The following is a 60,948-nucleotide window of genomic DNA, read 5'->3' on the forward strand; positions in this document are numbered from 1 at the left end:
CAGGGTTGTGCGGCTCGAAGGCAAGACCTAACCATGGCTAGCCTACCAGGTTAAGTCAACATACCTCATCTGTAGTATGACTGGCCCATCGCATCCTGGTCCGGACCCAAGGGCGGTCAACATCTCTCCACAGGCCCAATCGACTTCCAATACCAACACTCTCCCCGAGCAGTGTGGTTGCACTAACTTAATCACTAGCTATGGTATCGTGCTCTCGTATACATCACTGGTCCATCAGGTTCCCATTTCCACAACTCAGTATATATAAAAAAAACTATCATTTCTATCATTTCATTTCCCAGTATAAGACTATCAATACACATATTTCAATATCAAATCATATCTCATAATTTCACAATATCTATCACATTTTCAATATTCCCCCATAAATCAGTATAAACCTCATTTCATCATAAAATATTCTCACATATTTATTTTACGGTAATCAAAACCATTTCTCATGCCACGCAGATTTTCAGTAATATTTTATAATATAACATTTTCCTAGAAAAATAAATGATAATCCAAAATCACTGTTTTCGTATGCCCGATAAGTCAGAGAATTACATATAATAATATTTTCATAATCGCATGCTTTAAATTAATCAATTAATTTTCAAATAAAATTCCTGACATAATTTATTCCCCTTACTTGTTTATTAAGACTGTGCCTGTAAGGATTCTAAAATGACGCTTACGGCGTTCGGAGCACAAACCCTGTAACCACATTTTTCAGTTCAATTAGCTAAATCCTAGAATATTTCCCATCCTAACACTCCTAGGTTCACACACTCCCATTAACCAGTTAAACTTTAAATGCAACAGGCATAAACCATTTTCCTTACCTTGACTTTGGAGTGGTGCCTAAGATTCTTAAAACACAAATCTGCCCCGGTTAAAGTGACGAGGATCGAACCTAGGACCTTGTAGTGGTGTCCGATCATCAATTTGGGGAATATTTGAAGAAGAAAATGGAGAGAGAGAGAGAGAGAGAGAGAGAGAGAGAGAGAGAAATGAGTTTAACCTAAAAAAATGAATTGAAACCTATTTTTCTTACTTATATTTATTATTATTATTATTTTTCGGGTCTCTACACTAAGGATTATTAAAAATGTTTAATTAAGATTTAAACACCTTTTAGCGCTGAAAAATAACTTTTCCGGAGAGGTTCGGTCGACCCATGGTTTCTTCGGTCAACCGACTTAAGTAAAAATTTGAATTTTAAGATAAGCTCGGTTGACCCAAGGAGGTGTCGGTCGACTGACCGAAGGCAATCTTGAACCCTTCGTAGGTTCGGTTGGCTGAGGCTCAAGGCCGGATGGCTATCCTTATAGGTTGGTCTGTCGTGGACAATTTGCAATAAATGGTCGGTCGGCTGAGCATTAAAAAATGAGTCAATAAACAAGGGTTGGTCGTCATAGAACATGAGCTAGTTGGCCATACCTATGGTCGGTCGACTAGCCATTTAAGGCTCAAGAAGGGATAGTCGGCTGACCTTTGACTTTGGTCAAAAACCTAGGGCAGTCGACTAAGGCAATTATAACTGGTAAGGGCCGGTCGACCGAGGTCAATAAAAATTTAAATTTTGCCCTACTTCTTACTATAAAGATATTTCAAAAACCCTTGTATGATTTTAAGTTTTATGAAAAAAGTTCTTGGTGAAGATTTAGGAGCCCTAATGACAGTCTATGATCGTTTTTGATTCCCTACGGTTGGTTTATGGTCATACTGAGCTTTTAATCATATCATGCATGTCATGCATTATTACAAACCAAAATTTAAAGCTAAAATGCTTTTACAATTTAAAACATAAGTCTTCTTCTTCTTCTTCTTCTTCTTCTTCTTCTTCTTCTTCTTCTTCTTCTTCTTCTTCTTCTGCTCTTCTGATCTTTTTATGGAATGTGCCATATGTATCAGCTAGAAGTCCATTTTTCCTCTTCCATGTGTGTGTTCTAAATTATTAACCTGTTCAAGTACTAGACACACACATTAGATCCAAGTGTTTTGTCAACATCAAATCAGGGATTAGACTCAAAAAGTCAACATATTTTTTTTAATGTAGCTCCATTATGTAAATATTGGTAATATAATATGCTAGATTTTCATAATGCACTAGCTTTCTCTTTAATATTTCCCCCCTTTTTATCCTAGAGGGGTGACCATAGTTTTCTTAATATCAAGGTTTTTATAAGAAACAAATTCATCACAAGGTCTTCTAGCTAGCTAACAAGCTTCACTTGGGAGTGAGAAAATAATGCTTGTTTTGGGAAACATATGCCAACTATAACAAAAGGATGGGAGACAACCCTGATTACATGATTTTAACCCCAAAATCATATATTAATCCTTTCCTTGAATAGAAGCACTCTTTTTACTAAAATAATGAAATTATGTAATTTCAAATGCATAGACTCTTAATGTTGGAGATTCTTAATCGTGGTGCATATGTTTAATGACGTTGGGAGCTAATTGAATTTACCTATTTAGATTAACTATGATAAAGTTTGCAAGGATGAGTGTTGTAAAGATAAACAAGTCACTGATATGTTTGTTCTAGATTTAATAAAATGTGGCCCTTTATTGGATGCATGATATGACTAGTGGATTCCACATAAAATGGTCATTAAGCACACAAACACCCCTACAACGTAAATCACTTGATGAAAAGAAAATTTCTATAGTGTATTTTTCCTATTATTGCAACGTCCTGGAGAAGGGTCTAGAATGGTAAGGAATAATAATATTATAAGTTGGATGGACTTGCCACGTACTAACTTGTTATTTACCTAGGTACGGTTAGTTCATCTAATTACTACTTATTGATTGTTCTTTAGACTAACCCTAGGCCAACGAACTAGCAGTCTCGGTTTACATTTACCAAAGTTGAGATCGAGAGTTCAGTTATGCGAGGGAAAGGTACTAGTACTCTCTACACACTTGTTCAATGTATGGTACCTAATTAATTATGAATTTTTCCTAAACTAAATCTAATGGCCTTTAATTAACTCCTTAAAAAATAAATAATTAAAATAAAAAAAGATATATAAAATAAGGTGCAATTTAGGAATGTCTAATAAGACCTCCAAATGAGGGGACTTGTTAGATAAACCTTCTTCAAGACTAATATAGGTGAGGTCTGAAATACCTTTTTACCCTTTGTCTAATCATTGGGACGCACACAAACAAAAATATAATATAATATAATATATATATATATATATATATAGAGCGAGAGAGAGAGAGAGAGGAGAGAGAGAGAGAGAGAGAGAGAGAGAGAGAGAGAGAGAGAGAGAGAGAGATAATAAATTCATCAAATTTGATCAAAAAGAGTTTATAAAACATTCCCATATTTTTTTCAAAATTTTTTAGAATTTTCTAAAAATTCTCCAACATTTTTTTCTAAAATTTTATGGGATTTTTAAAGACTTTTTCTTCATTTTTTTTGTATTTTTATTTTCTAATTTTTTTTATACGAGTTAAAAAATCTCAAATAATTTTTTCTGATTTTTTCCTAATTTTTTACTTTTTTTTTTTAATTTTTAAAAATAAAAAATTAATTTTAAAATTAAATAAATGAACTCGTAACTTGGAAAAGTTAGATTAGTCCAAGTTTGAACTAGGTCAGGGGCCGATTGATAGAAGATGGTCAGTCACCTGTCAATTAGCCAATAATGGTGACACATGTCACTATATATATAGAGTCAAATTTGAGTCAAATTCCTAAATCTTATTTGATATATATATTCTAGGAAAGAATTTATTTTCTATTTGATTAAAACTGATAGGAATGATGTATTCCCAAGAGGGGGGTGAATTGGGTATTAAAAAATCTTCCTAAGTCAAGTGTGATCAATTTTAAACCCACAATCAGTATACACAACATATGATCTTTCTATACAATCTCAAATCCCACAAATATTTAAATCATATATGTAAAACAATCAGTACAATAAATAATCAAACATATAAGTGCAGAAATTAAATACGTAGAGAAAGAGAGATCAGACATGATATTTTTATCGAATTTCGGCCAATCTGGCCTATATCCCCACCTTGGGCAAAACCCCCAAGGATTCCACTACCTTGCTCTCTTACCCAGCGGAACAACGTCATTTACAATTCTCCTTACAAGGCGGAGTCTCCCTAACTCATTTACCGGGCATAGCCAAACTGGTTCTCCTTACAGGGCGGAGTCTCCCTAGCTCACTTATCGGGCTGAGCCAAATCGGTTCTCCTTAGAGGGCGAAATCTCCCTAACTCAATCAACCAGGCTAAGCCAAACCAGTTACAAATTCAATAAAAATTTTCATACAAATAAGTGCTTCTCAAACTAAGCAAAGATGTACATAATGAAGTTCTAAATGTACTTTTAAATGATATGAAATTAAGTTTAGTAGAGTATGGTGATTTTCTCAATAAAACTTTTTGCAATATTTGAATGAAATATATATAATAAAAACTTCAAATATTCAACTCAAATAAATATTTCTCCAAAAAATATTTTTCAATAAAAAATGTAGGAGAACCTAGGGTTTTGCTCTCGAAGTCTTTTTGCAAATAATGAGAAAGATGATCTTTGAGAAAAAAAAAAACTGCTCAAGATTCAAATATAATCAATGATTTCTCCCATAAAATTTTAGCAATAAATGATGTTAGGAGAAATATGATTTTTGCTCTCAAGAAATATTTCTCAAATGAAGGTGTAGATGAGAGTAAAGTAATCTTTTGTTTTTGAAAGGGTGAGTGAAAGTATATGCAATAAATATTCCTTCAAAAACAAAATCTAAACTCAATAGATGTTTTCTCCAATTAATAAATGAAAATGTGGGAGAAAACTAGCAATCAAATCTCTAAAAGATTTTGAAATTAAAAGTGTAAAAGAGTATGCTTGATGATTTTGAAAGAAATAAAGCACAAAGATTTTAGAGGATTTTCAATCTAATAAAAAAAATTGAAATGAATAATGAGAGGGGTATATCTATAGAATTCCCAAAAATCTAACTGTTAGGGACACTCTGGGTATTTTCAAAATTATTTAATTACAAAATTAATCACATTTAAGCGCTAAAAAATTGAAAAACCCCGAGAGGTTTGATCGACTCGCAAAGGCGTTGATCTGTTGGCCTCAGTTCATTTTTTTAAATTATGAGGGATCTGGGGCTGGGCACAATGCCGGTTGGCTAGCCTCTAGGCAATTTCCAAAAGACCGAGAATTAGCATGTCAGACCAAGGTACAATCGGCTAGGCCTTGAAGAGCTGGTCAGTTGGGCATTTTTTGTTCAGTTAGGTCGGTCGGCTGGGGCATGCTCAACACAGCCCAAATGAATGGTCACCGGGGCACTTTGGCTTAACCAAGGCCGGTCGGCTGGGCTATTCAATTTTGGTCAATTTGACCAGGGCGATTGACTGGGGCTGTAAAGCACTAAGGTGGCCGGTCGGCCGATCTTTGTTAAAAATACATTTTCGCCCTCATGTTCTCACCGGTCAGTTAGGCTATTAAAGCCTGCAAGGGGCTAGCCGGTTGGGCATTTTGTAAAAATGAGTTTAAGCCCTCGTTTTGTACTTAAAATAATTTCAAAACCTATTATATGATTTTAAAATTTATGAAAAAGGTTTTGTAGGAAAAGATAGGTTCCCTTAGGTCTGTCTATAGTCATGTTGAGTTTAGCATCATATCATGTAGAGCATGCATTATTACAGACAACTCTAAATTCATTTACAAATCAAATTATAAATGTCATCTTCTTCTTTACTCTTTTGATTCTTCATGGAATGCGTCAGGTGTATTTGCTCTTCAAGACCCTCATGGCTTCCATTTTTCCTCGTCCATGTGCGCGTTTTGAATTATGAATTTGTTCAAGTACTAGGCACACACATGAGATACTTGTGCTTTGTCATTATCAAAACAAGGATCGGACTAAAAAATTCAACAAAAACACAAACTATAAAATTTGAAACTTGGCATTTGTTAAAAAAATTTAAAAGAAAACAATGCATAATTAACTATTACCCTGTTTTGAATTCTTCACTCTACAATTCTTCTTATTATCCAAGTCTTCTTGAACTCTTCCACTGCTGCTTTTGCCCTTTGGATTGTCTTTGTAATGCCCCGACCCTTTTTAAACCCGGGTCCAGCACGTTATACCTGATAAAGTCCTTAATAATCCATAATCCATAATATACGCTGCGGAAAATATAATCATAATCTCCATATAACATAATACCAGAGTTTACTAATTCTAACCACCAATCATAATAAATTATTCATCACCTGCATTTCCGTAAATCTACATAACTCCCAAAATAATTCAGTATTTTCACAATCATTCCTTGCTCAATAGCCTTAAAATATAAAGACATAAAACTTAAATATTTACATTCTACAAAAAACATCATTAAAATGTTTATACCCTTTTTCTTATATCTCCCAAAGTGCTATTAAAACCTTGAGCTCTCTAAGCTTGATCTCGAAGAAATCCTGAAAAAGATGAATTCATATTCGGGTGAGACACATCTTAGTAAGGGAAGAAACAATATATTAAACTCAGCGTGTGGCCATCATGAGATTATACATATCTTTTTATAATATTTGCAAATCATGAACGTAACATTGAAAGTCATTTTCTGAACCTAACAATCACATGCAAAGGTTTACCCATGAGATTACCCAAGGATAGGGGTGATTACCCGCCTATACAAGTAGTACCTCTCTGCTCTGATACATTTAGCAACCCGAAGGTCACGATTTAAGCATACCAGGGCACTCACCTTACTCAGTAAGCCCTCAAGTGTTAAATTGATCTTGTACTCACGCATTCAACAATAGTTTACCCGCAAAGGCCCTAAGGATAGGGAATTCTTCCCGCCCATACAAGTAGGTTCCCTCTGCCCTAGTGCATTATGCAGCTACTACCACATCTGAAACTACTAGTGCACTCGCCTTACTTAGTAAGCCCTCAGGCGAAGAGTATGCCTCACCCAATCGTAACATGTTTTACATACATAGATACTTCTATTATCATAATACATTATTCTTTCCATCATTATTCAATCATTCACATACTTTCATGTTCATAACTTAACATTTCCTTGTGTTTCACTTTAAGTGACTCTTTCCCATTTGTATCATTCACACTTCACATTTCATTTCATTGCATTGTCATTCCTTGTCATTTCATTTCATAACATTTTCATTTCATTCATTTATACAACAGTCGCTCTTTAGCCGTCATTTGTTAGTCCACATAGAAATGCGCTAAAATCTGCTAACCCGGCTTTCAGCTGTCATACATTTACATGATTGCATTTAACATACACAGACAATATTGTCCATATCATATTTTATTCTCATTACTTTACTTACTTAGCCTGCATCTCATACATTTAACATATATTTGCACAGAATCTCATGTCACACAATTTAACAGTAAAATTCATACATATTCCTATAAAATAGGCCAACCCACATTTAGCATTTAATTACTGAAAATATAATTTCCATTTCTTACATAATTATCTAGAAAATTCATTCCACTTTGTTCAGTTCATTTCTACAAATACTTAACTAAATAAGTGGTCCTAGGTTCAGAAATCATAATTTTACATGGTTGGAATTTTAATAATTCACACCAAAACATACATATGATATAACATAAATTATTGCCTTTAATTTCATAAAATCTGATTTAATATATAATTTTCCCTTATCTAATTTCTTAAACTACGCCAATAGGGATCCCGAAAAATACCTGCGGCGCTCACCCGAACCCTGAATCAAAAATCCTAATTTCATTAAATTAACCCTAAATAAAATATTATTTTAATATTTCCTAGGGTCATAAATTCTAAATAAATAAATATATCCTTAAATTTAGCCAAATTATCAAATTTCTCAAATCCCACTTTCGCTTTGGAGTGGGGCTTAGAAAATCTCAATTGAAAAATTACCGATGTCAAAATGACGATATCGACGACTAGGACCCAGTGGTGGTGTCTGATCGTCGATTTAACAGCAGATTTAAAGCGAAATTGAAAAAATGAGAAAAAATTATCTTTCCCCAGGAGTAGTGTCTAATCCGTTCCCACGACAAATCTGCTCCAGTAGAAATGTCGGTAACGGAACCAGGAATCCAACGGCACCTTCTGTTTCCCGATCCGCCGCAAACTTGTCGAGAAATTGAGAGAAGGAGAGAGACGAAGACGGACGCACGCGTGAGTGTCTGTAATTCTTCTTCTTCTTCTTCACAGTTACTTTATATATATTTATATATTATAATACTTACCTATATATGTATATGTATATATTTCTCTTATTTCAATTAGTTTTTTTTTTAAATCCAATGTAAAAATGTTTAATTTAATAACTAATTATTTAATTATTTAATTTATCTTAATTTAATTTAATTTCTTTAATTTATTTTCTTTTTCTTTTTCCCACGCCATTCCTTTTATTTATTTATTTGTTATTTTTATCTATTTTTTTTTCAATCATTTTAATTTTTTGGGTCTTTACATTCTCCCCTTCTTAAGAAATTTCGTCCTCGAAATTTGTTACCCGATCTTTCATTTCAAGAATTCATAACTTATTATATCTCAATGTCATAACCTTTGAAACCAACTAACCAACTTCATACCATTCAATAAATATGTCTTCCAAATAAGTTTTTGCATCATCAATAATAAAATAAAACCATCATCATCTTCAATATAAATTCATACCTGCCCTCTTGGCTTTATCTGTCTCATCCAGGACCATCATATAACCATGTGCTCATCCACCTCTACCTAGTGATATCTGCTAATTTCCCTCGATACCATAACCTCTAAAATCAACTAACCTCACCAACGAGTTCAAATCCCAAGTTCGAATTTCTCTGCTCGAAAACATTACCATCGATGAATTGACCATGATTTTCTGAAACTAGCAACTTCTTCAGAAAAACATAGAAGACCATCAAGAGATTTCTGCCCCCAAACTTACGAAACACAACTCAGAATTCCTAACGATATCTTAATCTACCCACTCATATCCTTATCGCAACTCAATCCTATACTCTGGTATAAATCATTCCTAACCTAATACTCTAATATTTCCTTATCTAGACGATGTGAATCTAATCACACTTCCGGTTGTACATTGCTCTGATACCATCTATAACGCCCCGACCCTTTTTAAACCCGGGTCCAGAGCGTTATACCTAATAATCCATAATCCATAATATACGCAGTGGAAAACATAACCATAATCTCCATATAACATAATACCAGAGTTTACTAATTCTAACCACTAACCATAATAAATTATCTATCACCTGCATTTCCATAAATCTACAAAACTCCCAAAACAATTCAGTATTTTCACAATCATTCCTTACTCAATAGCATTAAAACATAAAGACATAAAACTTAAATATTTACATTCTACAAAAAACATCATTAAAATGTTTATACCCTTTTTCTTATATCTCCCAATAATGCTATAAAAACCTCGAGCTCTCTAAGCTCGATCTCGAAAAAATCCTGAAAAAGATGAATTCATATTCGGGTGAGACACATCTCAGTAAGGGAAGAAATAATATATTAAACTCAGTGTGTGGCCATCATGAGATTATACATATCATTTTATAATATTTGCAAATCATTAACATAACACTGAAAGTCATTTTCTAAACCTAACGATCACATGCAAAGGTTTACCCACGAGATTATCCAAGGATAGGGGTGATTACCCGCCTATACAAGTAGCACCCCTCTGCTCTGATACATTTAGGAACCTGAAGGTCACGATTTAAGCATACCAAGGCACTCACCTTACTCAGAAAGCCCTCAAGTGTTAAATTGATCTCGTACTCACGCATTCAACAATAGTTTACCGGCAAAGGCCCTAAGGATAAGGAATTTTACCCACCCATACAAGTAGGTTCCCTCTGCCTTAGTGTGTTATGCAGCTACTGCCACATCTGAAACTACTAGTGCACTCGCCTTACTCAGCAAGCCCTCAGGCGAAGAGTATGTCTCGCCCAATCGTAACATGTTTTACATATATAGATATTTTTAATATCATAATACATCATTCTTTCCATCATTATTCAATCATTCACATACTTTCATGTTCATAACTTAACATTTCCTTGTGTTTCACTTTAAGTGACTCTTTCCTATTTGTATCATTCAGGCTTCACATTTCATTTCATTGCATTGTCATTCCTTGTCATTTCATTTCATAACATTTTCATTTCATTCCTTTGTACAACAGCCGCTTTTTAGCCGTCATTTGTTAGTCCACATAGAAATGCGCTAGAATCTACTACAGTTAGTCCACATAGAAATGCGTTAGAATCTGCTAACCTGGCTTTCAGCTGTCGTACCTTTACATGATTGCATTTAACATACACAGGCAATATTGTTCATATCATATTTTATTCTCATTGTTTTACTTACTTAGTCTGCATTTCATACATTTAACATATATTTGCATAGAATCTCATGCCACACAATTTAACAATAAAATTCATACATATTCCTGTAAAATAGGTCAACCCACATTTAGCATTTAATTACTGAAAATATAATTTCCATTTCTTACATAATTATCCAGAAAATTCCTTCCACTTTGTTCACTTCATTTCCACAAATACTTAACTAAATAAGTGGTCTTAGGCTTAGAAATCATAGTTTTACATGGTTGACATTTTAATAATTCACACCAAAACATACATACAATATAACATAAATTATTACCTTTAATTTCATAAAATTTGATTTAATATATAATTTCCCCTTACCTGATTTCTTGAACTACGCCAACAAGGATCCTAAAAAATACCTGTGGTGCTCACCCGGACCCTGAATCAAAAATCCTAATGTCATTAAATTAACACTAAATAAAATATTATTTTAATATTTCTTGAGGCCATAAATTCTAAGTAAATAAATATATCCTTAAATTTAGTTAAATTACCAAATTTCTCAAATCTCACTTTCACTTTGAAGTGGGGCCTAGAAAATCCCAATTGAAAAATTACTTACGCCAAAATGACAATATCAACGATAAGGACCCAGTGGTAGTGTCTGATCGTCGATTTAACAGCAAGTTTAAAGCTAAATTGAGAAAATATGGAAAAATTACCTTTCCCCATGAGCAATGCCTAAGTCATTCCCACGACAAATCTGCTCTAGTAGAAATGTCGGCAGCGTAACCAGGAATCCAACGACACCTTCTGTTTCCCAATCCACCGCAAACTTGTTAAGAAATTGAGAGAATGAAAGAGACGGAGACGGACGCGGGCGTGAGTGTCTGTAATTCTTCTTCTTCTTCTTCTTCTTCACAGTTACTTTATATATATATATATATATATATATATATATATATATATATATATATATATATATTTATATATTATAATACTTACCTATATATGTATATGTATATATTTCTCTTATTTCAATTAGTTTTTTTTTAAATCCAATGTAAAAATGTTTAATTTAATAACTAATTATTTAATTTATCTTAGTTTAATTTAATTTCTTTAATTTATTTTTTTTCTTTTTCCCATACCATTCCTTTTATTTATTTATTCGTTATTTTTATTTTTTTTTAATCATTTTAATTTTTCGGGTCTTTACAATCTTTCCTTTAATCTTATGCTTCTCTCCTTTGAACTTCAAGCTCTCCAACTCTTCTTTCTAATCTTCACAAATCCTTTTCCAAATTCACAACAAAGCGCGATTCTTTTCTTTACTCTCTCAAGCTCTCAACTTCTATGTCTATCTATTTGTGTGTCCTTCTCACTCTCAGAAGTCCTCTATTTATAAAGTCTATTTCTGAATCCCAACTTAAATTTGATTGACTAATCAAATGTAAATTAATCAATCAAACTTAAAACTAATTTATTTATTTAGTTGATTAATTAATTTTAATTTGTTCAATCAATCTTAAGTAACTAATCTGCTTTAAATTTTATTTTCCTAGCTAATTGAAATTTTATTATGTGTCTATGCAAGTGCAAGCATGGAGAATCCGACCTTTTATTTCATTTTTCTTCTCTTTTTTTATTCTAGAAAATTTTCAATGTAAAAACTCATTTTTCCCTATATTTTTATTTTCCTGTATTTCCTCTTTTTATGGAATAAAAATTTTGCCCAACCTTTGTTATATAATCCCCAGACAAAATAGAGTGTCTACACTTATGAAAGGTCAGAAAAATTACAGTCACCACATTTTTTGTTTGCTTCACTAATGAGTCATTCTCTACTCACTTATAGGTTGCTTTTTTACATACTTCTCAAATCAATGCAATAAGTACACAATCAGATTCACATTTTTTTTCAAAGCTCCATTTTATCATCTTGTGAACATTCCTTTGCAGTTGATGAGTTTGTGAATGGATAATAACAAGGTAAACCCAAAACCCATAGGAACCCAATGCTTAAATACTTAAATATTGTTATCCCTTAAAGTATCAGGCTATTTGCTTTTTATACTTTTTGCATATTTGATCCAGAGGGTATGTCACACCTCGAGCTCGGTATTAGGAACCAGGGGTGAATTAGTAGCCTAACCTATCCCTGTTTCATACAAAAACTTCCATACAAAGGACAATGAATAATGGTCCGACCCCGTGTGGTTCCCAGGCACCCTATACATATCCATATACAATAGAATATATGCAACGGAAAATGGTCTTTCTATACACATCCAATACCATACCAAAGTCTATAAAAAAGGAAATTCAGGTCCATAATACAAAACACAACTCGGGTGTCAGCCAAAACCACAAAAGACCACCCCATACAGTCCTAGTACTTACCCAAGTACCTCTCGCAGTACACCGACCACTACGCTCCCAACTCAAAGACACTAGTTACGGTTACTCGAAGGACCTAAAAAATATGTACGTACAGCAGGGGCGAGACACCTCTCAGTAAGGGCAGATACAGGTTATATCGGTGTGTGGCATATGAGTGTTATTATGAAACACAAAACATAGACAGTTAAATGCAATTCCAGTATTTTCACACACAGTTCTAGTACAGTGCATACACACACACGCACATGATCAAGCAACCCGGTGTCGTCACACCCTTAGGCCTGAAGCCGGCTTGCATTATACGGCATCCCTGGCACATGGCTAGTCCCAAACTCCCATGGCATCGTACTAGTACAAACTGATGGATCCACACCCTTCAGTGATCAGCCAGTAAGTCTCACGCCCTCGGATATAGAGCCGGACACTCTTTCCAAACATGACCAGCGATTTCATACGCCCTCGGATATAGAGCCAGGCACTCTTTCAGTACCTAGAACAATTCGGAACCCAGTTCCTATTACATTTCAACAAAACACAACTATGCATGCTCATATAACCAAACAAATCACACTCATTTGGTAATCTAAAATTATGATTTTCCAAATATAAACAATTTAAACAAGTCAAAGCATGGTCATCCCTATAACACAATATATATATATCACAATATATTTATGGTTTTCCAACAAAAACCAAGGATGCAGCCCATCGCCCCCTTTCTCCCAAAATTGTAATCATGAAAACCCATAGTTTTACCCGTTAGATTCCCCCAAATGAGTAACCAAGACGCACACAGGACTATGGACCACAGTTCCACCGAGTCCGATTTAAAAAATAATTGACATAAACCGAATCCCCTTACCTTTTCCCTAATGGTCAATTTCGAACTCTACGGCCCCTAAATAGCAAACTGAATTCCCAAAATCTACAAAGCACAGTACAGAAGACACTCACAATCCTATTCCCTACATAACTACCCGATCAAAATTGAAAACCGAGCCTTACCTCAATTTCGAGCCAAAACCTGAAAATGCCCAGAACGAAGATCCAATCCGTAGAACTTGTAGAGAATCCTTCACTGATCCTCGTGGTAACGTTGGATCATTGATTCTAGCACCAATCGGTAAAGAAATCTAGAGAAAGAGAAAGAGAGTGCGTTGAGTTTCTAGAGAGATAGAGAGATATTCTGAGATTTCTTAGCTGAGAAGTAATGAAAATATCTATTTATAGCCCTTTGACTCGGCCGTCCTCGTTGACGAAGTGGCGTCTTTGTCAACGAGGCGTCCTTCGTCGACGAGGCACTAAAGACACCTCGTCGACGAGATGGTGACCTCGTCGACAAGCCTAAGATTTCCGGATTCCCGAAACCTGTCGGCTTCTCCTCATCAACGAGGTCCTGCACTTCGTCGCTGAGCAGCACAAAGCCTTCGTCGATGAACTCTAGCTTCGTCGACGAAGCCTGCTCAATTTACCACTTTATCCTTATCTTAATTAATTTAATCCATATATCACGATTCGAGTTCTTACAGGGTAACTAAAATTAACCTATTAAGTTATCTTCCATGGAATACTCCCACGAGCTTGGATTTTCCATAAAATCTAGAAGCTTGCTCAGGAAAAACAGTCCAAATGATGCTGACTCAACATTTACCAAATAAGAAAAATTTTTAGATTCACCACTTTTCCTTAATTTAGACTTATAATAGAAATGGTGTGAAATTAGTTTCTTAGATTGGTTCTATTTGTTTATTAATGGTTTTGTGAAGGATTTTAAGACTATTCGAACCATTGAAACAAATTTCAAGATGAACATATAAGCTACGAAGTATGTACATGAACATAAGGGACTTGTTGTACCTCAAATGAGAGGAAGGGAACTGGTCAATGGAACATTCCTTTTTTCAAGAAAGATGTAATTAAATTATTAGCGTACCTTACTAGATACTCAAAATAATTTTGACATAAATACTGTATATTTAGTTGTATGTTCATTTTAGAACACCCTCTGAGTTTTTTTGTTTTAATTAAACTACTCCTGAAAGTGTAAAGACAAAATTATGGTAGTCCTCAAGTGACAAAAAAAAAAAAAATTCAACCTCACCCTTCATGTGTTTATTTAACATAGAAATGTCATGTGTTTCAAAACCCAAATTTGAACTCTCCACTTTGGAAATACTGATTGCCTTGTGAGATAGACTATAAGCACGTCCCATACAATGATATTTAGGATTTAGGAATTTGATACCATAGATTACCTTATTAGACCAAACACAACTTGCACGTTTATGAAAAATATATGCATAAAAAAGCATCATTTTTTGTGTTATTTGGTACTGCAATATTTCTTCACTGGTGTGTTTTGATGTGCAGTAAGTAATCCAAGGAATTGAAGCAACCAAAGAAATAGTGGGTGTAATTCTTATGTCACCCAATTTGCCTCCACAAACTCTGTGCTTTTGTTTAGGTATTTTTGCTTTTTTTTTATTTTTATTTTTAAAATAGGATTTGCTTAATATTGGTGTGCATTAAGCAACCTCCATTAACTTTGAGGTAGTGTTTGTGTTCAGATATTTTTGTTTTTTTTTTATATATATTTTTAATTTTTTATGGAATTTTGTTCAATGTTAATTTTGTGTAATTGATGAACCAAGGTAGGAGATGACCATGGATATAGACCTCAATTCCCTTTGCCTTTTTTATGCTATTAAAGAGAGGTAACATTTTGTGCATTTCTTTATTTATATTGGATTTAGTTTATCGACTTTTTTTGTCATGTTTAGTGTTTGTAGCCTATCTTTTAGCTCAACCCTCTTGATCTATTAACATCTGTAACAAAATAAGTTAGTTTATCTTTTCTTATTCTCAATATATTTAACTATTTTAGTTTATTATTTATAGCATTTGGTGGATTTTTCCATTCAAATTTAATAAACAAGAATTAACTATGCATAAGCATACTTTCTTACATGTGAAAATCGAGGTTCCACTATCTAACCCCCAAAATATCAAAGAAGGTTAAGTTTTAAACCAAAGACAACAACATAGGCAAATGAACCAACATTATATGTACTGTGGAACTAAATTGGTTTTTATTTTTTTAATGTTGTGGTAGGTGTGGTGTTGACCTTATAGGTCACACCCGATTTTGATTATAACAAATACTCATTATATCTAATGGGTGTTTGAGATTATGTGCAAGGACCCAAATTGTCAAGATTAAGATGCACATAGAAAAAGTGAAGAGTCAAGACCCAAATCATTTTATGTTGTAATATATAATTCATTCATGTAATTGGTCTATAATAGTAATTAGGGTGTTTACTTGTAATAATCACACACATCACATGCATGGTCAAATAGGTAAGCTCAGATTGAATAATAACTAAAACTGGACCTAGAAAAGCCCCTAGGACACTCACCATTGCACTTGTATGAGTTAGGCACTTGAATAGGGTGATTGTGTAATGAAACAAGACTGAATTGCACAATGTGTGCACCTTCGGTCCACCGACCTATACAGGTCATTTTGCCCCTGGTCGATCGAACCCGGTCTAGTCAACCGGTTGACCATAATCTGGTCGACCGAGCTTCTGAAGCTCATTTGATCCCGATCGACCAAACCCCCTTGAAGTCAATAGTTTGACTTCCTGGTCGACCGAGCTAAATTTGTATTGCACCAACCTGGTCAACCGAGTTCCCACATGTGGGAATCCAACGGTCTGGTCGACCGATCAGTCTAGTTCATTCTAGTCCTAGTTAACTGAAGCTCGCCAATTTGGAAAAATCGCCTCGAAACAAACCATTCCAGTCGACCGACTCTGAAGTTCATTTTTGGCCCGATCGACCGAACCATATGAACTTGGGTCGATCGAAAGTATTCTGGTCGACCAGTGCTCTCGGGTTGCCCAACATTTTTACTGTAGTTAACTATTTTTTAAGAGGGTTAAAATTACTAAATGTCATTAAAACTTTTCTAATAATCCTAACCTTGTCCCCAATGGTTATAATCCATGGGGTTTCTATATATACCCCTTCATTTGGGAAAATTAGCAATAAGATTAGCAAACCCAATTAAAAATTCTCTCTCAAGCCAAAAATCTTTTGCGACTCATTTTCTTACTCCAATCACTCATACTTACCCTCTTCGGTTGCTTGAATCCTCTGTAAGTTAATTAAGTGTTTGTTTTCAATAGGTTTGCTCTCCCATCCTTGATTAATTGATTTTATTTTTATGAGAGTTAAACCTAAGTGTTCTTAGGGGTCTTTTCTAATAAGTCTCAGCTAAGGAGACTTGTATTGAACTGCCGAGTATTGCATTTTCGTCGCAATAACTTAGGAATTTTGCATTTATTTTTTGGTTGCAAAAACATTTTCAAAAAGATTCTCAAATATCTTGGGTGATTTATTTCAATATATTTTTGAAAAGATATTTTTTTATGTGATATTAATCTTTGCTGCAATATTCATTAACTTAAATATCCTTTGCTGAATACAAAGATTAAATATCTTTTGCAAACCAAGCATATACATTATCTAATCTTCACATGATTGAGATATTCTGCTGATTAATATTCGTGAGACTTGCTTGATATCTTTGTGTGTACACGTTGATTGAGAATATCTTGAGATACAAAGATTGCTTGTTGACACTCTCACACACTCATTACATAGATAGCAAATATATTTGAGAGTTTAAATATTAGACCACACTGAACTTACATATTAAATCATTTTGTGGTGTATGTGACTAAGCGCATTTGGGTACATATCTGATTTACACGAAAGAACAATCACTGTACCGATATTATTTGATTGTAAAATCTGAGTGTTTTCAGGCGTGGCCTGAGGGGAGCAATAATCCAGCCCGGTAAGGATTGGTTGTAAAGGTTGAGGTTAGCCCTGTGCTAATTGACCTCGTTTGTTTAGGTGCCGCTCCACCCGTTTAAGTGAGCAACTATAGTGGTAATTCTTGTGCTTGATAGCCAAGGTGGGGACGTAGGCAATTGGCTGAACCTAGATAACATTTCTATGTGTCACCTTTACTTTACTGTTTTCTGTTGCATGTGTGTTTGATTAAATTGCTTCATTTACTTTCTAATATACATTTTCATTACTTGCACTAGATTGACCATAAGGTTGTGAATATACTGGTGTTATAATATTTACCTAGGGATTAAATTTTAAAAACACCAATTCACCCTCCTCTTGGGATCACGGTAAAGCTAACAATTGGTATCAGAGCCACGTAGCATAGACTAGCTGTTATTTTGCAAAAAATCACTTATGGCTCATAGCTCCATGACCTCCTATTTTCAGTGGTGTTAATTACACCTTCTAGAAACAGAGGATGTGCATCTACCTTCAAAATACTGTTAGGCAAAATGACAAAAGAAAATAATGATTTGAAAAAGAAATGTGAAAATTGGTCAAAATTGTTTAATATTGCAAAAACCTCTCATGCTTCCATTTTAAAAGAAAATGATGAAATTATTGTTGAGTTTGAGAGGAAATTGGAGGATAGCTCCAAAATCATTTTTTTAATTCACCGAGGGTAAACGAAATTTTGAAAGACTACTTGGTGCTCAAAGAAACTCCTTAAGTAAAGAGGGTCTTGGTTTTAATGGTGTTGAAAATATTAGACGACATGATCTTTACTTAGGACATTTTACACGTGAGTCAAAGTCTCATATCCCTCCTAAAGAACCTAAGTGTAGATTAAGATGTTTTAAATATAAACAAATTAGTCATATTCAATTTGATTATCCACTTAGGAATAAGCATGCTAGAATTAGGAAAGTATGGGTAGCTAAGGGAGATCCGGTTGCTAATCCCCGTGGACCCAATAAAATTTGGGGACTAGCATCAGTTAATTAGTTTATTTTTCAGGTTTGCCTAAGATCGTCCTCCTCCAAGGACCGGTGGTACCTAGATAGCGGGTGCTTACGGCATATGACCGACGGCAAGGGGAAATTCACTTCTATCGTTCCCAAGGATGGAGGCTATGTGACATTTGGTGACAATGCAAAAGGACGCATCATCATGGTAGGTAAAGTTGGTAAGGATTCCTCTCTTACTATAGATAATGTTTTATTGGTTGATGGACTGAAGCATAATTTACTAAGCATAAGTCAGTTGTGTGACATAGGTCATAGGATATAAAGTATCTTTTGAAAATGATAAATGCATAGTAGAAAATAAATTAGATCACAAAGTGTTCTTTACTACCAGTCGTCATGAAAATGTTTATACTACTTCTCTTGATTACTTAGTTTCACAACAAGTAACATGCTTTTCTGCTATAAATGAAGTTAGTTGGTTATGAGATAGGCACTTAGGACATGCTAGCAGGGATTTATTATCTAAACTCATTGGAAAAGAATTAATTAAAGGCTTGCCTAAGATGTCTTTTGTAAAGGATAAAATTTGTGATGCATGTCAGATGGGTAAGCAAACAAAGTCTAGTTTTAAGAAAAATAAATTCATATTGTTGGAATTAGTGTGATCCCAAGAGGGGGGTGAATTGGGTTTTAAAATATTTTTCGCTTATTTAAACAATTACGCCGATTCACCACATATCATATCTCATTCAATGTATACACGTGTATGTAAAATAATTTTAACAGTGAAAGCAAACATACATGTGTGTTGTATCTTATTTAAATCAAATATGTGTATGCAAATAATTTTGACATTAAATAAACATTCATACACATGCTGAAATTAAAGTGTAGGAATTTAAATAAGATAGAGAGAGTCACACCAGATTTGTTATCAAGGTTCAGCCAAACTAGCTTACGTCCCTGCCTTGGGCATACTCCCCAAGGATTCCACTATACCTGCTCACTTAACTGGGAGAAGCAGAAGCCTTTTACATCCTCTCCTTACGAGGTGAGGAAAACCCCAGTTCAATTTCTAGGTTGAACCGAACCGGTCTCACTTATGGGATTAAGACTCCCCAATTCAATTCTGGGTTGAACCCAACCATCATGCCTTACTGGAATGACGCACCTAGCTTTGCTAACCGGGTCTAAGCCAATCCGAGACTTTCTTAACTGGGTCTAAGTCTATCCGAGACTCCTCATAGGGCGAGTCTCACTCTTCAAGCCATGCCTAGAATACAAATATATTTAATAGAATTTGCATACAAACAAATGCTTCTAAACTAAGCAGGGATGTACAATATTAAAATCTAATATGCAATCTCATATGATTTTGAAATGAAGCTCATGTAGAGTATGAGTTTTCTCTCAAAACATTTTTCAAGTAAAACTTGAGATTTTGGAAAATGATTTTCTTTTCTAAAATGATTGACCTTTTCAAATTCAAATAAAAAAGGTTACCAAGCAAAAATGAATATATGCTTTAGCCTTTTTTCAAGAAGTTTTTCAAGCCAATATATATTAATGAATATATGCTCAAAGCTCTTAAATAACCTAAAGAGTTTCTCCAAAAATATACTTCAAGATAAGTAGTAGAAATTAGGATTTTGCTATCAAAATGATTGACCTTTATAAAATAAAAGGAGAAGCCTCTCAAGCAAGTATATATTAAATTGATATATGCTCAAGGCTCCCTCTTGTATAACCCAAAGAAATTCTCCAACAAATATATTTCAAGATAAGAGTAGGAGAATATTAGGGTTTTCTTCAAAATGATTGACATTAGTAAAATTAATCCCAAGAAGGCATTCAAGCAAAATATATGAGCAAGAATATTAGCTCAAGCCTTCAAGACATTATTCACAAGGAATTTCTCCAAAAAAAAATATTTTTACAAATAAAAGAATATGGGAGAAATTTAATCTTTGAAAACATAAAAAATAGAGAGGCCTTCAAGCAATATACATATAGAGAATGTTATATGCTCAAACTTCTTCAAATATAACCTCAAAAATATTTTCCCCAAAATGGTTTTCAAAAGAAGAGAATAGGAGACATTTTAATCTTTGAAAATATATCACAAATGAGAGAAGAAGGTCATCAAGCAATATATATGTATATGATATATGCTCAAGCCTCTTCACATAAAATCCCCAAGAATATTTTCTCCCAAAATGATTTTCAAATAAAATAAGAGTAGGAGAAAAATGAGAATTTAAAGAACAAATGGGGTATAGAAGTGTGGGAGAATCAAAGAATGAAAAACTAAATTAACAAAGGAATTCTCCAACAATTTTCAATTGTTTTGGGGTTATATTCATAGGCAAAAACCCCTTGTGACCGTTATATAACCGTTGGGACCTTAATTTATATTTTTATTTTAATAAATAGCCTTTTTTTGGCCATTGGGATGCTTATCCGAGAAGGTCGGTCGAGCAAGCTCAAGGTTCGGTCAACCAAGGCTTGAAATCTATGCGCTTCAGTTGACTGTAGTGAAGGTTTGGTCGACCAGCCTCTAGTTTTCTGCACAAACACAATTCAGTGTTTTGGCCATAACATTTTCTATACAAATCCAAATTAGATTTTATTGATATAAATAGAAAGCTAATAGAAACTCCAACAACTTGCATGTTGAACACATTTTAAGATAAAAAGTTTTGTATTGATAAAAATGCCCATCAATGAGACGGAAGAAACATGAAGGGAGTTTTTCTGTTACAGACACTTTTCAGTGTTTTAGCCATAACTTTTGTGTAACTCCAATTTAGACGTTCTTGATATAAAACGAAATCTAAGGGGAAATGCCACAATTTTCATGTTGAACATAGTTTGATATAAGATCAAATTGAGTGATAAAAGTGCTCATTTCTAACATTCAGTCGACTGGCCAGTTGACCAACCCCTTTGAAAAATTTAGTTTTTTCCTTCTTTTAACTTTAAAACCATTTAAAAACCTTTGTATAAGTTAGATTATGAAAAGGGGTTTTCATGTTACTTGGAGGTCCTATGGTCAATTAAGGTCAGGTAGAGCTTCAATTTAAATCATGTAAGATGCATGTACATTCAACCCTAATTACTATTACAACCCAGAAAATAAATAAAGTCTTCATGTCTTCTACTCCTTAATGCTCCATGGAATACGCGGATTGGTTTTCTTCTCAGTGCTCTTTACGGGTTCCATTTTGCATTCATCCCTTGTGCTTACAAAAATATAAACCTGTTCACACTCAGTTACACAAGTGGGATACTCTGGTTTGTCATTATCAAAATAGGGATTGGACTCAAAAAACCAACAATATATACTACTAGGCCACTTGAGATGCTTCACTTAGATTTGTTTGGACCTAATTCTGTGCAAAGTCTCGGTGGTAAATCATATGCTTTTGTAATTGTGGATGACTTTTCTACATTCACATGAGTATTGTTTCTTGCATATAAAAATGAATCATGTGAACAGTTCACCAAACTTTGTAGGAGAATTCAGAATGAAAAAGGATATACGATAACTCATATAAGAAGTGATAGAGTTACGGAATTCAAAAATAAGAGAATAGAAAAATATTGTGACTTAGAGGGCATATCACATAACTTCTCTACACCTAGGACACCTCAACAAAAGGGTGTGGTAGAAAGAAAGAATAGGTCACTGCAAGAAATGGGTAGAACTATGTTGAATGAACATAACTTACCTAAATATTTTTTGGCCGAGGCCATTAATATTGCATGCTATGTTATGAATAGGGTGTTGATTACACCATCAATAAATAAAACCCCTTATGAATTGTGGAACAACCATAAACCTAATATTCCCTATTTTCATGTGTTTGGTTGCAAATGCTTTGTGCTTAGGGATAATGAACACTTAGGATAATTTGATTCTAAATCTGATGAAGGTATTTTCCTAGGTTATGCACTTAATAATAAAGCATATAGGGTTTTTAATAAAAAAACACTAATAAAAAAACACTAATTCTAAGAAAGATGATGAAGATGATATTGATATTAGAAAATTCTTAGATAAATTATCTGTTGAAAACAATGCAAGTGAAAACCCAGAAGAAAATGAAAAATCACCTGAAGATAATGAAAATCAGGAGTTGCCTAAAAATTGGAAATTCATTAGAAATCATCCTATAGATTAAATCATGGGTGAACCATCTCGTGGTGTAGCCACAAGATCCTCCTTAAGAAATCTAATGAATCATTCTGCTTTCTTATCCCAAGAAGAACCTAAAAATATTAAAGAAGCCATAGAGGATGAGTCTTGAGTAATGTCCATGCAAGAAGAACTTAATTAATTTGAAATAAGCAAAGTGTGGACTCTAGTTCCTAGGCCTAATGATTACACAATTATTGGAACTAAATGGGTATATAGAAATAAGAAAGATGAGAATGGGATAGTAACTAGGAATAAGGCTAGACTAGTTGCCCAAGGGTATAACCAGGAGGAAGGGATTGACTTTGATGAAACATATGCCCCTGTTGCTAAGTTAGAAGCCATTCACATGCTACTTGCTTTTGCCGCTTTTAAAAATTTTTAATTGTTTCAAATGGATGTTAAAAGCGCTTTTCTAAATGGCTATATTAATGAAGAAGTGTATGTAGAACAACCTCCCAATTTTGAAAATCATAAGTATCCAGATCATGTTTACGGGTTTTCTAAGGCCTTGTATGGATTGAAACAAGCTCCTAGAGTTTGGTATGAGAGACTTAGTGGTTTTCTACTAAAAAATGGGTTTACCCGTGGCAAAATTGACACTAAACTTTTCATCAAATCCAAAAATGATGATATGCTCCTTGTTCAAATTTATGTGGACGATATCATTTTTGGAGCAACTAATGATGAGTTATGTAATGAGTTTGCCAAATGCATGCAAAATGAATTTGAAATGAGCATGATGGATGAACTTAGTTTCTTCTTAGGGTTACAAATTAAACAAGCTAATCATAGAGCTTTCATATGCCAATCTAAACATATCAGGGGCTTGCTAAAGAAATTTAATATGGAAGATTGTAAAATTCTTGGTACACCTATGAATTCTTCTATTAAGCTTGATAAAGATGAGTAAGGAATTCCTGTTGGCGTAAAATTGTATCATGGCATGATTGGAAGTCTCATATATCTCACTACTAGTAGGCCTGACATTATGTTTAGTGTGTGCATGTGTGCTAGGTTTTAGACTGCCCCTAAGGAATCTCATCTAAAAGCTGTTAAACGAATCCTTAGGTATCTAGTTGGGGCTATAAAGTTAGGCTTGTGGTACCCTAAGTATACTACTTTTGATATTGTGAGTTATACTGATACTGACTTTGCCAGTAGTAAGGTTGATAGAAAAAGTACCAGCAGCACTTGTCACTATTTAGGACAATCTCTTGTTTCTTGGTTCTCCAAGAAACAAAACTCAGTTGCCTTATCCACAGCCGAAGCTGAATATATTGCGGCGGGAAGTTGTTGTGCCCAAACTCTTTATATGAAACAACAACTTGTGGATTTTGGATTGCACTATGATACAATATCGATTAAATGTGATAATATTAGTGCAATCAACATCTCTAAAAATCCTATCTCACATTCACGAACTAAACACATTGAGATTAGACATCACTTCCTTCGTAATCATGTGCAAAAAGGAGATGTGGCTCTTGAGTTTGTATGCATCAATGAACAGTGGGCGGATATATTCACTAAACCACTTCCCGATGATAGGTTCATACAAATTAGACGTGAGTTAGGTCTAATGCACAGTAGAGAGGCTTCTTATATGTTTTATAGTTTGCATAAATTTAGGGGGAGCTCTCACGTAAAATTTATAAGTCTTAGCAACTACTATTATTGTTGATTTGTCTTCTTGCCTTGGACTTTGTGAATGTTGATTATTGCTTGTGTGCACATGTCTTATATCTATAACATGATCATATTGGATATAATGGATATTGATTATTACTTGTGATGTACAACTCCTTTGTCCACTTCATAATGATATTGAAATTTATAGTTGATTGTTAGACCATACTGGACTATTTGAGTAGTTGTGGATAAATTGCTAAGCTATATAAACTCAAACAAGTTACATTTTATACATGATTTATTTTGGAAAGTCTGATTTACAAACGGCACTTTGCCTAAATTTTTCAAAATCTTTCCAAAATTTCTAATGTATAAATATAACACTTACCCATTGCCTAGAGTGTTAACTCCTATAGTCCTTTTTGTTGTTGCCAAAAGGGGGAGATGGAGAGGGGCAAAAATAATTGGGTAAATGTAATTGGTTAAACATAATTGAAAGCATATTGATAGGGGGAGCCTTCTTAGGCTTAAACTCATATTTTTGCCGGTTGTATTTGTCATCATCAAAAAGGATGAGAATGTTGACCTTATAGGTCACGCCCAGTTTTGATTATGACAAATACTCATTATATCTAATGGGTGTTTGAGATTATATGCAGGAACCTAAATTGTCAAGATCAAGATGCACATAGAAAAAGTGAAGAGTCAAGACCCAAATCATTTTATGTTTTAATATATAATTCATTCATGTAATTGGTCTGTAATAGTAATTAAGGTGTTTACTTGTAATAATCACATACATCACATGCATGGTCAAATAGGTAAGCTCAGACTGAATAATAACTAAAACTGGACATAGGAAATACCTTAGGACACTCACCATTGTACTTGTATGAGTAAGGCACTTGAATAGGGTGATTGTGTAATGAAACAGGACCGAATTGTAAAATATGTGCACCTTCAGTCGACCGACCTATACAGGTCATTTTTCCCCTAGTTGATCGAACAGAGATCTAGGTCAATTGGTTGACCACAGTCCGGTCAACCGAGCTTCTGAAGCTCATTTGACCCCGATCAACCGAACCCCCTTGAAGTCAACAGTTTGACTTCTTGGTCAACATAGCGAAATTTTTATTGCACCAACCTGGTCGACCAAGTTCCCACGTGTGGGAATCCAACAATCTGGTTTACCGACCAGTCTAGTTCATTCTAATCCTGGTCGACTGAACCTTGCTAATTTGGAAAAATCGCCTCGGACATACCCTTCCGATCCACCGACCTTGAAGTTCATTTTTGGCCCAGTCGACCGAACCATATGAATTTGGGTCAACCAAAAGTATTCTGGTCGACCGGTGCTTTCGAGTTGCCCTACATTTTTACCATGGTTAACTATATTTTAAAAGGGTTAAAATTACTAAATGTCATTAAAATTTTTCTAATATTCCCAACCTTATCCCCAACGGTTATAATCCATGGGGTATCTATATATACCCCTTCATTTGGGAAAATTAACAATAAGATTAGCAAACCCAATTAAAAATTCTCTCTCAAGCCAAAAATCTTTTGCGACTCATTTTCTTACTCCAATCACTCATACTTACCCTCTTCGATTACTTGAATCCTCTGTAAGTTAATTGAGTGTTTGTTTTCAATAGGTTTGCTCTCTCATCCTTGATTGATTGATTTGATTTTTATGAGAGTTAAACCTAAGTGTTCTTAGGGGTCTTTGCTAATAAGTCTCACCTAAGAAGACTTGTATTGAACTGCCGAGTATTGCATTTCCGTTGCAATAACTTAGGAAGTTTGTATTTATTTTTTGGTTGCAAAAACATTTTCAAAAAGATTTTCAAATATCTTGGGTGATTTATTTCAACATATTTTTGAAAAGATATTTGTCTATGTGATATTAATCTTCGCTGCAATATTCATTAACTTAAATATCCTTTGCTGAATACAAGGATTAAATATCTTTTGCAAACCAAGCATATACATTATCTAATCTTCACATGATTGAGATATTTTGTTGATTGATATTCGTGAGACTTGCTTGATATCTTTTTGTGTACATATTGATTAAGAATATCTTGAGATTCAAAGATTGCTTGTTGACACTCTCACGCACTCATTACATAGATAGCAAATATATTTAAGAGTTGAAATATTAGACCACACTGAGCTTACATATTAAATCATTTTGTGGTGTATGTGACTGAGTGCATTTGGGTACATATCTGCTTTACATGAAAGTACAATCACTGTACTGATATTATTTGATTGTAAAATCTTAATGTTTCCAGGTGTGGCCTGAAGGGGGCGGTAATCCAGTCCGGTAAGGATTGGTTGTAAAGGTTGAGGTCAGCCCTGTGCTAATTGACCCGGTTTGTTTCGGTGCCACTCCACCCATTTAAGTGAGCAACTATAGTGGTAATTATTGTGTTTGTTAGTCACGGTGGGGACGTAGGCAATTGGTCGAACCTCGATAACAATTCTGTGTGTCACCTTTACTTTACTGCTTTCTGGTGCATGTGTGTTTGATTAAATTGTTTCATTTACTTTATAGTATACATTTTCATTACCTGCACTAGACTGACCATAGGGTTGTGAATATACTGGTGTTAGAATATTTACGTAGGGATTAAATTTTAAAAACACCAATTCACCCCCCCTCTTGGGATCATGATAAAGCGAACATGTGGGAGGGGCATTGTTATATACTTGTAGCACACTTCTAGTGAAAATCTTTAAAAGTCTACGTTTCTTCTCCAATTGTTGTAAATAGGAATGAAGTTTCCTTTTTCCATTGGAAAAAAAAAATAGATTATGATTCTCGATTAGAAAGCATATGAATCTCTTTGCAAGTCTAAATTTGAAAAACATAATGTGATCTCCATTTCACAAACAACATTGAATAGATGACTTAGAATAACAAACAAATTTTGTAATAAAAAATTTCTTGGCCAGCAAAACAAGGGATACAAGAAAAACTAGGAATGTCTTGCAGTTTTTTGTTTCGTATTTGTTGCAGAGGATGCCAAGCTTAAGGAATTTTTAACTCTTTATGGCCCTCTAGAATTGGAACCTTACATAGAGAAATTGGAAAAAAAAAAATTGGTTAATTAGGAGAAGTTTCTTAAATTTATTTTATCTCATTTGGGTATGTCTTTGCCTTCTTCTACGCATGCTTTGATTCTTTTTTTTCCCCCTTTGTTCTGTTGAATTTGAAGGTAAGAATTATAGCCTGATATGGTTCAACAAGTTTTGAAGAATTAATAATAAAGCTTTTCTTGAAGAAGAAAAATTCTGCTAAAGACTATTGATAGATTGAATAGGTAACAAATGGGCAAGGAAATCTAGGCTTTTGTAGGATTTTCTTCTTCTTCTTCTTCTTCTTGTTCTTACTTTGTCATTTTCTCCCGTATATTCTCCCCCTCTCCACACAGTCCATGCTTCTGTACCATTATCATCGAGGAGTCTTGAGAAAGGGCAATCATTGCAGTGGTGGAGGTTGCACATATCTTCCACATAGCCTCCTCTAGTCTACTACATCATTGTTGATGCATAAAATTTGAATTTAAAATCAATAGCTCCAAAGTTACTATTTTATATTGTTCCATCAATTCTTTAATCCATCATAATACTTGGTCTACAATATACATGTTCCATTTGCCTACTATTCTTGTAAACAACACCACTACATTACTTTTATTGTGAATTTACATGTATTCTTGCATCATAAATCATCTCCATTGTACTTTAGATTATTTGAGTGTGCTTATTATTAAATTCTCCTTAAAGAATATGTGTGTTGTCCTATTACCCTTTTTGCTAGCATGTCCTCTCAGTCTCCAAGTATGAAATTTCTCTTCTTAAAGAAAAAGTGTCTTTTACAACTCTCTCTCCCATTTAACAAGTTTTAAAAACTTCCCTTCTGATAAAAATTGAACTTTCCTTTTCCAAAATTTTCAAATCATTTCATTTTACTGGCAAATGATGAAGCCCTAAATTTTCAAAAACATCATGCATTTCATCAAAAATATTTTTCAAAATCACTCTTTTCATTCACTTTCTTCAAAGATCTATAATATAAACTTGATGCTTCTTTTATAATCTGTCATTTTCAGGTTGGTAATACAAACCCAATGTTTTTTTTTAAACCAAATATTTATCTTAATTATCGCCATCATGTTTTCTTCAAAATTAGGGTTTTGAGGCCAACTCCCTATTTTCAAACGAGAGTACGTTAAGACTTTTAGTCCTATTTGTTTGGACTTTTGGATTGTGATTCTTCATTTGATGATCCAAAAGGGGACTTTAGTTCCTTTGTTTTTATTTCTCTTTAATTCTTAATCAGGACACACACACACACATAGAGGTAATCGTTCTTTGAACGGGTGTTGTAGGGTGCTGGATGGCTAATCCCCGTAGAATGGTTGGTATACCACCTTCTCTACATACAAATATACTTACGAACCCATTTTCTCTAGATTGTAGACCTTTTAAGGGTTTTTTATTTTATTTTTACTATAAAAAAATAATAAAAGTGGTGACTCCGCATTTTCTATCTTTTTGGTAATTTCTTGAGTCTATTCCACAATCATTTAACTATCTAGTTTGGAGATCGCCACGCAAACATATTCCCACCCATCAGTGCACCCCCAGACCAAAATTTGATGTCGACACAAAGGCAAGAATGGTTTATCCTGAAAACCTATGTGGTGAGATGTTTGAGCATTTTAGACGTAATGTGGAATTTTTGGGAAGTTAATTTGATTTGTGAAAAGGATCTTCAAAGGTTTACAATAGACAAATCCTCTCATTTTTTTTATATTTATTTCTCTTTTGAAATTAAAGATGTAGAAAAGTGACTAATAAGTATGCAAGATACAAGATTGTTTCAGGACAAATCAAACTATGTCATACACATACAAACATATATAAAATGTTACTTGAATTGAATTTATATGATTGGTACGGTGGGGGGAGGGTTGCCCAAATCAAGAGATTTGATATAAGTTTAATGAAAATTTTGGTGGATGTAGAGGATTGATATTCGTGAGGTCATACTTAAATTTAGTTATGACAACAAGTGGGAATGCATATGCCTTTCACTTTTAGCAATTTTTTATTATTTTGTATTTTTTTTTTTTTTTTGTTATCTTTCCACAACAGGTTTTTGCATATGAACAATATTTCCTACAAAAGAAGGAATTATATATATATTATCTAGGGGTCTCTATTTGGTAAAAACAAAAATAAAAATTGAGTGATAAAAATTAGTTTTGGATTTCAATATATGTTCATTATTGTTTAAGAAAAAAATTACCCTTTTCCTCTTATCATTTTTTGATGAGCTTGATTTGTTCCAAAGATATTGTTATGAAATATTGATCTACTTGGTAAAAACAAAAATAAAAATTGAGTGATAAAAATTAGTTTTGGATTTCAATATATATTCATTACTGTTTAAGAAAAAAATTACCCTTTTCCTCTTATCATTTTTTGATGAGCTTGATTTGTTCCAAAGATATTGTTATGAAATATTGATCTAATATCATGATTACAACTCGTAATAATTATAACAAGAAATATTTATCTCGTAGCTTGTGAAATAAAATCATATATCCTTATGTTGTTGCCTAGTTTTGGGAATCTTTTTTGAAAGAATTTACCTACAAACTTTGGCTTTCATTTGACGTAATTGATGTGTGACTTATTTTATTGTACACAAATATTTTTTCGGTATTGTGTCTTTTTCAAACTGGTGTCCTTTTTTTGGGGGGGGGGGGGGGGTGGGGGAGAGAGGTTAAATCAAGGTCATGAGTTTTATTCTTATTTAAGAGTTTACCTTGATGAATTACCAAGGGTACGTCAACCGGGGGGGGGGGGGGGGGAGCTTTCACCCCACGAATTTGAGCGCACCATAGTGTCCAAAGTGACGCGATGGTGACTAGAATATCCGGATTATCAAAAAATAATAATCAAACATTTGAATAATATTCATACAACTTTTTTAATATTCTTGTTTATGATGAATTTTTTAGTATATATATATATATAACTTTGTAATAATCTAACATAAATAGGGGACATGTCCACAAAAGTGTACAATTTACTATGTTATAAAGCTTAATAATCCAACGCAATTGTCACGACGTTCCTAATTGCGAACTGGATGAGAATGTAAAAGGTGGTTTTAAAAATATTTTCTTACAAAACATGGTGTAATGGAGTCACTACTAATATTTTAGTATGGTTAGAACACTTGATTACTACCCAATTAAGGGTGAAATTGGTCTACGTTATCAGAGTCGAGATTGGGAGTTCAGTTACGCGAGGGGAAGGTATGAGTACCCCCTACATGCCCGTTCTTACGAACGGTACTTAATTAATCGAAAATTATCCCATAAATTAAATTTAACAAGCCTTTGAAATTACTCTTTTTCAAAAAAAATTGTAAAGAAAGGCACGATATAAATACTGTATAGGTATTCCCTCTTAACCGGGGCATATCGTACTTCGAAGAACTCATGCCTCCCTTTTAAAATCATCGTGATGGAAAAACATGGAAATAGAGTACAAAATAAACTACCAACATTTTGAAATTTTATAGAATTTTTCTAAGTATGAAAATACTATTTTGGGAGGTTTTTGAATTTATTCGGGATGGAAAAGTGAGCAAAAGCATTTTTCAGGCCTCAAAGCATTTTTTTTGGAATTTTCCATGGTTTTTCTAAATTTTCATGTGATTTTTCCAAGTATAAAAACAATTTTGTAACTTTTCAATATTTTTCCCAAATTTTTAAATAGCACAAATACAATTAAGGAAAAAAATGAGAGTAAAGAAGTATTTTAAGATTATTTTCTTTTATTTCTCTAAAGTTCCTATGACTTTCTAAAAAAATTTTATGATTTTTCCAAGTACAAAAGCAATTTTTCTAACCTTAAAATGTTTTTTTTTAATTATTCATCACTTTTCTTATTTTTATGATTTTTCAAGGACCAAAATAATTTTCTAACCTCAAAATTTTATGACTTTTGTGAATTTTATTAAATATTTAAATGAAAAATGGAAAGGTTGAACTGGTTCATACCGATTCAGATGACCTAAATTGGTTCGAAGACGAATCGGTTCAAAGGGGGGTCAACTTGTTTAAGGTCCAGTCAAGACCATAGCCACGTGTCTCGCAATGATAGGGTAATAGAAATAGATCTGAATTGTTGGTATGAACAAATCGTGACCATTCACGTGAAGCAAAGATCGGATGTGGTTGGGAAAACTCCACACGATCCCTAGAACGAAATGAGGAGACGGTGCCACGTGTCAAGAAACGGGTGGGTGAAACGGGAGATATTTAAACCCCTTTTTGTTGTTTGCTTCATTTTTGCCATCTCTCTCTTGTAGCAGCCTCCCTCTACTCTCTTCTCCCTTCTCTTTCTTCCTTGTTCTCTCCCCCTCCCGAAAATGTCCCAATGGTTCCATCCAATTCCCCGTCCGAAGTCGATCCACCCGGCTCGTGGAGCTAAACCCTCCCACCTGCTGGTTCAGATCCGTAGTAGTCTCGATTCCTCCATGGTCGGAAATGAAGAGAACCAGAGCTTGATTCCCGATGAAGCGGAGGAGAGAGAGGCGATGACGATTCGATGGTGATGGAGAGGTTTTGCAGCTCCGAGCAGGTGGCATTGGGTTAGAGCTTGAAGAGGTTCTGTTGCGTTGCATGAATACTCCAATGTCAGTATCTCTCACTCTTTCTCTCTGCAACTCCCAAAACCGAAACCCCCTATTCCTCTTCAATCTCTCAAGCTTCTCTCTTCACCTCACTCATCTCTTCTGCAACCGAAACCCTAGCCTCACCAACGCACTACAACCTGCCACACTCTCAAACCCTTATCTCTTCTGCAGGTCTTTCCCTCTCAGTGATTCTTGCTCTCTCCAAAACCTTAACCTCCGTAGCTCAATTCTTTCTTTACACGATCTAATGACCTTAATTCAAATTTTCACCCTCTTTGAAAACCCTAACCCCTATTCCTCTATGGTTCCTTCTATCAATCCCCTGTCTATTCTGTTTCCCCCTCGATCTAGGGTTTCAAACCTCTTTCTATTCCTCTCAGACCTTCTAAATCCTTAATGATTCTTCTAAAAATAATCCTCTGCTCGACGATCAAAAACCTTGGTTCCATGTTTTGTAGCTCTTGGTGTGTCAGACAGAGACACTGGTTCAGTTTGCCTTTGTAACAAGGCAGATGGAGTTCGAGTGCAAAGCTGATAAAACTCAACTGGAGGTTTCTATTTTAAAAGCAAAATATTCTCTTTTTATTTTCATTGATTATTGTTGGTTATGATCTTGAGGTTGGAGCTCATATTCTGAGATGGAATGCAGTTGATTTTTTTTTTTTTTTCCATTGATTAAATGTTGTTGATCTCTGTTGTTGATTTTGGGGCTTATGGTTTGAGGGGTTTTGGATTAGGGCGTCGGGTTGAAGACAAGTCCACTCGTCTCAACTCGATGAGTCGTGTCATGGGTTGACTCGAGTGAACCCTAGTGAGCCTAGACACTCATGGGAAGGATTTGCACGTGCTAGGTCTAGTTCCTTTTCAAATGGGCTTGGATCAGTATTTTGAAATGGGCTCTGGGTTGGTTTGAAAAATGTTTAGGGTAAAATTTTCAAAATGGTCCGGGGTCAAAATTTTTTAAAACAAGTCCAATTAAGCCCTAGAAAGGAGCCTAGGTCAAATATTTAAGATGGGTCGGGGTTAAAATTTTTTTAAAAAAAGACAGGCCCCATTCAGTTCGTAAAACATGCCCAAAGTAAAAGATTTTAAAACTAAGGCCCAAAGTCTTTCCTTGAAAACAGATCCTGGGTTAAAACTTCAACTGGGCCTTAAGTGGGCTTTAGAAACAAAGGGGCTGGGTTTTTTGGATATGGGCTTTGATGGGGTTCAGACTGGCCTAGGGGACATTTAAAAAACAAGTGGGTTTGGTTTTTTTTTTTTTTTTTAAACAGAGTTTGGGCTTTGGATCTGAGCTCAAGATCTAGTTTTATGGGTTTGGTTCAGGGTCCAAGGGATCCGAACTTGAGCTCATATTTCTATTCGGGTTCAAACGTGAACATGAGGCTCAAATGGGGGGTACCTGCACTCTCTCTCTCTCTCACACACACACACACACACATAGCTAACAATGAATTTAGGAATTGAACGAGACAAAGAGGGATAACTGTGTGTCTTACCTCCTCTTCTGCTCTCCTCCTGTCTTCTTCTCCTTCTTTTCTAGGCTCGTCTAAAAATCAGATAGGGGTTCTGAGTGCGTGGGGTGCTCTAAATAGGCCTCCGGTTCCCGGGGAGGTCCTTTGTATCGACTCTGGTTCTGCTCCCTTCTGCTTCTCTCTGTTTCTCCTCAAATTCTTTAGAGTTTCTACAAAGCTTCTCTTTGTAATGCTCTTTGTTTTTTTTTTTCCCTCCTTTTTTTTTTTCCCCTCTCAATTCTAACAAAGGTTTTCTAATGCTCTGATTCCCACAGAATTTTTTTATGCTCTCTTTTTTTTTTTTTTCTACAAAGTTTTTTTTATGCTTTTATCTTCCCCTTCCTCTCTGCTTCCTGCAATTTGGCAAAGCTTCTCTCAAGGCTCTCTGTGTGTCTTTGCTACAATGCGAGCCTCCCTATTTATAAGGAGGTTCGGGGATGATTTGGCGCCAAAAGCCCTAACAGAATTCCCCTCCAACCAACCTAGGAGGGAATAATTCCTTATCCTCCCATGTGAATTCTGTTTTTGATTTTTATATGTATATATTTTTTTGAATTTTTAGTAACCGATTGCTTTGCTGTTTCCTCTTTGTGCGTAAGTGAATAGGGAAGGTCCTGCTATGACAACTGGCAACTCAGGAGTGGAGGGCTTTGCATTTTTTTATTTCCTGTATTTATTATTTTATTTTTTTTGTAATTTTTGCATGTTAATATATGTATCCCTAGGTGACTTTGTATTGCAACCTCTTCTTGTACGCCTGTAACACTTGTATTTCCCTGTACTTAGTACTTTTATATATTTTTTATTTTCTATATTTTGTATTATTCATTTTCTATATTTTTGCAACATCACCCTGTACCTATCTTGGGCACGTGCTCCTCTCATGCATTTTCTTTTAATAATTTGTGACTTCATGCATTTCAATTTTGACCCAATTTGATGGCAATAAATCTTGATCTTAAAAATGGACCAAAGTACCCAGTTTTGAAATTCACTCTTGAAGACTCAATTCGAAATACAAAACTTACTTAAAACAATTTAAAGAGAAATTAAAAGACTATTTAAAAATTCAAGCACACAAACTAAAAAACTCAATTTTCAACATAACATGACTCAAATTTTGAAATCTAAAAAGAAGAATCAAGTTTTAAAATTAAGATTAAAAAAGGACTCAATTTTTTTGAAACACCACTTCACAATCTAACCTAATAAAAGAGATTTATTTTGAAATTACGGACCTCAAAATTTTTCCTAGAATACTGAGATTCAAAATAGAAAAACTATTTTTGAAATAATTGAGACTCTAAAAAAGGAATCGAATTTCGAAAAAGACTCAATAAAATAAATCGGGACTCCAATCAAACTTATAGTTAGCTTTATTATGCCAAGTCCTCTCAGAAAGGTCCGGTAAAAATTAGGATGTCTACAACAATTATATAGCATTAATTACTTGAGAATTAATATCAATACTAAGTTTCCAATTAAGTTAATTGGATTTACAAATCACCCAAAATGAAGATTTGGACATTCTTTAAATTTATACTTTCTTTTTTGGACCTAATTTTTTCCCCTCGCTGCTATGTAAGTTTTCATAGTTGGATTAAGATGGAAAGTTAAATAAATCCATAGGAGTATTTAAAACAACTGTGCAGCATTAATTACTTAAGAATTAATTCTAATATTAAGTTTCCAAGTTTAGATTTATAAAATCACCCAAAATTAAGATTTGTATTATCATTACATTTATATAGTTTCTTTTTCAGCTCAGCTTCCTCTAGCTAATTTTTAAGTTACCATAATTTGCCATAAGTTATAAACCCAACTCAGACTTCCAAAACACAAATTTTTTATTGAAAAATCTCTAAAATAAAAGTACCCATTAAATTTTAACAATCGAAATTATTTTCATCTAAATTAATGACCTGATTTTTTTTCTTTCTTACGTTGATCCATCTATACATGCAGCCTAATTTTGTGGACAAAATGAATTCATTATTCCAAAATGTACTCCATATAATGTTCAAACAATCTATTTAATTATTAATTAAAAACAAAAAACTTCTCCCACCACAATATATATATATATATATATATATATATGTATAGAGAGAGAGAGAGAGAGAGAGAGAGAGAGAGAGAGAGAGAGAGAGAGAGAGAGTATCAAAAATTAAAACAAACCGGGTCCTCCTGCTCCGGATCCGCGGTGGAGCAGCTTGATTTGAAACGCTCCGGCGGTGTACTCCCAAAACAACCCGATTTCATCGCTCGGGTTAACCCGGCGGTCGCGGGCGACGTCCTTCCAGCCGAGGAGGTACGTGTCGTTGGGGCCCTTCTCGAAGACGGTGGCGTCGCCGCGGTGCCGGACGGGGTTGCCGGCGTCGGTGACGTCCCAGAGGAAGACCGACAACTTCTTCCCCCGCTCCACGTGGTTGGCCATCTCCACACTCCAGTACCGGAACACGTGCTCCAGCGCCTCTTGCTCCGTCAGCGCCAGTTTGCCGGCGGCCAGGTCTCCGCTCCTCACCACCTTCCTTATCTGCCAGGGGTTAATGGGGTCGACGGAGGCTGCTGCCGCCGGCGACGGGTAGAGTTCCCTGATCTCCACTATGACCCGCCCAAATACGTTGCTGCTGCAGCTGCTGGTGCTTCCCTTGGCTGCTGCTGCTGCAGCTAAGTCTTCTTCTTCTGCTCTGGTAGGGAAGAAGTTGTAGTAGAATGTTTTCTTCATCGACATCATGTTAATTTTAATGTTAATGGGCGATGGTCTGGGACTGTGAGATCAATTTGTTTTGAGAATTTTATTGATTTATGGGGTTTTATGGTATCCATTATGGGGCCAAGGTGCTGGGAATAAATATCTTTTTTGGAAATTTGTTATTTTCTCGTAGAAAAACTTTCTAAACTAGGACAGAACAATTATATATGTATAGGTTAATTTTCACACACACACACACACAAACAGTTTATATATATTTATAAAATGACAAAAGATATTTACCTTCTTTAAAAACATTTTTTAAATTTTATAAACTTTCCCTCAAATTTGAATATATACACATTCATACCCTTTCCCCTATGGCTGTCAATCCCCCCATCGATCCTCCCCTCAAACTTCTCCTCTCCCCTGTAGCTTATTGATCTACCGCCGCTCACAACAACCCAAAGCCCATCCTCGCTCTCTTATAGCCTCTCATTGAAGAAATCTTCATAACCCTAATTGCGTTAGCGTTTACAGGAAGAAATCTCCTTCCTTCGGCCTTGGTGGGTTTGTGGAACAGTCACCATTTGTGGCTCTGGGCAGCATCATTTCTTGGACTCCCTCAAGCGTCATCTATCTCAATTGCTCTCAATCTGAAATCATCAAGAACGTTGAAGCCTCTCAGTCTCACCTCCACAACCGATTCAAGCCCTCTCACTCTAACTCTGTGAGTGTGGAATTGAAGAATGCATTTAAGGTGTTTTGTTTTTCTGATTGATTTCTTCCAGTATGTTCATGTGTGTGGCTTTCGAACTGTTTGTGTATGTGGTCTCTTTATTTCTGTTTGTGTGTTTGAAAGTGAAGATTATTTTCATCTGCATTGGAATGGAATGCAATTTGTTTCTATGCTACGTATCTTTGTATGATTATTGAAGGATTTTGCTTCTCTAATAGTTCTGATTTTTGGGAAGAAGAATATTGAATCATGCTAAAGAATTGAATCATGCTGAAGCATTCAATATTGAATTGTTTAAAAGGTAGTCTCCATTGAATTGTGGTGAAGTGTTCAAACATTTAGTCAACACATACTGATGTACCATTTTGTGGGATTCAGAGTAGCCAAAAAGAGAGAGAAAAGAAATTGGAGAATATCCAATTATTTCATGGACACAACAGAATATGAACTTGACACTAGGAAATATGATCTCCTCTCTCTCTCTCTCTCTCTCTCTCTCTCTCTCTCTCTCTCTCTCTCTCTCTCTCCCAAGTTTTAAAAAAAAATGGAAAATGTTTGGATAGGTTCACTATTCAAAATATTGACCTTTGGAACAAAGGGCTTATGTATGGATTAGAAGCATTGTGCTAAACCATACTTGTCTTTGAGAGATTGAATTTCAATTTTTAAACTTGAAATTATGTGCATTTTTATGAAATGAGAAGTGTGCGCTTTGATTATATATCGGATAGTACTTAGAATTTTGACTACAAACTGGTATTATTGTATCTATTATGTTGTATCGATCTGTCTCACACTAGTAAATATTAGCAAATAATATTAAATTATATTTTTAATTCTTAAAATTAAAAAAGTTGAATCATTGTAATAGACAAAAAAAAAATGAACCCCATAACCAAAGCTTTTATCTCGTATATGGCATATCATTTTAGCTACAAATCAAGTTTCATTCATTTTCTAAAACTTGTATAAAATTGCTAGATATGCATTTTGAAATTAGTTTTCTTTTTTTGTCATGAACTGGTTGTGTTCAATAGTACATTGTGAAAGGGGTAGAGTATCGATAATGGACCCTAATAGTTATACATACATACATATACACTAAATGATATGCATGACACTACAAAAAAATAGGTTTTAATGACGAAAGTATTAGTAATGGTTTTAAAATCGTCACTAATAGTGTTGTATTAGTCACGGTTTTTAAGAACCGTCACTAATAGTGTAAGCATTAGTGACGGTTTTAGCAGTCGTCCCTAATACGACACTATTAGTAACGGTTTTAAAACCGTCACTAATACTTCCGTCACTAAAAAAAGCGCGGTAAACAATTTTCGCACGGAAATTTTTTCGGGAAAATATTAGCGACGATTCTAGGGTATTAGTGACAGATTAAATTCGTTACTAAAAGTCATTTATTAGTGACAATTAACTAACCGTCACTACTAATATTTATGAATAAATAAATAAAATTAATTAAGGGTATTAGTGACGGTTTCAAAACCGTCACTACTAGTGTTTTTTTTAAAAAATATTAAAAAAAAAATAGATAAGGGTATTAGAGATGGTTTGGAAGAACCGTCACTAATAATAGGGTATTAGTGACTGTTTTCAAACCGTCACTACTAGTTTTTTTATTTCAAAAATATAAAAAAAAAAATTAGTTAAGGGCACTAATAATAGGGTATTAGTGACGGTTTTGAAACCGTCTACTAGTGTTTTTATTTCAAAAATAAAAAAAAAAACTAATTAAGTGTATTAGTGACGGTTTGGGGGAACCGTCACTAATAATAGGGTATTAGTGACGGTTATGAAAATCGTCCCTACTAGTGTTTTTATTTCAAAAAAAAAATTAATTAAGGGTATTAGTGACGGTTTAGAGAATCGTCACTAATAATTGGGTATTAGTGACGGTTTGGAGAACCGTCACTAATAATAGGGTATTAGTGACGGTTTTGAAACCATCTACTAGTGTTTTTATTTCAAAAATAAAAAATAAAAAACTAATTAAGTGTATTAATGACGGTTTGGGGGAACTGTCACTAATAATAGGGTATTAGTGACGGTTATGAAAACCGTCCCTACTAGTGTTTTTATTTCAAAAAAAAAAAAAAATTAGTTAAGGGTATTAGTGACAGTTTAGAGAACCGTCACTAATAATTGGGTATTAATGACGGTTTGGAGAACCGTCACTAATAATAAGGTATTAGTGACGGTTTTGAAATCGTCTCTACTAGTGTTTTTATTTCAAAAATTTTTTAAAAAAAATTAGTTAAGGATATTAGTGACAGTTTGGGAGAACCGTTACTAATAATGGAGTATTAGTGACGATTTGGAGAACCGTCACTAATAATAGGGTATTAGTGACGGTTTTGAAACCGTCACTACTAGTATTTTTATTTAAAAAATATTTTTTAAAAAATTAGTTTAGGGTATTAGTGATGATTTGGGGGAACCGTCACTAATAATAGGATATTAGTGACGGTTTCTAATGCTCAAAATCTTAAATCTCCGCCTTAATTTCTTCTTTCTTCTACTCCCGCCTCCTTCTCCCTCCTACCATCTTTTCATTCCCCAAATTTTATTCTACCCCTCCCTCTGCCCCTCCCTCCTCGCTCCTCCATGCACGCAGCACCACCCACAGCCTCTCCTCGATTTGTGCATCCATGGCGATCACGGACGCGCACAATGGAGCTTTCCTCATCATGCCTCGACAAATCTAAACTAAAATTTCTTCATTGATGGCGGAGGAGGACATCAACGCCGCGAGAAGAGGGCTGGCCACTGTGGCCAACCATCTCATGGTTTTGGATCACCCTGCAATGCCAACAAAATTCTCCTGCTAGCAAAGAATGTAAAATGCAGAACTATTTCTCGTCTATTAATTTCAATGTCAATGTTATGCTATCATTTGCATTCAGCGATTTTTTATTTTGTTAGAGTTTTATTTTGTTGTAATCTTGATAACAGTATTTATTTGTCATTCCCCCCTTCCCCTTCCTAGCATAAATGGCTTCCATCTTACCCTTGGGGGGCTATTAACTTGAAGCATTTTTTATTCTTCTCTGGCAAGCTAGTTGTGTCATAATACTATCAGGCAATAGAATAGCTTTTCTTAGCAAAAACAATTTATTACTACAAATTGATTGTGATGTCTTGTTGCTAACATCTAAGTGAATTTTGTGTGAACAAAAATAAGCGAGACTTTTATTTTATTCAACAAGCAGATGAAGGGAAACAAGAGAGAGCTAATTCAGCTTGGGATTCCTATTTTCGTGCAAATACGTGAGGAAGAGACAAGTGTACACCAAAAGAGTAAGATATTTAGTAGATGTTTCTTATTTCTTCAAAGTTTGGATTTGCTCCTGAAGAATTATTATATAAATTTTCCACTTCTTAAATTCTGGGAAATATTTAATCACAACATGTGTTCTCAATTAATATCGAGCCAATCAAGCTTTTCTTCAAGGTGTCATTGATCATCTTATTCTGTGGCAACTGATACCAAATTATAAAAAACCCAACAACTGCATCATAAATTTCTTTGATGAGGTATTCACTTATTTGCTATGTGATTGTGTTCCCTTTCTACTAATGTAGAGAGTGCAATAAACTTGTAGAGCAGTTTTACAAATCTTGATTTTGTTTGAAGGAGACCAAGAAAATAGTAGAACTGGATGGTAGAGTTTTATGTTGTAATCTTGATAACAGTATTTGCTTAAGAGATGAGGGAAAGTCCTTGTTCAAGCAGATCGCTAGCCAAGACCTCGTTTGCAGCTTCAAAGGGATGGAACCCATCCCAGAACACGTACTCTGTAGCATTAGAGCATGTCCCTATAGATCTGGCATTGCAAAGTATGGCGATGATATTTTGGCTATGGCAGATATTATGTGGCTGCCTCTTTTCTTTTTCTTTTTTTTGGGAAATTTCATGAAATTAAATGATGTTTTCTATCCTCGCAAACCAATTGGGCTACACTATCATGTTTCATTAGTGATATGTTTGATAATTTGATTGTGCAGGGGAGAGACAAAGACTGCATACTGGTCTCCTTTGTAAGATCTAGTGAAAATCCAATGAATCGCATTTCTTCCCTGCTTGGAGACTGGCACAAGAATAATGTGGCGCTAACACACGCAAAGGTAGGCATCTCAGCTCATTTTAATATGCTTGGTCCTATTATTGATTTTTTTTTTTCTTTTTTGTACAAATATGTTAAAAGGTTTTCACCCATCATTGTTTGAATCTGGGAATTACTGCATCCATAAATGGGGCAAGGCTCTCACTGTGGTGCATTATTTGCAAGAAGAGAATATGTCTACCACATTTTTGGTCATGCATTTATTTTGGTGTGCTTACTAGAAAATGATTAGGTTACGGTTAGGATTTATTTTATTTGGTTTATTTGTTTGAAGACTGAAGCAGTTCCTAGTTGATTGTCACCTTTAAATGCTGAAATTGTCAGTATTTAGTAGGGGTTTGGTGCTGGGTTTGTGTGTTGTATGGTATTTTCATATTTTTTTTATGAAAATTGTCAGTTAACCCTCTTTCTGTTTACCTACAGAAAACTACAATTATGTCTTGATTGAAAGGGAAACTTAGAAAGTGCTATAAGAGAAGCATCCACTCTCACTTTTGATCTCTAATATTTACGTATAAATTATACAACGATTGATTTTTTTTATTTCCATAGCTTTGACTTTGCCTTTATTTTTGTTTATTTATGCTGTTGTTTATAAAAGAAATTTTATTTCTACAGGCTGGTTATGTTGGAGAAGATGTGGAGTCAATATTGTATAAGCTTCTTACGGTATGTTTATATACATAATGATTTCACGTATGTCGCACATGATTGCAAATGTATAATCTCGACTCCTATATTTAGGTAATTGTTCATACAATTTAAATATATGAAAAAAATTGATATTACGTTGTCATAATTAAGTTCATAAATTAAAGCAATATTATTTTAAATTATTTGTTTAGAATTAATATTTTCTTTGAAACTATAAAATACATACGCAAACATAGAATTCACCACATATTAAACATTAATGTTTACGTAACTCTGCATATAAAAAACTTAATAAATATGCATCTCTTTTTTTCTTTTATAGAAAAAGAAGAGATATTTCATTATTTCTTTTGTAGAAAAAAAAAAGAGATATTTCATTATAGAGGGAAGATTGTACAAAGAGGAGAATAAGACATCCTCCTAAGGAGCAGATGCAAGTTTTGAGCCTAAAAATACTAGGAACAAACATGAGTTCTTTGATAAATGGGTGGTTGGTAGGAGCCTCAACTCAACTCAACTCAACTTTTGTCACACTGGTGCCTAGAAGAGACTATGCTACTTTAGGCCAATTAGTTTGGTGACAAGTGTTTTTTAAGATTTGAACTTAAGTTTTATCTAAGAGATTAACAAGAGTCTTGGTGGATACCATTTCCCACAATCAGAGTGCTTTTGTTGGTAATAAACAGATTTTAGATGCTGCATTGGTAGTAAATGAGGTGGTTGAGGATGCATTAAGTAGGAAGAAGAGGGTTTGGTTTTGAAAATTTTTGCATCACAAAACTCAACTATGTTTCCCTTAGGTATAATGCTTGCTAGAGCCAACCAAAGTGGCTTATCTTCCCAGCATTATTAGTGTTCTTCTGACCCCATTTCTATTCTCCAAGTTAACATCATCTGCAGAATTTGTCTGATACTAAATTGCAGCCAAAACGCCATTATGATCACCTGCTGAAGAATACTTATGCATCCTGGTTGATGCGAACACCTACTGATCCTTCCTCTCCTTAATCTGATAATAATTAAAAAATAAAAATCATTTCATAATCATTAAATAATGTAACGTGTTTAACTTAGAGAAAACCTCAAAAAATGGTTTGTGATCCACAATAAACATCAATTAACTAGCCCCCCCCCCCCCCTCCATTTTTTTTTCTACACAGTTTTGTCACCTGTGAAGATGGCTCCCCAATCAGCATCCAATGCAACAAAAACAAAAAACAAAAACAAACAAACAAAATTTCTTGTGGTGGGAGGTTGCTGTTGGATGAGATTCTCCTGTTAAGAAGGAGGTTGGGTGCATCAATGTGGAAAGGAAAGAAAAAGAGGTTAAGAAATGGGGAGATATATTGGATCAGAAAGTGATGATTTGAGTTTTGACTGAGGTGGAGGTTTATTGTTGGATGAGATTTGGAAACAATATAGGAATAATTGGGAGTTGTATCATAAATCTTGAAAGTAATATGAATTTTGCAATTTTATAACTTTCTCTTATTGATTTACTTAATGAATTTAAGTTAGTATTTTGAATGACTAAAAAATAGTTTAAAAAGTATATTTATTTTTTACATTGCATTTATAACTATGTAATTTTTTCCTTAGATTTTTCCGTCATTAAGAAGGATTTGTTATATAATTTTAGGTCTACTTTTGATAACTTATATTTTTGATAGTGGGCATATCATTTGCAGTGTATATACAATGAATGGAGGGGTTTTATCTAGTTTATTCGGAGTTTCTTTTCAAAATTGATTTGAAATGCGATAAGTCTGCCCATGTAGACAAAATGAATTTTAGCCTTTTATCTGATAGGTTGTCTCTTATAGTTAAGGTATAATTTAAATATTAATTTTATTTCTCTTGAATCTTGATGCCCTTCTTGCGGTCATTGCATTCACAAGAAGGAAATCAAGATTCAAGAGAAATAAAATTAATATTTAAATCATACCTTAACTATAAGAGACAACCTATCAGATGAAAGGTTAAAATTCATTTTGTCTACATGGGCAGGCTTATCGCATTTCAAATCAATTGTGAAAAGAAAATCCGGATAAACTAAATAAAGAATTGTTGATGCAGCCACCACCATCCACAACCTCGTCGTCCTTCTCTGTCATCCATGACCTCATTGCAGTTAGAGATGGGTATATATCTAATTTCAGTTTAATAGATGATTTAACTTCTAGACTGCACGCTTGGATTGATTTATCTTATGAACTACATGCTAGTAATGGACATTAGGACTGCATGCTTGATTGGAACGCCACCTGCATGGCTGATGCAGTGATGTGTATTTCCTGCTAGTAGATACTTTTAGGTTGTTGCATGTCTTAATCTAAATGACATCTATATGATGCAAAAATATTATGAATTGCATGCTTTTGTGACTTGCAGGTTTGGAAAATGTTCTATTTATAGACGGCATGTTGCCGAAAATTTGTTGAAAATTTTAGGGAAAGGAAAGAAAAATTCAAAAGAGACCAATTTTGGACTATGTGATATAATTTTTCTTTGATTTCTTACTTGCTTGGTGGTTATGCCAATTTTGGTTGGAGTATGTTATTTATGTTTGAAGGTTTAAGTTTAATTTATGTACAACCAAAAATTAATTATTAATTGCCAAAAAAGGAGATTAAAAGTAATATAGGGTCCATCAGAATGGATGGAACACTAGAGGAAGTGGCATTGTTTTTCATGCAAGTAAGTAGAAATTTGTTTCCCATTTTGCTTGTTTGTTCCTCCCTCCCACTCATTTTAGAGTAGCTAATGGCAATAGGGTTTGATTTTGGGAGGATGCTTGGTCTGGTTACAGTCGTTGGAGTAGATGATGCTTCATCTTCTTAAGATTTCCACTCTTCACAATGCACATATCATCTCTTTCTTTTCTTTGGAGAGGAGCTCTATTTCTTGGGATTTTCATTTTATAGTGAATCTCATACCAACTGTGTCTACTCTATGAAATATGTTATTTATGGGGATAATCCACTATATTCTGATATATGTGTTTTATGGGATGCATGAACACGTTACATTATTTAATGCTTATTATATGAAACTCCTATGCACTCGCAAAATTCATTACTAGTTGAATTATTGTGAACTGTTTATTGTAAACACCTAGGTTTGGAGCATATTTCTATGGAAAATGTCATATTTACAGGAGAAATGCTGCCAAAATTTTTCGAAAGCGTATACTAATTTTTTTAACTTTCTTAATTTGTAGGGTTTGCACCTGTGACAACGTCAGGACGATGTCATGCACTACGGATGCAACTTTTCACTTTTTTTGTTATCTGAACAGATGAAATGTATTTGAATTTGAATTTGTATAATGTATTTGTATTTAAATTTGAATTTGTGTAATATATTTGTATTTGAATTTGAATTTGTATAATATATTTGTATTTAAATTTGAATTAGAATTTTGAATAATTTATGAATTTTATTGCAATTATGGTTTAATGTTATGTATAAGAAAATGTAATTTAATTACAGATTTTTAGAGGAATTAATAATTGGAAAAAAATTAATTTCACTACTAATTGTCCAATTTAAGTATTAGTGACGGTTTCAAAATCGTCACTAATAGCCTTTTTTAGTTTTAATGAAGGTTCTCAAACCGTCACAAATAATATGGCTTTAGTGACGATTCTGCAGAACAATAGTGATGATTCTAAAACTGTCACTAATAATAAAGCAATAGTGACGGTTCTAAACCTGTCACTAATAATAGAGTAATAGTGACGGTTTTAAAATCATCACTAATAATAGAGCATTAGTAATAGTTTTACAACCGTCACTAATAATAGAGCAATAGTCACGGTTTTAAAAGCATCACTAATAATAGAGTAATAGTGACGGTTTTAAAACCATCACTAATAATAGAGCATTAGTGACGGTTTTAAAACCGTCACTAATACTATGGCTTTAGTGACGATTTTTGGTCGATCCGGTGTAAAATCTATAGTGACGGGTTTAGGTTTTTAGTGACCGTTTTAATCCGTCACTAATACTCTATTATTAGTGACGGTTTGAAAAATTCGTCACTAATAAGTATTAGTAACGGCAAGTATAGCGACTAATTGAAAATCGTCACTAATACTAGTAGTGACGGTTTTGTGAGTATTAGTGACGGTTTAAAACCGTCACTAATAACCTTATTTTTTGTAGTGTGAGATTGCTTTTAGAGATTCTTATGCTTCTTCTGCCATGGAAATCTATTTTTGTTTGGCAAGGTCCTAGAAAAAAGGGATAATATCATAATCAGTTCTAATTCTAAAGTACTAGAATTGATTGAGAGGTATAAGGGAATTAAAAGTATTCCTATTATAGTCAATGTTAGTCACTTGCATTCTCAACTTACACAATAGACTTCTAATTTAGGGCCACCATCATCTCAAGATGCTAACCCGACCCAATGGGCTTTTAGGGCATGATTATGGTAATGATGAGTCTTTCTAATCATCATTTTGATGAGGTATGCAATGGTGGGAGTAGTTCAAATGAGGAGTTGGATGTTCTCACCCATGCTAACAATCCTTGTCAAAGCTCACAATTTGATGGAGTTAATGATAGTGGGAAAGTAGTGTTGGAGCCTTTTGTGGTCTACAAGAATGTCACTAAATTTGGTGATGCATTGAGAGACTTTTACATCCAAAAGTGTTTCAATTTGAAAAGAGATAAAAATGAGAAGTCTAGGATGACTGCTAGGTTGCGATAAATGGATGCCCTTGGTGACATTTAATGACATTTAAAATCAAAGTATTCCTACAAGAGCATACATGTATTTGTAGTGTGAAAAACATGAATGCAACTTCTACATGGATCTCTCAGAAATTGTGTAGCTTACGTGTTGTCGTGAAAAATGAATGCACGGTGGAATAAAACGATCATACGAATCAATACTCAATAGTGAAATATATAGAATAACAATCACGCAAATTATAATCAAAGCAATAACAAAGATACAAAGAATTACGTGGTTTGGCAATGCCTACATCCACGGGGGCAATTGGTAATGTGATTTTACTATCACTACAAAAAATAAGATTATTAGTGAAGGATCAAAACCGTCACTAATAATCACAAAATCTATTAGTGACGATTTTATAAGTATAAGTGACGGTTTTTAATTAGTCACCATAACTGTGGTTACTAATAATTATTAGTGACGAATTTTAAAAACGTCACTAATAATAGACTATTAGTGACAAATTATAACCGTCACTAAAACCCTAATACCGTCACTATAAATTCTACATTGGATCGGCTCAAAATTGTCACTAATAGTATAGTAGTGGTGACGAATTTCAAAATCACACTAATAGTAGAGTAATAGTGAAGGTTTCAAAACTGTCACTAATAGTAGAGTAATAGTGACGAATTTCAAAATAATCACTAATAGTAAAGTATTAGTAAAGGTTTCAAAATCATCACTAATAATAGAGTATTAGTGACAAATTTCAAAATTGTCACTAATAGTAGAGTATTAGTGACGAATTCAAAACCATCACTAATACTTGGGCTTTAGTAATGGTTTTGAAATTCGTCACTAATATTCTACTATTAGAGAGGTTTTGAAACCTTCACTAATACTTAAAAAATAGACAATAGTGATGGTTTTAAAACCGTCACTAATTATTTAAATTTTATATTTTTTAATAATTAATTCCTATAAAAATCTGTAATTATATTTTTGCATACATAACATTAAACCATAATTACTAAAATAAATTCATAAATTATTCAAAATTCTTATTCAAATTCAAATACAAATACATTATACAAATTCAATTAAAATAATGAAATTCCATCTATTTAGATAACAAAAAAAATACAAAAAAATTCAAAACTCAAATTCAAATACAAATACATTATACAAATTCAAATTAAAATACAGAAATTTCATCTATTTAGATAACAAAAAAAAATACAAAAATAATAATCAAAAGCTGCATCCGACTGTAGTGCATGGCATCGTGTTGATGTTGTGACAGCCGCAAATCCTACAAATTAAGAATTATAAATAATAAAAAAATTAGTATACGATTTTTGAACATATATGTGTACGTGTTATAAGTATCAATGATTTGATAGTAAAATAATCGGACATTAAGACATAGTTAAAAAAAATGATATAATTTTAAATAGCTAAGTTTTATCATTTAGAAAAAATTTGGCAGTATTTCGTCTGTAAATAGAATATTTTCCATAAAGGTATGCTCCAAATCTAGGTGTTTACAATAAATAGTTCACAATAATCCAACCAGTAATGAATTTTATGAGTGCACAAGAGTTTCATATAATAAGCATTAAACAATATAATGTGTTTATGCATCTCACAAACAATCTATATCAAAATATAGTTTTATGAAAAAATAGAATGTGACGTTCATGGTTTACATGACTTCCTTAGGACACAAAAACAACTATAATAATCAAATAATGCAAATGAGTCCATGATTGATAGAATTTTCACTTCTATTTTTTTTTTAGAAAAAAAAAAAAAGGCGACACCTCCATTTATTTATTGATAACCCCTCACTTTTGGCGGAAGAATACCGTGGTTACAAGACAATCAATGGGAGATAACAAAAGACAACACGTTAAAAACCTCCCAAAGAACAACACCAACATCCAGCCAAAAACTGGGTTACAAGTCCAAACAAAACAAAACAAAACAAAATAGGACCTACAAAACAAAACTCACGCAGCAAAATAAAATAAAAGATAAACAACATAAAGCATAAGCTAAAACCAAAAGAAAATCAGTTAAACATACTTCATATAAGTTGTACACATCTTCTCCAATTTATACAAATCATTGTTAACTCTAGTGAGTTGACTATAATTTGTAAACAAACTATTCATCCCCATAGCACCTTGTCGAGCGAAGGCATCTGCCACTTTGTTCCCTTCTCTAGACCAATGATTTTCACTTAGCATATGCAAAAGTAAATTTAGAGATAAAGTTCAAAATTCATTTGAATTTCACTCATCCTTTCAAAAATGGTTTAACATTCAACACACTATAATCATTCTCACAAATATAGTATATGACTTTAATTATTTTGGAAAAAATTTAACAAATTTTCAGCAGCATGTTGTCTGTAAATAGAACGTTTCCCAAGCCTACAAGTCACAAAAGCATGCAATTCACAAAATTTTTACATCATATAGATGTTCAATGAGCTTAAGACAATTAAGCGCACAATAGTTGACGAAGTAAAAGTGGGTTTTATTATAAGGTAACATACGCGAGTTGTTAAAAGTTCAAACTAATATGAAATAGCTAGGATACATATTCCCTTCGTAAATTTTTGAAATGGTCATCTATTTTCTATTCCACATTTATTGGGATACCACCAACATAATTTGCCTTGGAATGACACCCCTTCCTATTCTTTTGTTCTATGCCTTGCCCATTCCATTTTGCGGACCATAGCAACCTATCTATTGAATATGTGGTTAGATCATATGTGCTCTTGTGTTTTGAGTGTATACATCACACTTTCTCTATATGTGTGTGGGTGTGTATGTGTGTATGTATATAAATCTCTCTTTTTCTATGTGGAACTAGATGACCTAAAGGCGAGTCAAAGGTGTTCTTGGGATAGACATTTGAAAGTGTGACATGACTTTAAATTGAAAGTGTTGCGGATGGAAGTAGATGATAAAAATAGATGTGAAATTAGGTTGCAAAGAGAGACAGGCTGGGGTATGATTTAATAGGAAAAAATTATATTAATAAATTGGAGCACTTAGACTTGATTGAGGTTGGTGTATTTGGGATTAAGTTTATCACTTTTGTCGTACATATGTAATCGCAAATTGAGATAAGTGCTTGACAATTTCTTAATACATGGAAACATTCATATAAATTTTCTGAAGTTAAATTTGTTCATGTAGCAGAATTTTAAGAAATTGAATGGGAAATGTTGGTTGGAATGGGATTTTAAGAAAGTTAGATATACATCCATTGACACATACATACACACATATTTATATACACACACACACATACATATTAAGACATAATACTTATAGCTCTGTCAAGCCCTCCATCTTATTTAGCTCGGATGGGATTGGACCCTTTAAGTTCTTTCCTGAAAGAACACTGTTCAACAACTCAGTAGAAATCATCTTCAAAGTAGGTCAAAAAGTAGGTTAGAATGTTTGACTTTCTTAACAAGTTTTTATATCAAAGTAGGTCAAAAAGTAAGTTCATGTACAGGACTGAAACCTTTTTGGACCCCAAATTTGGTAATTTTGACAACCTGTTAGCAAATTTTTTTTTTTTTTTTTTAATTTCCACTTTAATATGATTTTTGTTTCTTATTGAGACGTATAAAGATTTTATGATATTTTAGTGATGGTCTTAAGCCATGATTTTAGGCTTATTCTATTTTCTTTTTCAGGATTTTTTGAGTTGTCTAGAAGGGTGCTAAATTTTTTTGGGTATTTGGAGTATGAATACCGTTGTAAGACCACTGGCTACATCTGAAATTCAACTACAGAATTCAATATATTAGTGATGATCTTAAGCCATGGTTTTAGGCTTATTCTACTTTCTTTTTCAAGATTTTTTGAGTTGTCTAGAAGGGTGATGGATTTTTTAGGGTATTAGGAGTATTAATAGCCTTTTAAGACCACAGGCCACATCAGAAATTCAATAACAGATTTCAATTCTTCTTATCCTTATTTTCATAGTGAAATTAGGAATAGCTTCCCAAGAGGGGGGGTGAATTGGATTCTAAAAGTTTCTTTTAATTCCTTTTAAAATACCTTAAACTTCTTTTATTTATTTTAACCAATTCTTGACTTATTTTTTAATTCCTTAATCAATCAAGAACTTAGTTCTTTTATGTAATCAATTAAACACAATCTTCAAAGCAAATAATCAATTTATTTGCCAAGTACAAGTTAAACAACAAACAACCACACCAAGATATAAAGTATTCAGCAATTTGGTAATATAAGATCTTGAGATAGTTTATTTGTTTATATAAGCCCTGTGATTATGAATTATAATTTATGCTTACTGAAGTAAAGCCCTGTATAAATAAATCCAATCACTCTTTCCAAATATTTAGAATTCAAATAAACTCTTGGTAAATTTATCTTTGGGGTGTTAACCAAATAACGTACTCCCGTATGGTTTCCACAAGATATGGTGTAACCAACGTACTCCCTTTCGGTTTCCGCAACCCAAATCAAAATTGGATTTTAAGTTTACTTGATTTCCAAATATGCATAGTATGTATAATTTAGATATTTAAATCATCCACGCAGTTGTATATGAACTGAAATTAAAGAATAGGGAAAGAGAGAGTGAGACGGAGATTTTTACGAGATTCGACTTATACCCAGCCTATGTCCTCGCCTTTGGCAAACCACCAAAGGATTCACTAAACCTGTTCCATTGACGGGTGGAACAAAACCGATTACAACACTCCTTGGTTAAGGCTAGAGTCTGCCTTCTCCAAATGATATTCCCTCGTTCGGTCGCTCCTTACATAGGTTAGAGTCTGCCTCTCTAAGCAATATCCCCTTACTTAGCCAACGATCCAAACACCTTGGAACGTCAATGAACTACAAGAAACATAAAATAGAATCTGCGTACAAGTATACTCTCTCAAAGAGCAAGTTAGTACAATTTCAGCACTATATACTTAAATGTAAAATATCAATAGGAAATAGAATAAAGCTCAAGTGTAGAATTCACCAATATCCTTCTTAGAAGAGGATTAGCAGTAGGAATTCAAAGGAAGAAGGATCAACACTTCAGAGTTCTCAGCAAAAGAATTTTCCAATGAGTGAGCAAGAGAACTTAGGAAGAACAAGAATACTTTCAGCTTCTCAAAACAGATTTTTCAATTCTTAGTTTTTTATTTGTTTTGCAAAACCATGTATTTATAGGCTTTCAAACTTGAAAAAGTTTCCTTAAAGAATTTCCCTATTTATTAGAATATTTAAGGTTCAAACGGCTATAATTTAAAACATTCGAATTTCAAAAATTTGCCCGTTGAACAATTTTTAAATGTCTGACAGCAGTGACCTCATTTCAGTGTTTTGGCCATAACTTTTTCTATATGACTCCAAATTAGGTGATCTTGGTGTCAAACGAAAGCTAAGAGAAAATACTATAACTTTTGTGTTTATCACTATTTAAAATAATAAGTTCTTGATAGAGAAAAATTCACCTCAATGCGGCTATATAAAAACTGACAGCATTTGGGAAAAAAACTCTTTTTGGTGCTCTTTATTCCAAAAATGATTTTAACCTTTTTAAAATAATTTTTGACCATATAAAAATATTATTCAGGTATTTTAAAAAGTATCTAGGTCTAAGAAGTTAACCTAAGAGCTTCAAAATATTTCAAATGATATTTTAGACATTAAAGCACTTACATGAGACTTCTAAAATATTAACATTCTAAGTTCTTGAGTCTTCATGCTTTGTCCTTTGATTGAATCCATATTTTCTTCAAACTTCCATATTCTTTAAGCTTTCTTACTTTGCCTTTCTTTGAATCTTTTGACTTTAATATGCCTTGGCTTTCAACAACTTATTCATGTCCTCATGTTCTTCAACAAGTAATTCATGTCTTGGCTCATTTAAGCTTCATTTGATCCTTGTGAGCACTTTAACCTTGCTTCCATCATGTTTGATCCTTGTGGGCACTTTGACCTTACTTTCACATATATGAATCCTGAAATATCATTACTCACACAATTACATTAAATTTCACTTGTTTGTTAGCATCAAAATAAGATAACAAGATTTTAAGCCTTGTTAGGCTAACACATAGAAACTTAGAATTGATCTAGGAATAAGATTAACTTTTCCAATATTAATACCTTTTTATATTTCTGCTTCTCATTACACCATTTATATATTATTGAGTAAGCTGAAAATCGACAATGATGTGGCTCTAATGACACTAGGTCTTGTAAATTGATAGACAACCAAGAAAGCATATGAGCAATTGATTATTATCACTTGCCAAAAGCTTCTCAACATATATATACATATGTATGTATGAATGTATGTATGTATATACATCAAACTTTTAAAAAGAAGAGAGTTTGAAGGGGAATCATTTGTCATACAACCTTGGAAACCAAGCATGGGATTTACTTCTGATAATTTCTCAATTCTAGAGAAAACCTCATCTTCAATCATTCCAGTTTCTGTGGTAAGTTCACTAACAATTTGTTCAAGATTGCCTTCTGGAAGAAATTCATGAAGAGGAGGATCTAATAGTCGCCCTGTAACGACCCAAAAATTACACCATTTTTTTTAAAAGAATATAAATTACTATGATATCCTTGTAATATCTGCTATAACATCTCAGGCCCCAAATGGGCACTAAGGTATCCTTGTACACAAATTGACACACCTATGCAGCGGAAAACATAAAGTCATACACTCATATTTACAATACCAGAATTCAGTGTTTCCAAACCATACATACTTGTTTACACATCACCCTCGTATCATCTACTCAAAAAATACAATCCCCTAAATACACTTACCCTATAAACAGTGCAGTACAAAAGATTTCTCTATCTGCAAGTCTGATCTGCTCGCCTAGTTGGATCACTTAAAAAATGTTAAATCACTGGGATGAGACAACGCTCAGTAAGAGGAAATATGCTATTATTAGTGTGTGGCAACTGAGTTTCGTAAATATTATACTGACAATATATGAAACTATAAAAGCTGGTAAATCAATATACAGTATAACTTACATCTATCATAGTTTAAAGTATAACTGTAATATATGAGTTTTTCTACTTTTTCATACTTCTAGTATCATACTATATCTACTGATATTCTGTAAATTTGAATATATATACATAACTGAGATGTTTACCCTGGAAAACTATACGTCATGATTAAACCTCTCATGACAAGGTTGTGCGGCTCGTAGGTGGGACTTAATCCTGGTTGGCCTAGCTAATAGGTAAGTCAACTGTATTCTACCAATCCTCAGTCCGGCCAAACTACAACCTCTCCTAGGCTCAGAACTGATAACTATCTCGTCAAACCGGCCACCTCAACCTAGTCTTCTGGGGAGTCTGCAATCCCTCCACGCATGGTTGATGAAAACCATCCACACACTATCTAAAATGTGTGGTTGCACTCTGATCTATACTAGCAACAGTACCGTGCTTTGCTAATTGAATCTATCTGAAATAATTCATCATGGATATGATACTGTATAGTACTAATATATATAATTATCTTATTGTTTCATCATGATTCCAAAATAACAATAACACTATAAATCTGATATGAAAACACTATAATATCTAAACTGAAATAACTATAATACTTGAGCTGTAATTTCTGAGTGAATGAACTGAATTATCTAAGTGTTATGGTTTTGAAATTTTGGAAATCATGGTATTCTGTTAATACTATCAAATATGTCTGTCTGTATATATATTTGTTTGCAAAATATATTTGTCTGTATAATATCTGTTTGTAAAATATATCTATCTATATATACACTGTAATTCATAATTCTGTAAAATCTAGTAAAACATGTTTCTATGCAAAAACACTGTAAATCATGATATTCTGAAAAACTATATAAACTTTGTACTAAACAAATATCTACTTAGGCCACACAATTAATAAAACTCATATTTTAAAATCTGAAAAATTGTATAATTTATACCATGTACCTTAATAAACAAATGCAATAATTGAGTGATAATATTTCTGAATTTACTAGCATAACATATTTCCCTTACCTAACCGGTTGGGAGACTCACCTCCAAATTTATGCTTACGCTCACGGCGTACTATCCCCAAAATCCTGAAATAATACATATATACATATTTCCAATAAATCAACTGTATTTCTCCGAACCTACATACTCGTAATTTTGTGAACTATAGTTTACCTAAGCTCCTAGAAATGTTCACTGGAGTCCTCAACCCATGTCTGCAGGGTCCCAAAAACACCCTAGTCCGGAACTCATAACATCCTAATTTATTCCACAAAACGTCAGTATATTTCCATACAACACAAAATCTAAACTCAGGTAAGCCTGGTAATACTAAAAATACCCCAAAATAATCTACATATCCTGGTTTTGGGATGTTGCCCAAGTTGGCCAAACTAACAATCTGTTTCAGTAGACTTATAGAGAATCTCTCCAGGATCAACGTGGTGGCTTCTAATCGTCGAAATGGGGAGAAACGGGGCGAGAATTGTAGAGAAAAGGAGAGAGAAAGAAAAGAGAGAAAATGAATTTCTCTCACTGAAACCTGATTTTGACTATATATATAGAGTGCTCTCCACGTGAACTCGTTGACGAGTCACATCACCTCATCAACGAGACTAAGAAGGATGTTCGTTGATGAACACATGACTCTCGTCGACAAAATTTAGGTCCTGAAATCAGCCCCTCAGTAAATTCTCATCGAAAAGACACGCGTCCGCATAAACGAGCCCGAGAAAATTGTTCAATTTCCTTTTCTTCCTCCTTTATTTATTATTTAATTTCTATAATTAGTCGGGTTACTACACGGGCTGTCACTAGAAGTCCTGAAATTCAAGCAATGCACTTCATACAGATATGAAAATTATCAAAAACATTCAGTAAGTTAAATTCATGCAAACTACACCACTGACTCCAGCTTTTTAGCATTGTATGTAGGTGGGATGATGCTATCCCTTCATTGCTGGGCCACAGGACAAATATTTAAATGACATCAAAAAGGTAAACTGATGGAAGGAAAATATACCATCCATTGCATGAAATATGCCTTCAAAATCAGATCTTTAATAGGGCAGTAAAAGATCCAGGGCCATCTTCCTCTGTTCAGATGTGACCGCCATTATCATCTTTCTAACAGCCTTTATCCTCTCATCTGACGCAAAGAACTGAAATGCCCCAACACATAAAAAAGTGTCAATAAACTTGAAGGTAACTCTGCCAGATACAACACAACACTGCTAAGCAGATAAAAGAATTTATAGTTCTTAGTTTCCAGTTAACATTGATAGGTATATACTTACAACACAACACCGCTGAGTGGATTGCAGAATTTATAGTTCTTAGTTTCCAATTACATGGTGATCTTTTGATTATAAGGGATATCATAATGCCCCATGGTTTGTAAGGGTCATAGAAGAACAAGAAGAAGAATGAAGATGATGGAGACAATGACGATGGTGGTATGGATTATAGATTTACCATGTGCTCTGTCCTACATAGTCCAGTCCCTTGGGCACCATTATTTCTTGCTATAAGTGCATCTTCAGGTGTATCAGCATTTGCCATAACCTATAACAAAGTTATACTATCAAACAAGAAATTTCCAACAACAAATTATGCTATTAAATAAAGGCCTCCTGATACACAAATGAAAAAATGATACCTTGAGCCACCTTATTTTATCAGCACAAGACATGACAATCTCCAAATCACCACTTAGAGCTGGAGGAGAAAGAGGTTTCTTTCCTAAGATCACTTCACCAGCAGACCCATTGAGTGAAAGCCATTCCCCTTCTTCAATGACGCTGTCCCCAACCATAACAACCTGCATTATCAACTAAAGACTAAATGAACTCTCCATGTTCTATAAAGCAAACCCCCTCCCTCTCCTTTTCTTCTGGCAAAAATAACCTGCAATGATTGAAAATTGAGAATGTTCAATACTTCACCTTCTCAGTATCATTGACTCGGATGTCAGAACAACCAGAAACACAACACTTTCCCCATCCACGGGCTACAACAGCTACATGAGATGTCATGCTGCCTCTAGCTGTCAAGATCCCAGCAGCTGCATGCATTCCACCAATATCCTCTGCGCTGGTCTCTGTCCTTACCTTTAACCATGTATATCGTGAAAGAGTTCTAGTTAGGCAGTTGAATCAAAAACCATGTAAAGATTATGTTCAAAGACAGCATGGGGATAAAGAATTGAGATGATTAGTTCACACAAGTTGTTTCTATTCAAAGCAGTGCCATGTATTTACATTACCACACGACCAGAACAATTAAATCCAAAAATTCCTTTTTCATATCAAATGGGTTTTGTGGACAGGAATGCCATCTTGTAAGAAGCTAGCCCAACCAGAAATATGCATCATCTCATACCAAATTAAAATTTTTAAATGAATATGGAAATTAAAATTTAAAACGAAAATTGAGTATACCAGGATGACACTCTTTCCTTGTGCATGCCATGCTTTAGCATCATCAGCACGGAACACAATCTGGCCAACTGCACCTCTTGGAGATGTAGGTAGATCAGTGGCAACGACTTTGTCTTTGTAAGTAGATGGATCTTCAAACTAATTCAACAATTTCTAATAGCATCAGACATAATGTAGAAACCCGAACCGAAAAGATAAAGCAAATAAATAAGAAAAGAAGTAATGAAATTTTTTAAAGGATAAAAGCAGGATTTGTCCACGAACTCCCTGTTTTCCTCGACAAAGTTCCTTCTACAATTCATCGACGAAGTTCAGGCATCATTGACGAGGAAATGCTGAGAGAAATTTCAAGCTTCACAATTCGTCAACGAACTCATTCCTTCGTTGATGAACATCCTTCTATAGTTCGTCGACGAAGGCACCATTTTGTCAATGAAGTTGGCGGAGTCAACGGCCTATAAATAGATATTTTAGTTGCTTAAGGATTAAGAAATCACAATTTCTCTCTCTTTCTCTCTCTAACCAGCGCCCCTCACTCTCCCTCTACAATTCTTCACCGTTCGTCACCAGATTCGATGATCGGAATTTACCACGAAGATATAAGGGAAATTCTCTACAAGTCTAGCGGAGTAGATTTTTTGAACGGGGACTTTTTAGGCGCCATTCCAAAACCATGGTAAGTAGGTATTTTTGGAGTTTTATTGTTCATTTGAAGTATAGGGAACTTAGGGAATGTTTAATGAAAAGTATTCTGTGGGTGGGGATGATTAATTTGGGGAAAATGTATTTCAGGGTTTTGAACTTGGAACGCCTCAGGGCGTGGATCTAGGGTTTCAGAAGGCTTTCTAGTAAGTCAGGTAAGGGGATTAAGTCAAGTCAGGACTTTTACTAAAATGGAACTGATTAAAATGCTATATATATGTATATGTATATGTATATTTATATTTTCAATTGTCATTTCAAAAACCAACCATTCAAAATGGATTTTCAAACCTATGATATATGATATGGTATTTTGAGTAAAAATGAATGGTCAAAAGTTTGGTTTAACATTATAAATATGATATACTGTATACTGAAATTGTGTAGCAAATGGACAATGTTTCAAAGTTATTGTATAACTGAGTTTATGGAAATGTTCGTGAAATGCTGGAAATATTTGTGAAATAATGGAAATCTTTGTGAAATATTCGAACTGCTTGTGAAATACTAGAACTGTTTGTGAAAACACAAGGGTTTTTTTTTATGACGGCGGCAAGGGCCGGGATGTGATATAGCGGCTATAAGCCGAGTTTTATATGATGACTGCGAGGGCCAGGATTTGATATAGCGGTTGTGAGCCAAGAGGTATATGACAATCGGGGGCCAAGTTTTTTAACATGACAGATTTTATATGAAATGAGTGGAAATACAATTTTTATTACTTAAATTGCATGATATACTTTAGGAACCTTGAGGACCAGTTATGTTATGAGCACAGTACTGTTGTTAGAGATTTAGTATTTGTCCATGTGCGCCCACACTGTTCTAGATGAAAGTGTAGGGTGGTCTCGGCCGATTAGCCTTAGGAGAGGGTGTACCTTCCCTAGAAGCCCGGACTTCCAGGATGTGGTAGGGCAATCGGAATCCTGCAAGCAAGTTGTGGATGCCTGTGTAGTCGGAGTTAGATGTAGACGTATGATTTGACTTTGTCTGGATTGATCACCCTAGGCTTGGTCCAGCCTTCGAGCTGCACAACCCATGCCATAGGGGAAGTAAATGGCATTAGTCACAGGGAATGTCTTTTATGCATATTTGTAGATTTATGTAAATGATGTTATTTATTTACTAAATTGTTTATATCATGAAAATAAGATGAGTATTTTCAGCAGTATAAAGAGAGTACAATGTATAAATGCTATTTTCAGTTAAATGAAGGATGGATGTTTTTTGTAAACACCTAATGCATGCTGACCACACACTAATGTTAACTTAATCTGCCTTACTGAGAAGTGTCTCACCCCAATATACAAATTATCTTTTCAGGACCATCTCAAGGTTGAGGTTAGAGAACTCCAGGGCGGGTTGATAACCAGTTAGATTTTTTTTTTTTTTTTTTTTTTGTGAGTGTCAGTAAGAACTCTACTGTATTTAAGTTAGGTTTGAAGCCCTGAATATGTATTATGAGTGTATGGACTGAGTTAGTTTTAGTATTGTCTTATGGTTTGTATTATGAGGATTGCGAGACTCTGATGTATGTTAGTATCATAGAACTCTTGTAATGGATTATGGAGACTATTTTATTAATTTTTGCTGCAATGTTATAATGACTATGGTATCAGGTACACAGATGTCATTAAAGTAGCACCCCAGGCCCACGTGGCTGGTCGGGGCATTACAGGTCGTATCAGAGCCTAGGTTTGCTAGGTTCTACAGAATTTGATGGTTGATAATTATTAGAGTATAGGTGGAGATAAGTTAAGGATAAGAATGGGTACGTTAGGTTGGGTTTTAGTCTAGAAGTTTAGAGACGGTGATCTTTCGATGGTTTTCTGTGTTTTTCCTAGAATGACAATTTCAGGAAAACCATGGTAAATCCATCGATGGTTTCATCTCTAGGTTGAGAGACTAGAGCTCGGAAATTTAGGTTGGGAACTTTAGGTTGGAGGAGTATGTACATAGTGTCAACATTATAATTAAAGGTCAGTACCTTGGCAGTTTTGTAACAGAAGTGTATAAATGATTCCTTTAACTGCAAACTCATATGTTTTAATTTTTAGTCATTCCATACTTGCATCGTCCATGATAAATGTGGAATTTCTAAGTCGTTTCTATCCTATCTTCAGGGTGGATCCCAGGGGAAAGGATGTCATGGTTGGAGGGGATAATCATATGGAGACCTCCAGCGAAGATGATGCCGATTCCTCAGCAGTTCTATGTAGTATAGCACGTCAGGCTAGGAAGGAAACTCAGAGGGATTCCCGAGAGCAGGATCAACTATTGGCGAATAGGGGCTGCACGTTCCAACCATTTACCCAAACGAATCCGCTGGCATTTTCTGGAGGAGCGAACCTGATTGCAGTTGAAGATTGGGTTCAGGAGATTGAGGAGTTGTTAGGCGTGCTAGAGTGCACAGAGGAACAGAACGTGAGGTTTGCCACCTTTAAGTTGGTGAGGGAAGCAAAGAAGTGGTGGAGATCGGCTAAGCTGGTGGAGGAACAGTGCCCAGGGTATGCATCTATTTACCTGGAGTCGCTTCAGAGAGGTTTTCTTCAACATATATTTCCCTATTGCCACTAGAGAGGCGAAGACAGAGGAGTTCCTGCATCTGACCTAGGGGCCCATGATTGTGTAGGAGTATATGGCCAAGTTTGTGGAGCTATCTCGTTTCACTCTGCATATGGTCCCGGATGAGTCGAAGAAGGCTTGGATGTTTAAAAAAGGTCTGAGGCAGGGAATACGCTCATAGGTAGTGGCATTATTGACACAAAGCTTTTATGAGCTGGTGGACAGGGCCATGGCAGTCGAGGCCAGTATTCAGGAGGGGGAGAGAGCAGCAAATCAGAAGAAGAGGCTTTTGCCTCAGGGTTTCTAGTCCAGCTCTAGCCAAAGTTCATGGAGGCGGCCTAGTAATTTCATGGGCCAGCGACAAGAGATGGGATCTCGAGCCCCTCAGGGGAATTCTCAGCATCCTATATATCTCAGATGCCATAAGGGGCATTGGGGCAAATGTAGGGTTGGAACATATACCTAGTACCGATGCAGTAGGGCAGGACATCAAGCGCAGGACTGCCACGCGATGTTGAATTACATACCCCTACAGCATCAATATGGGAGAGGT

The 60,948-nt window shown here is 34.3% G+C and overlaps 1 protein-coding gene and 1 pseudogene across 1 annotated transcript; one reads left to right on the forward strand and one right to left on the reverse strand.

Annotated features, from left to right (window-relative positions):
• The first annotated feature begins 36,472 nt into the window (after positions 1–36,472).
• On the forward strand, positions 36,473–43,986 carry LOC131148399 (uncharacterized). The gene is made up of 6 exons (XM_058098105.1): positions 36,473–36,492; positions 36,955–37,174; positions 41,177–41,296; positions 41,914–41,964; positions 43,638–43,669; positions 43,957–43,986. Coding segments are annotated over exons 1-6 (444 nt in total). The 3' UTR covers positions 43,958–43,986.
• Positions 43,987–49,986: 6,000 nt separating this feature from the next.
• On the reverse strand, positions 49,987–59,871 carry LOC131148400 (pyruvate, phosphate dikinase, chloroplastic-like; annotated as a pseudogene).
• Between the last annotated feature and the right edge of the window lie 1,077 nt (positions 59,872–60,948).

This window comes from Malania oleifera, chromosome 2 (assembly GCF_029873635.1).
Source record: "Malania oleifera isolate guangnan ecotype guangnan chromosome 2, ASM2987363v1, whole genome shotgun sequence".
Lineage (NCBI taxonomy): Eukaryota > Viridiplantae > Streptophyta > Magnoliopsida > Santalales > Ximeniaceae > Malania > Malania oleifera.

What these genes read in the sequence shown, in the direction of transcription:
- LOC131148399 (XM_058098105.1), top strand. Translation starts at nt 36,473, where the DNA reads ATGGGCGATGGTCTGGGACT. An exon ending in ATGGGCGATGGTCTGGGACT is followed by an intron (nt 36,493 to 36,954) that starts GTGAGATCAATT and finishes TAGCGTTTACAG; the next exon opens with GAAGAAATCTCCTTCCTTCG. An exon ending in TATTGTATAAGCTTCTTACG is followed by an intron (nt 41,965 to 43,637) that starts GTATGTTTATAT and finishes TATCATTTGCAG; the next exon opens with TGTATATACAATGAATGGAG.